The 72,089-nt window shown below is 38.8% G+C and overlaps 2 protein-coding genes across 3 annotated transcripts; one reads left to right on the forward strand and one right to left on the reverse strand.

Annotated features, from left to right (window-relative positions):
- Positions 1 to 9,186: 9,186 nt before the first annotated feature.
- Positions 9,187 to 52,356, reverse strand: sturkopf (lipid droplet associated hydrolase sturkopf). 2 transcript variants are annotated; one of them, XM_076208235.1, is made up of 4 exons: positions 52,220 to 52,356; positions 42,641 to 42,870; positions 23,948 to 24,079; positions 9,187 to 16,133 (listed from the first exon to the last, which is right to left on the reverse strand). In XM_076208235.1, exons 2-4 carry the CDS (start codon positions 42,819 to 42,821, stop codon positions 15,460 to 15,462), a joined length of 987 nt encoding a protein of 328 aa, XP_076064350.1. In that variant the 5' UTR covers positions 42,822 to 42,870; positions 52,220 to 52,356; the 3' UTR covers positions 9,187 to 15,459. The 2 variants fall into 2 exon arrangements, with proteins under 2 accessions (XP_076064350.1, XP_076064357.1); XM_076208242.1 differs by lacking the exon at positions 52,220 to 52,356 and adding an exon at positions 49,975 to 50,080.
- Positions 52,357 to 61,463: 9,107 nt separating this feature from the next.
- On the forward strand, positions 61,464 to 62,136 carry LOC143035949 (protein GVQW3-like). The gene is made up of 2 exons (XM_076203202.1): positions 61,464 to 61,668; positions 61,757 to 62,136. Exons 1-2 carry the CDS (start codon positions 61,464 to 61,466, stop codon positions 62,134 to 62,136), a joined length of 585 nt encoding a protein of 194 aa, XP_076059317.1.
- Positions 62,137 to 72,089: the final 9,953 nt, after the last annotated feature.

A 72,089-nucleotide genomic window follows, 5' to 3' on the forward strand; every position in this document is an offset into this window, starting at 1 on the left:
TCACTACCGTCACTCAGTACCACCAAGCCCAGACGTGCTTACCGCTCTCTGAATGTTATGGTATAGCTTATCGAGTTATCGGTTAACGAAGCTTTAACGGTAGCAGAATGTTTGCCGGTAAGCTATCGTTAAGGTTGTTGGATAAAACCTGTAACTTTACCGGTAGCTGCCTACCACTACCACCTCCAAACATGAACCCATGCATGCAGACACGCGAACGAAAATGTATACACCACACCCACCCTCAGACACCCTCCATTCACTTACTCGCGCGGTAGATAGGAGACTATAGTAGCAACAATTAAAGTATGACCTTTTCCCTTTACAATGACATAACAATAAAAACTATGTAAAATAGAACTAGAGATATAGCTTATTAAAGGACAAAAACATTGATTTTTCGAACTCGACTCGAACTTGTGACGTCACTACTACCTCACGAGTCTTTTACCGGTAAACTGTCGGTAATTTCGGTAACTGTATTGTTGTTCACCAATAATTTCGATATTGAAATTAGCGATATTTGCCCAGCACTACTTATGGGAGGATCTTGATTGAGAGGATTAGGAGAGGAACAGAGGGAGTAATTGGTGAGGAACAGTGTGGATTTAGGACAGGTAGAGGTTGCGTAGATCAGATCTTTGTGGTAAGACAGATATGCGAGAAAGCTATAGGAAAAGGTAAGGATATTTTTTGGGCTTTTATGGAACTGGAAAAGGCTTATGACAGGGTAGACAGGAAGGCACTGTTGGAGATTTTGCAGATATATGGGATAGGAGGAAAGCTTTTAGAAGCTGTCAGGAGTTTTTACGTGAGTAGTAGAGCATGTGTCAGGATTAGAAATGGAGAGAGTGAGTGGTTCGAGGTAAAGGTGGGACTTCGTCAGGGATGTGTTATGTTGCCCTGGCTGTTCAACTTATACATGGATGGGGGTGGTGCAAGAGGTAAATGCAAGGGTGTTGGGTCAGGGATTGGAGATGGTTAAAGAAAATGGAGAAAAGTGGGAGGTGAGCCAGCTGTTGTTTGCGGACGACACTGCGCTTGTAGCAGGATCAAAGGAGGGATTGAGGAAGTTGGTGACAGAGTTTGGGAGAGTGTGTGAAAGAAGAAAGTTGAAGATAAATGTGGGTAAAAGTAAGGTGATGAGATGTACAAGTGGTGAAAGTGGCAGCAGACTGGAAGTGAGCATTAAGGGAGAGCGACTGGAGGAAGTGGATAGTTTTAGATACTTGGGTGCAAATGTGGCAGGAAAGGGTGGAGTGGAGGTGGAGGTAGAATGTAGATTGAGAGAAGTGAGTAAATGCCTTGGTGGATTAAAAAAGTGTAATGAGGAATAGACATTTGGAAATGAAGGCTAAGAGGAGATTGTATGAAGGAGTGATTGTGCCAACAGCACTGTATGGGGCAGAAACATGGAACATAAGAGAGGAAGAGAGAAGGAGTTTGAATGTGTTTGAGATGAGGTGTCTGAGAAGTATGATGGGGGTTACTAGGCTGGATAGAGTGAGAAATGAGGAGGTGGGGAGGAGAACGGGGGTGGTAAGGGAGTTTGGAGATAGGGTGGATGAAAGAGCATTGGGATGGTTTGGACACGTGGAAAGAATGAGTGAAGAAAGACTAGTAAAAGAGGTATGGAAGGCAGATGTGGAGAGAGTGAACATGAGGGGGCAACCTAGGATGAGATGGATGGGGTGAAAGGGGCTTTGGGGAAGGGGGAATGTCTGTTGAGGAACGATGGGAAAGGACAGAAGACAGGGTGTGAATGGAGAATGGTTGTACATGGATGATGTTGTGATGCATGAGGTGGAATGGGTGGGGGGATGGGGGGTGAGATAGTATGTGCGAGAAAATTTTGACGTAGCCCGAAGGGATTTGTCCCCATCTTCTCCTTTTCTGCATGGGGAAACGGAGAGGGGGGGTTGCCGATTTAATGAAGCGGCCTTGCTATGGATGTGACACTGCCTCTGACCCAGGGCAGTGGACAAGATACAGGGATGACCCATCATCCAGGAGGTGCCAAGATAAGAGGGAGGGTAGAGGGGAGTGGAGTGTATTAGGGATGGAATGGGTGGGAACGGTTTTTATGCCTTTTTCTTTTTGGTTACCTCCCTTGTAAGGGGGAAAATGCCTTTGGTATATGTATGTATGTACAAATGTTCGAAGTAGATTCTAAGACGAGACTCCCTTCAATAAAGATCTATCATGCCAGGCATTTTTAAACCTAATACATTATCACAAATATAGGTTAATGACATTAATTAGACCTACATTCTCATGCCAGTGCCTTTTATTCTTGGTCAAGCTCCTACCAACATTCTTCTACAAGTGTATTATCTTATAGGTTTAATGAAAATATTGGACTTTGTTCCAAGTTCCTGTGTTCAGTTATAATTATACTTCCTTGGTTTATTCATTAAAAATAATAAGATATAAGTGAAAAAATAAAAATAGGATTAAATTAACTTCACATTTCATTCAAATAAAGCCACCAGTATTACACCTGCACAGAGAAATAAAAATCCTTACCTATAAATATCATACAAAAATGATAGGTGCCATTCTCAATCCTAGACACCCATCTCATTGCATTACACAAACATAACCAACTGTAAGAAAAAAAAAATCAAATATTTATAAAAATCTACCAACTGTGGCACATAATACACCCACATAGAAACATTCACACTCAGATCACAAAACAGTGTCTTTAAGTCCAACCACCAAACTCCTTTTCCATCAAAGCTCCCAAGACATCAGCCCCACAGAAAAATCCCTTCAAAGAAAAGCAAAAAACCATCCTAGCATGCCTGCATTAAGTACATCATCCAGCACAAAATTAGTCTGACTACGGAAACAAACTGCCATATATACAACCATCACAAAGAGGACACACAAGTGAACCTCCAGACTAACAAAATGAAAAATATAAGCTCCCGAGAAACAAGTTAAAAGTAGAATGTCTCAACAGTGTTGTATTAGCAGGATGCCTAGGATGTGTTAAATGGAAAGGGGAGTGCCAGTGGATACTTGAGATGGTTAAATTACAGTGTAAATAGTGAATATTGAAGCAAAATGGAAGGAAAGCCAGAGAAGCCCTATGGTGGCGGTGTGTCAAGTCATAACATAAACACATACCCAGAGCCATCTATCAGTGCAAGACCGAAGCATAATGTGAGCTTCAGGTCACCTCTGGGTACAAAAATATTTGTCTTTGACAGTGGCGATGAGAGACATTTTTCTGGATTTAGTGGGTATGAAAGAAGACTTTCTAGTAGGATTATAGACATAGAGAGGGAGATAAGACTTATGAACAAATCATGGAAGCAAGAGACTAATGATTTATGGAAGATGAATCAAGAAATAAACAAAGAAGTGACTTATAAAATGAAAAGTAAATACTGAAAAAAGGGGTATGTGCATTAAAAAAAAAGAACTGGCTGAGTTAAAACATGAAAATATGTCGTAATTAATTGAAAAAAACAGAACGTTAGAGAACTTACCTGTTTGAGTTCTCTAACAAATCGTTAGAATTGAATATGAGCTTGAGGCTTCGATGGCTGTAAATCCTTGCCGAGGTTTTATTGTCCTTCTGGTGACAGGGTTAAAGCTTGTCACTGGTACCAGGGTTGAAGCTAGTCTGACGTACCGGGACTGAAAGTTGGTCTTGTTCGGCAGGAGTTCTAACGAGCCTTCAAAAACGGTTTCGAAGCCACGGGACAACTGATACTTCAAGTAAGTTCTCAAGTTCCCGATTTGTTAATCAAATTACAACATAGGCTTAAATAATTAATAAAGAGGGAGGGGAGTTTAATATCAATTAAAATTACGATAGTGTGGTATGAAGTTACAGGAAAGATTCCCGATTCGAAAATTAAACAAGCTTTCGGGAAATTGCCGTAGCTCAAGTAAACAATGCCATTCCCGTAACAACAATTACCACAAATAAGAGGTTGAAGAATAATGCTTACACTAACAGTGAGACCATAAAGAAGTAAACGAGCAGATAAAGGCAATGACCATAAAAAACGGGAAAAAATAGGAGAGGATTATTTACAACTACTCGGAAATGAATGCAAGAAAGACCAAGAAAAAGATAAGGTTATTTTTAAAGAAATAGTTCATCAACAATTGCAGCTGAATACTGAAGATGCAGTCATCAAGGTAATCAAAGAAAAAGAAAATCTGGTAAGATATACAGTAGAAAAAAAATGTATAGTAGTATATGGTCTAAAGGAAAAACATAACCTGAATTGGTCCCTGAGAGACAAAGAGAAAGAATTGGCAAAAAAAGTTCTAAAAGTAGTACAAGATGAAGAGCAAGAAATAGAATAGGAAATAGAGGAAATGCACAGTGTGAGTAGGCCTATATATAAATATGCAGGAGAAAAAAATCGACCCCTAAAGATCAAATTAAGGTCACAAATATCAGTGGAAGAAATTTGAGCAAAAACAGGAAAATTAGCAAGAAGCAAACACTACAAAAGTATGTGGATAAAAAGAGACATGTATGATGAGGAAAGAGAGGGATAAAACATTAAGAAGCGAAGCTAAAGAAAAAATGAGAAAAGAATGGAGACCAAGAAAACACAGTTCTACTGGAAAGTGTTAGACATGAAACTGAAAAAAATGTATATTCAATGAGAAAAAAAAAAGGTCCAGAGAATGAGATGGAGTAGGAAATTAAAACTAGCTTATACCAATATAGATGGATTAATCTCAGGATTAAATGAACTAAATGATTACCTATCAGAAGAAAAACCAGACATAATGGGAACTGTGGAGGCAAAATTAAGGGGTCCACTATTACCAGTGTTGGACATTGATTATATAGTCAGAGGGGAGAAATAGGGTGGAGGAGTCATGTTCCTGGTTAAGAAAAACTTAAATGTGACAAAAATTACATATGGATAGAACAGGGTGGAAATGATCACAATAGGAGTCAAAGATGGTGACATAAAAAGCAGAAAGTTTGCAGTGATTCTTGTGCCCACAAAAACGGGGTCTTGGAGAGTGATTACTCCAAAATGTTAGATAATATGAGACTCATTAAATGAGATGATAAAGGATGGAAGTAACTTGATACTTATGGGAGATTTTAACAGCAAAGAAAAATGTTGAGATGATAAAGGTGGAGAGGATCAATGGGGGAAATGTATTACTTGACATGACTATAGAACATACAATGACACAATGGGTAAAATAAAACACTTGATTAAGAAATAATGAAGAACTGTTGATTAGATTTATTATTTACATCAGAACCTTAAGTTGTGGACAAAATTGAATACAAGAACATAATATAAGAACATAAGAATAAAGGAGACTGCAAGAGACCATGAGGCCTACACTAGGCAGTTCCATGTCTATTACCACCTATCATCCCCATCCATAAAGTTGTAGAACTGATAGTTTCAGTGCTCACTACATGGTTACTAAGTCTGTTCCATTCATTGACCACCTTATTAGTATACCAATTTTTGCCTATTTCCTTCTTAAATCTAAATTGGTCCAGTTTACATCCATTACTGCAAGTCCTGCCCTTTTTTCTTAATATGATGACCTTGTTTGCATCACCTTTGTTAAAGGCTTTGATGCTCTTAAACACCTCTATTAGATCACCCCGCACTCTGCATCTTTTTAGAGTGTAAGATAAGGTGCCTAAGCCTCTCTTTGTAAGGTAAATTTCTGAGCCCATGTATAATTTTGTACTGATTCTAGTGAATTGATGTCCATTCTATAAGACGGAGACCAAAACTGTACTGCATAGTCAAGGATGGGTGTAACTTATGCTAGATAGAGTTTGATAATTACCTCTGCACTTCTATTTGTAACCATCACAGTAATGAAACCTAAAAACGTAGTCATATTGGTATTGAAGAATTTAGCAAGGTAGGAATGTTACCAGTAAAATATCGTGTCCAGCAGCTGAAACTAAACCAGGTTTACAATGTCATTCATAATTCTGCTCCCTCATATGTGAGATGCAATTTTACATTATCGGCTGAGAACCGAACCCGGAACAGTCAAGAGTCTCTTATTGTACCTCATGCAGGTCCCTTCACCAAAAACAGTTTTCACTTCACAGGTGCTCAACTATGGAACTCACTACCTGTGTCCATTAAGAAGACAAATAGCAAGGTTACCTTCAAGAAAAAAGTCAAGGGTTACTATATGTCTCAGCTATGTACAGAGAACAGCCTTGATTTTGTGTACTACTAGCTTAGTGAGGGATACCTGATTCCATGAGTAATACCATCCATATCTGCGTTCACTCATAACTGTTTCTGACCTCCCCTCCCCCCCTTTTTTCAGAAGTTTAGTTCAGCATAACAATGATTGATGTTTACAAATTGGTTTCCACCTTTGTTTTGCCAGTCATAATATGGCATATGTCTCAGGTAGGTTCCGAGAACAGTTATGATCTGACCTTTTTCCTCATTCTCCATGTTGTTTTACTCATTCGAGTACTGGTCCCCTGTACCCTACCTCTGGTGCTTCAGGTTATAATGTACTACTCATAGTAATTGCCCACTCCGTCCTGAGATTCAGGTAAAATGTTAGATTTAATTAATAGGTAACCCTAGCTGCAGTGTAGGATTCACTATAACTACATGTTGTTACAGATGTAGAATATTGTAGTATATCATTAATGGTCCTACTCTGATATAGTACTCACTCATACATGTTGATACAGATGTAGAAAAATGCAATATATTATTAATGGTACTACTCCGATATAGTACTCACTCATACTGTTTTGTTACAGTTTAACATTATTTTGTTGTTCCTTTGCTTAATGCAAGGTTCCTTTTGGATGGTGCTCAAATATTTGGACTCAATGTTCCTATGTGTACAAACATTTCAGTAATATTAGCAAAACTATAACAATGTTTACGTGTCATATGTGTACTGACTGGTATTACTCATGAGTGTCTCTGGTCCCCTTGTCCGTGTGACTTAATGTAGAAAAAATACCTGATGAGGACCACAATGGAAATAAGCTTTCATGCTTTTTGTGTTATCCTCGGCAATTTACATTTATTATTTCGAACTATGTGTTCTTGTCATTATTTGCACTTCATGTACATTGATTTATTGCCAAATAAAGTCTATCTGTCTAACTATCTATCTATCTATCTAGCACTAATGCACACTTTCCTGGATTTAGGGTTAGGACTTACTAGAACTCCCAAGTCTCTCTCGCACTCAGTTTCCTCTAAAAACATGTAAAAGCTATATCTATTTTCGAGGTTGTGTGTCTCTATGTTAACACACTGCACTTTGAGATATTGAAGTTCATCTGCCATTTCACCGACCATGTGAACAATTTGTTAAGATAGTCCTGCAGAATCTCGGTGCCATCTCCTGACCTAATTATGCATCCTATTCTAGTGTCGTCTGCAAACTTACTAACATCACTATTAATCCCACTGTCCAAGTTGTTTATGTGCATAATGAACAATAAGGGACCTAAAACCAAACCCTGGGGGACCCCACTAGAAACACTCCACCTGGATTTGACACCATTTATGGTGACCTGCTTTTTTCTGTTACTGGTCCAAGCTCTAATCTATTCTAACACTTTTCCTCCTATGCCGTTGGCTTTAATCTTATTTAGTAGTCTCTGGTGGGGCACCTTGTCAAATGCTTTGCTAAAGTCAAGGTAAATAGCATCATAACTATCATTGTTATCTGATGCCTTATATACTGTACTTTAGTGTAAAAGGATAGAAGATTAGTCACACATGAATTACCCTTGGAGAAACCATGCTGTGTGTCACGAATCATGTTTCTCAATGTATTCTCTGAGTCTATTTACTATTATTGATTCAAGCATTTTACCTATAACTGATGTCAAACTGATTGGTCTGTATTTACCTAGTTGTATTTTATGGGAAGAGAGCTATGCTCATAGTGACCCGCTTTTGTATCTTTCCGCATCCAGTTTGTTCTTAAAGTCATGTATAGTTTTAGCACTCACTGTTTCCTCATTCAGTTTGTTCCAGATATCTATCACTTTATGTGGGAAGCTATTCTTTTTCAGATCTCTTCTGTAACTGTCCTTCTTAAGTTTCTTCTCAAGTCTTCTTATTTCTCTATCAAGAATTTCCATCCCCTTCATAATTTTGTAGATGGTTTGCAAATCACCTCTTTCTCTTCTTTGTTCTAGGACTGATAGATTTAGTTTATCCAATCTTTGTTCGTATGTCAAATTGGAGAGTGTTGGTGTCATCTTTGTCGTTGCTCTTTGAATTCTTTCTAGCTTTTTTATATTTTTTTGGAACTGGGTGACCATAGTGTCACAGCATATTTGGTCTTATCAGTGTAATTAGTATTTTCTTAACCATTTCTTCATCCATGTAGTCTATGGCTACTTTCATTGATCTTAATAAGTTGAAAGTTTCTCTGACTAATTTGTTGATGTGTTTGTCTGGTGTCATGTCATTTGAGATAGTTACTCCTAGGTCCCTTTCTGAGTTTACTATTTTTACTCCCTTTATACCAATTTCATATTGACCTGAGATTCTATTTTTACTTTTTCCAAATTCCACTATGCTACATTTCTTAATGATGAAGTTCACTTTGCAGTTCTGACTCCATTTCTAGACTTTGTCTAGGTCTTCTTGAAAAGATTTGCAGTCTTTCTCTGTACTTACTCTCTTGAGTAGTTTCACATCATCTGCAAAGAAATTCATATAACATTCCAGACCTTCATCCATATTATTTATGTAAACAGCAAACATTAACGGAGCCAATACAGAGCCTTGTGGGATTCCACTTTTCATATCTTCCCAATTTGAGTTCTTGTCTCTAAGTACCATCTTCATTTTTCTTCCCTTCAAGAAATCTTTCATCCATTCCAATAACTTTCTTTGTATTCCACCTATTATTTCATTTTTTTTTTTGTAGCTTTTTGTGTGGTACTTTGTCAAAAGCCTTTTGTGAGTCCAAGAAAGCAAAATCTGCCCATCTGTCTCTTTCTTGTATTATCTATTAGTTTTGAGTAAGACCACATTAAGTTTGTGGTACATCATCTTCCACTTCTTAAATCAAATTGCTTAGGACTTGGTATTTTGTTCTCTTCAAAGTGTTTAATCCATTTATTCCTAATAACTTTTTCACATATTTTTGCTACTGTGCTTGTGAGGGATACCAGTCTAAAGTTTGTTGGATTTTCTTTGTCTCCTCCTTTGTATATCAGTAAAATATTTGCATTTTTCCAATCTTGTGGTACTTTTCCATCTTTGAGTGAGGAGTCAATAATCTTGCATATTTTGTCTGTTAGTTCATCTATTCATTCTCTGAATATTCAGTTTGCAATTCCAATGGGCCCGTGTAACTTTCTGATGTCAAGGTTAATTATTTGGTCCCTTATTTCTTTCTGTGTCACCATTATTTCTTTCATTTCAGGGGATTTTCCTTGCTGTCATTTATCTCAAATTTGTGAGCTTTTAATTGTATATACAGACCTAAAATGCCTGATCATAACTTCAGCCATTTCTACATCATCTATATATTCTTTATTCCCTTTGCAGTTTCACTATTTCATGTTTGCCTTTTAGTTTATCATTTACATATCTGTAAAATAGTTTAGGTTGGTCCTTAAATTTATCTATTATATCTTTTTTGTAGTTTCTTTTTTTCCTTTCTGCGTATGTCTACATATTCATTTCTCAGTTCGATATATGTCTGCCATTTGGTTATTTTTTTCTTTTTTTGTCTTTTTTCCCATCTTTTCCAGGCTTTGTCTCTTCTATCTTTAGCATCACTACACTTTTTGTTATACCAACACTTTATGTAAGCCCTTTTTTGTTTCTTCTTTGGTACATAGTTATCTGTTCCTTCCTTGTATTTTTCTTTAAATATATTCCATTTCTCTTCCATCTTTGTTTCTTCATTTGAAAATTTTTCCTAGTTAGCATTTTGATTTTTTTTTTCTAAGTTTTGCAAAGCCCATTTTGTTGTACATTAATCTTCCTTCTCTATGTTTCTCATTTCTTCTCACATCATTTTGTTCTTTAAGTTTGAAATCTGTTATATGTGGTCACTCTTCCCAACTGGTGTCTTGTAATTCATTTTGTCCACAATTTTAGGCTCAGATGTGAATATTAGGTCTAGTCTTGACTGTTCTTCATTGTTTCTATATCTGGTATTTTCCTTGACCCATTGAGTCAATGTATAGTCTATGGTCATATCCGGTAGAATGTTGCCCCAGAGTTCCTCTCCATCATTTACTGTCATTTCTTCCCAATTTATTTCCATTGTGTTAAAGCCACCCATAATTACTGTTTCCTCCATCTATCAGTAACTCAGATAATTCATTCTTTGTGTCTTACAGTAATTTAGAATGATCACCATCAGACCAAGCCTATGTTTTTGGGGGCACATATACTATAAATTTTCTACTTTTTATATTACTATCTACATCTTTAATTATAATAATTTCCATATTATCTTTTCCTTCTGTTATCTTTGTCACATTTAAGCCCTTTCTATTCAATAACATTGCACCTCCCCCTTGTTTATCCATTCTATTTTTCGCCCAATGGTTGTATAGACCTTGTCCCACCATACTTGATGATATAGGACCTTTCAATTTTGTCTCCACAGTTCCTATTATGTCTGGTTTCTCTATTAACAAATAGTCATTTAGTTCATTTATTCCAAAAATCATACTGTCCATGCTTGTGTATGCCACTTTTAATTTTTTCTTTTTTTCTCTCTCTTTTTTTTGTTTCCTTTTTTCTGATGTACCATTTTCTCAGCCTCAGATCCAGTTCTCTAAAAAAAAATCTCGTTTTTTTTCAGTCTCTGTTCTTCTCTCATTCTTTTCATTAGCTTCATTTCTTAGTGACTTATCATTCTTTATTTCCTCATTGCTCAATTCCTTTTTCATCCATACATTTTTGCAATTTTCATTGTTAGCTAGTTTTGCCACTTTCAGCTCTCATTTAAATCCTTAGTTTGATTTTCCTTTGCCAATAGTGTTTTTCTCTATAGTATGTGCTCATTCTATGCACCTCATCAATATCCTTATCCAACTCTTGACCCTCGTCCTGAACTGCTTTCAGTATTTCCTTTGCAATTTCTTTCTCTTCTTTTTCTCTTTGGTATTTGTATACATTATGTTTTTCTTTGATACCATAAACCACAATGCATTTCTTTTTATCCACTGTGTCTCTCACCCAATTTTCCTTTTCTTTGATTACCTTAATTACTGTTTCTTTTGCATTCTCCTCTACCTATTGTTGTACTATTTCTTTGAAAGAGATTTTTTTATTTTCATGTTCCTGTTTCCACTGATTTTCTTTTATTTCAAGGAGATCCATCTCTTTGATTGATTCTCCCACTTTCTTAGTCATTGCTTGTATTTGTTCTTTGACCTCTTTCTTCAGTTCTTCGTTTTTGTTTCTGTCCTTGTTTTCCTTTCTTTCATTTTCTCTTTTAATCATACTTAGTTCACTTTTTAGATCATTCAATTCTCTGATTCTTTCCTCATTAGTTCTACGTAAGTTTATCGTTTCTTTGTGCAAAGCTCTATAATCTATTTTTAGATCTATCAGTTCTTCCATCAAGTCTTTGATGTCTTGATTCCTTAGTACACTGCTAATAGTTTCTCTTTCTGTATCCATAACTTTTCCTATTGCTCCCCTTTCCCTTTAAAATCCCGAAAAATCATTGTTTTCCCACCTTTGAGTATTCTTTGAAGTTTCACTTAGACACATTCTCTTTGGTATCACCTTGTGGTGATTCCACTCTACTCATATCCAATCCTCTCTTAGTTGGTTCATTAATTCATTTATCTTCTTTTCTTTCCTCCATTTCGTGCTATACTATACTTTTCCAGAGCTGGATTTTACACCTTACTGGTCACTCGACTACATGGCCCTCTCATTCCGAAAACAACAAGGCGTTTCCTTGATCCAAGAGACAAAGCACTAAGTTGGAGCTCATCTGCTAGACTTCTTTTCCAACAAGTGCACAAGTGTGCATATAGACGATCTATCTTTTTGAAAACAGGAACAAAGTTTGCCTACCCCCAAGCAATAGGCACAAAACCAGTGTCTACCGACTTATTAAATATTTCTGTTAATTGATTGCAGATTTCAAATTTACACTCTTTAAGCATTCTCAGAAATCTTTCATCTGAACCAGGGGATTTTGTAGCTTAAGTCTTTCAATCTGCTTGACTACTTCTACCTTACTAATGCTGATATTAGATAGTCTACTTTCTTCATCCCCACTGAAAATTGGATTGCAGTCAGGTACTTTATCTAACTTCTCCTTAGCAAACACTGAGAGATAATATTTGTTAAATGCCTCACTCATTTTCCCCTCTGATTCTATCATGACATCTTTGTCATTTGGAAATGTGCTTATATTTTCCTTATTTTTTGTCATGTAGAGATGAAAGAAGCCCTTTGTATCTACCTAGTTGTATTTTACAGGATTAGAGCTATGCTCGTTTTGACCTGTTTTTGTATCTCTCCACATCCAGTTTGCTTTTGAATTCGTGTATAGTTCTGGCATTAACTGTTTCACTGTTCAATTTGTTCCAGACGCCAATCACTCTGTGTGGGAACTGTTCTTTTTCAGATCTCTTCTGTAGCTGTCTTTCTTTAGTTTCTTTGCGTGTCCTCTTGTTTCTCTTTTGTCCCATTTTAATAGATCATCTCTATCAAGAACTTCCATTCCTTTCATAATTCTGAAAATGGTCAACAAATCGCCTCTCTCCCTTCTCTGCTCTAACATTGTCAGTTGTAATTTCTCACATTGGTATAGCATATTCTAGTTTCGGTCTTATCAATGTAACAATAAATTTCTTAACCATCTCTTCATCCATGTAGTCGAATGCCACCTTCATTGATCTTAACAAATTGTAAGTCTCTCCAAATATCTTGTTTACATGTTTGTCAGGTGTCAAGTCACTTGAGATGATTATTCCTAGGTCCCTCTGAGTTTACTTTCTTTACTTCTTTATCTCCACTCATATATTTTCCTGAAAATCTATTTTTGCCTTTACCGAACTCCATTATGCTACATTTCTTGATGTTGAAATTCATTTTGTATTTCTGACTCCATTCCCATACTTTATGTAGGTCATCTTGTAACGATCTGCAATCTTCTTCTGTTTTCCCTCGCTTATCTGGCAACCTTAATTTCATAGTTACGTTTCACTGTGCACATGTTCTTTTTAACCAGTCAAGTCATATTGTTATATTTGGTTCTAAGGTGTGTTTCCCTATCTTTTATTCTTACATAAAGTCCTCTTGTCATTCTGATCTCATGTTTCAGCCTGTCCATCATTATTTGGGAGTATTACTATTCTTCCATATTGACTTGAGGGGAATAAATTTATTTTGTGCATTTAGAATTAAATCTGTTAGGTTACTGTACATTTCATCCAAATTGCTGACCTGGCTGTTGACCCTGCACCTGCAAGTGACCTAACCCAAGGTGCACATACCCTCTGTGACCCGACCCCTGACCACGCTAATGATGTCTGGTCTGACTGTGTATCTGACCCTGTCACAGCCCCCTGGGTTGGTCCCATAAGTGATCAAATGTCTCATATAGTCTCTCATCTTGTCAAAATTGGCTCTCCTGAAGTCCAGTACTTGAATGTTATTTGTACTTTTTAATTCTTCCCAAATAATATTAAATCTTATTTCTTGATGATCACTACAGCCTAGATTATCTCCCACTTTTATGGTACTTGTTAGGTGCTCATTATTAGTTAAGAGTAAGTCCAGAGTATTCTCTTCCCTTGTAGGATTGGTAATCATTTTAGGAAATTATCCTGCACCACATCTAGGAAAATTTTTGTTTCCTGATCTCCTACTAAAATTTCCCAGTCAATGTTTCTATAATTAAAATCTCCCATGATCATAACATTTTTGTACTACTAGGATGCCCTGCAAATTTCATGAATCAGGGGATCAGTTTGCTCAATTTTGAGGTTAGGTTTATATAGGACGCTAATAATAAGTTTTTTGATCTCCATCCAAACAGATTCTGTACTATCCTCTTCCTTAATCGAACTATTGATAATACTAGATATAATACAGGAAAGGGACAGATGGGCTGATTGTGCCTTCCTACATTTACAAAAAGATTTTGATAAAGTCCCACACAAAAACTATTAAAAAAAACTGGAAACCATAGGAGGGATACAAAGTAAACTACTGAAATGGATGGAAGACTTTTGCACGGAAGAAAAATGAGCGTAGTGCTCAGAGATAAAAGTTCTACTTGGGAAGAGGTGATTAGTGGAGTTCCACAAGGATCAGTATTGGCACCAATAATGTTTACTATTTATGTGAATGACATGGATGAGGGTGTGGAATGTTACATGAATTTCTTTGTAAAACTGTTAAAGAAAGTGAGTACTGAAATGGACTGTGACTCACTGCAAAGAAATCTAAACAGGGTTTGGGAATGGAGTCAGAAGTGGGAAGTGGAAAAAAGGTGGAAAAAAAAAAAAAAAAAAAGGAATCTGAAAAAGACCTGGGAGTAATTATCACAAAGGACATGTCCCCTCACAAACAGATAAACAAATTGTTGGCAAAATCTATAACTTGCTAAAATCAATTAAAGTGGCAGTGACACTATGGTCACCCAGTACTAAAAAGAATATAAGGAAAATTGAGAGAATCCAGAGAGCAGCTACGAAGATGGCTCCAACACTATCTAAACTGTCATATGAAGACAGATTGTCAAAACTAGAATTACCGACTTTGGAACAAAAGAGAGAAAGAGGTGACTTGTTGAGCATCTACAGAATTATGAGAGGTATAGAAGTCCTTGATAAAAAAGACTTACTACATTGGGATACGAGAAACACAAGAGGACAAGGAATGAACCTCAAAAAGGACAGTTATAGAAGAGACCTGGAAAAGAATATTTTTCCCAAGAGAGTGGTAGATGTATGGAACATACTAGACGAAACTAGTATGTGCAAAAACAATACAAGAATTTACAAGCAAATTAGATATGGCGAGGTACAGAGACAGGACACCATAAGTATAGCTCCCTTTCCTATAAGATATAACTAGGTAAATACAGAACACTTCATCTTATACTATTCCACCCCAGCTATACCAAGGCAAGTATACAATATTTCTTCCTTGAGTGACTCATGAACTGATGCTGGTTACTTGGGGACTGTGGGTTTCCTGTAAGAGAGGCCTAATTCAATAGATTGTTTGACATTCTTATGTTACTATTTGTGTTGTTATTATAATTTTTGCTGCAGTGTGTGATAGTGCCTGCTTGGTGCTTTGAGCTTGGTGGAAAATGCTATTAACTGATTAATTCAACTCTTGGAGTCAGTAATGCATATACATAATTGTGTATTTCTAGATTAGTCAAACAGTTGATCATAACATATATAGAAATTTTGTCTTTTGAATAATGAAATTCCCATGCATTAAAGATCTTTAGCATGAGGGGCCAAATCTAATTTTTTATCCAATTTGCTAACTTTTGTGCCATGAGTGCAGAAGACTGTAGTACAAATGCATGTTCAATGCCTTCACTACAAAGATCAGCTCTAATATCTGGTAATGATCTGACCAAGTCATAATAATATGATCTTGGGCACCAATCATCATTAAAGCCATAATACCAATGAATATTACATAAATGTTGATTTATAAGTTCAATATCAAGTTGTTGAACAATGCAGAGTTCTTGATAGGCCATGAACAACACATTACGAATAACACTGGGTCGAAGCAAGTCCAATGTAGCATTCTTGCAACATTCTGGCACATCTTTCCTCCAGAAATACAGGCTTACCAACCAAACCTTTAAAAACTGAGGTAATACACTGGCAAAAAATCCTAGAAGAATGATAAACCAACGGAAAAGTGCTAGCACAGGCCAAAGCTTTTCACCATTTGGACTTTCTTTCATTCTTTCTACAGTAGGAAACAACATAAAAGATTTATCTATTTCAATTCTTGAGGTATCTTGAATTTTTGTTTTTAGTCTGGATAAGATATCAAGAATAATTTTGCATCCAATGGAATGTCCTACAAAAATAATACGAGCACAGGAAGGGACGTAGTCATTAATGAAGTCCAATTTATGTTGCACCTGATCCATGTAGCCAAATACTTCTCCATTACCTGTGATAAAGAGAAACAGTATAATAGTATGGTTGGAAAAAAATCATGTACAAATAAAAACATGGATACTTCTGAATATTACAACCCTTGGGGGAAAAATAAGCAACACTAAATTATATGCTGATTCAACTGCAAATGTGATCTTACATAAACACATGGTTCCTACATAATGTTTTTCAACCAGAAAGTCAGTCCATTGTTTCTGGTCTCTTTTGCAGTAACAGCCACTAGGCATGATAAGTCACTCGAGGAAGAAATATTGTGTTTCTGTCTAGGGATTGTTAGTGTGGGACAATGTAGAAAGGAGTGCTCTGTGTCTTCTGAGTGTTGGCTGAGCGGGTTAGAGCATTGTTATTTGTGGTGAAGGTCAAGGGGATAGTGATTCAAACCCTACCAATGGTGAAGTTGAACCAAGGGCATGGTTCATTAAACTCCACATTACAAAGTCCTCTGTAAAGAGACACCATCCTAGCCTCTTGATAGGGGAGAGTTTGTGATGTTAAACCAAATCATCATCTTCTATTAATCCTTCTATCACCCTCCCATATGCCTTTCCAATTACATTCAACTGATCCCTCTAAAACTACTACATTCACATTTGTCCCTTTTTCATTTATAAAGAAGAATTATACACACACTCCTCCAGTCCTTCAGGACACTCCGCTCCCTTAGGCACACATTAACTTCTTCCAAAGGTAAATTGGGAAATTTTCTTAAATGAAGAAACAAAGATGGAAGAGAAACGGAACATATTAAAAGAAATCTATAATGAGGGAATAGACAAAGCAGAAGCAAGAGAGGGTGTACATTAAGTACTGGTACAACAAAAAATGTAGTGAAGCTACAGATAGAAGAGACAAAGCTTGGAAAAGATGGAAAAAAACAAAACAAGTGGCAAATATATATCAAATTAAGAAATGAATATGTAAAAATATGCAGGGAAGAAAAGAGAAACTATGAAAAAGACATAATAGATAAATGCAAGGACAAATCTAAACTATTCTACAGGTATGTGAATTGTAAACTAAAAGATAAACAAGAAATAGTAAAACTGCATCATGGGATTTATAAACATATAGGTGTAGAAATGGCTGAAATTATGAACAAACATTTCAAATCTGTATTCACAATTGAAAATACACAAAATTGGGAGGAAGGACAGAAAGATCCCCCCTCAATGAAAGAAATAACTGTGACATAGAAGGAAATAAGGGAACAAATAAACAACCTGGATGTAATTGCAAATTGGATATTAAAATATGTATAGATGAACTAATGGACAAAATCTGTATTCACAATTGAAAATACACAAAATTGGGAGGAAGGACAGAAAGATTCCCCCTCAATGAAAGAAATAACTGTGACATAGAAGGAAATAAGGGACCAAATAAAAAACCTGGATGTAATTGCAAATTGGATATTAAAATATGTATAGATGAAATAATGGACAAAATATATAAGTTAATTGATTACTCACTCAAAGAAGGAAAGGTACCACAAGATTGGAAAAATGCAAATATTGTACCAATATATAAAGAAGGGGACAAGGAAAATCCAACTAACTATAGACCGGTCTCCCTTAAAAGCACAATAGCAAAAATATGTGAAAAAGTTTACAAAAGCAGCTGGATTATACATCTGGAAGAAAATAATATACTGAATCCAAAACAATTTGGATTGACATGGAAGATCATGTGCCACTAACTTGATTTGCTTTTACTTGAGGCTAATAGAAATGATGCAAGAAATGGACAGATGGGTGGATTATGCTTTCCTCCCCTTACCCCTTACCAGTCTCCTGTTAAGCATTAAAGCTTGACAGTGGTTTTGCCTTATGTAGCCCCTCCATCTGATCCTGTCCTCATATAGATACTGGTTTTCAATGTCTTCAAGATTCTCTCCCCTGGTTTCCACTGCTCTACTTATGTTGTCCCTCCACCTCACTCTGGGTCTTCCTACTGGTCTTGTTCCTTTAGGTCTCCACTCATAATATTTTCTTGGATATCTGTTGATGTTCATTCTTTTCATATGACCAAACCATTGTAGCTGTCCTTTCTCAATGAATTTAAGGATATTTTCCACTCCTAATTCTTGTCTGATGGAAACATTCCAGATTCTGTCTCTTCTGGTGACATTCTTTATTAATCTTAAAACTTTAATTTCTGTTGCTTGAATTTGATTTCCAACCTTGGTGGTAAGCGACCGAGCCTCGTGCCCATATGTAAGTATAGGTTGTAGTATACTCGTATATAAAATGGTCTTTACTTTCCTCAATCAAGGTATAATTTTCTGTGCCAAAAACTACTCCTAAATATCTAAACTGATTTGTTTGGTTCAAAATTGTATTTTCTAATCTCACATGCATGTCTTCTTGATTTCTACTCAGCAGCATAACCTTTGTTTTTCCCTTATCAATTTTCATAACTTTGGCTGATAATTCTTCAATCCAAACTGAAATGAACCTCTGTAACACTTTTTCAGTTTCTGCTATCAATGCCAGATCGTCTGCGTAGCCAAATATTTCTCCTTCTGTTCTTCTCGTCACTAACTTTCCACAATAGTCCCTGAAAATGATGAATAAGACTGGGGAGAGCACACTTCCTTGCTTTCCTAGATGTACAAAAAGCATTTGATAAAATACCACATAAAAAGCTACAAAGAAAAATTGAAACAATAGGTGGTGTACAAGGAAAGTTATTGGAATGGATGGAAGATTTCTTGAATGGGAGAAAAATGAGGGTGGTACTTAGAGACAAAAACTTGACCTGGGAAGAAATGATAAGTGGAGTCCCACAAGGTTCTGTATTGGCTCCAATAATGTTTGCCATATATATATATAAATGACATGGATGAAGGTGTGGAATGTATATGAACTTCTTTGCAGATGATACAAAACTATTCAATGGTCATATCAAGCAGCATATCATGGTGCTCGATATGACCTTTGAATACACAATGACTCAGTGGATAAAGGAAAATACCAGATACAGACACAAAAGATATGGATACAAAAGAAAAATGAGTATTGAGGAATTAGAAAAGACACTAAGAGATGAAGCAAAGAAAAAAAAAAAAAAAAAATTATGCAAAGAGAACGGAGACCGAAAGCAAGGAATTCTATTGGTGAGTAATTGACATGAGACTGAGGAAATGGTACATCACAATGGGTGAACCAAAGACAGAAAAAAAAAAAAAAAAAAAAAAAAAAAATGGAGAAAGAAGAAAATTAAAAGTAGCCTATACCAACATTGACGGATTAATTTCAGGACTGAATGAAATTAATTATTACCTGCTAGAAGAAAAACCAGACATAATGGGAATTGTGGAGACTAAACTAAGGGGTGAAGTACTATCCATTGATGTTGGACATGGACTATACAATTACTGGATTAAAAACAGAGACAAGAAACAGGGAGGAGGAATCATATTCTTGGCCAACAAAAACTTGAATGTGACAAAAATTGCAGAGGGCAAAGGTAATGTAGAACTGGTCATGATAAAAGTCGAAGAAAAGAACATGAAAAGTAGAAGTTTGAGGTGAGTTATGTGCACCCATAAATGAATGCTTGGAAAGAGAATGAGCATATGAAAATGCTAGAAGATACAAGGCAATCATTAAATGAGATACTAATGGGTGGGGATAATCTGGTAATTACAGTATGGGATATACACTATAATCAAATGCTGGCACAAAGAAGGAAAGGTACCACAAGAATGAAAAAATGCAAACATTGTACCAATATATAAAGGAGGAAACAAGGAAAATCCAACTAACTATAGACTGGTCTCCCTAACAAGCACAGTAGCAAAAATATGTGAAAAAGTGATCAAAAGTAGATGGGTTAAACACCTGGAAGAAAAATCTATACTGAACCCAAATCAATTTGGATTCAGACAAGGAAGATCATGTACAACAAACCTGATCTACTTCTATTCGAGACTACCTACAGGCTTTTTTCCCCCTTACATGGAGGGTAGTCAAAAAGAAAAAGGCACAGAAACCACTCCTACCCATTCCATCCCCTACATATTCCACTCCCCTCCTCACCTCCTCCCTCCCTCTCATCTTGGCACCTCCTGGATGACGGGTCATCCCTGCATCCTGTTCACTGCCCTGGGTCAGAAGTAGTGTCGCAAAACACAGCACATCCACAGCAAGGCCGCTTCATTAATTTGGCGACACCCCCTCTCCATCGCCTCATGCAGAAAAGGAGAAGACGGGGAGAAATTCCTTTGGGCTGCGTCAAATTATTTCTCATACATACTTCCTCACCCTCCATCCCCCACCCCTCACCCACTCCCCCCTCATGCATCACAGCATCATCCATACATAACCCTTCTCCATTCACCCCTATCTTCTGTCCTCTCGCATCCTTCCTCAATAGACATTCCTCTCTTTTGTAATGCCCCATTTACCCCATCCATCCATCTCATCCTAGGATGCCCCTTATATTCACTCCTTCCACATCTGCCTTCCACACCTCTTTTACTAATCTTTCTTCACTCATTCTTTCCATGTGTCCAAACCATCCTAATACTCTTTCATCAACCCCATCTCCCAACTCCCTTTCTACCCCTGTTCTCCTCCTCACCTCCTCATTTCTCACTCTACCTAGCCTAGTAACCCCTATCATACTTCTCAGACATTTCATCTCAAACACATTCAAACTCTTTCTCTCTTATTTTCCATGTTTCTGCCCCGTACAGTGCTGTCGGCACAATCACTCCTTCATATAACCTCCTCTTAGCATCCATTTCCAGATGTCTATTTCTCACTACACTTTTTAATCCACCAAGACATTTACTTACTTCTCTCACTCTACAATCTACCTCCACCCACACTCCTCCCTTTCCTGCCACATTCACACCCAAGTATCTAAAACTATCCACTTCCTCCAGTCTCTCTCCCTTAATACTCACTTCCAGCCTGCTGTCACTCTCTCCACTTGTACATCTCATCACCTTACTTTTGCCCACATTTATCTTCAGCTTCCTTCTTTCACACACTTTCTCAAACTCTGCCATTAACTTCCTCAATCCCTCCTCTGATCCTGTTACAAGCGCAGTGTCATCAGCAAACAACAACTGGCTTATTTCCCACTTTTCTCCATTTTCTTTAACCATCTCCAATCCCTGACCCACTACCCTTGCATTCACCTCTCGCACCACCCCATCCATGTATAGATTGAACAGCCAGGGTGATGTAACACATCCCTGACAAAGTCCCACCTTTACCTAAAACCATTTACTCTCTCCATTTCTAATCCTAACACAAGCTCTACTACTCTCGTAAATATTCTTGACTACTCTTAACAGCTTTCCTCCTATCCCATATATCTACAGTATCTCCCACAGTGCCTTCCTGTCTACCCTGTCGTAAGCCTTTTCCAAATCTATAAAAGCCAAAAAAAATCTTTACCTTTTCCTATAGCTTTCTCACATATCTGTCCTACCACAAAAAATTTGATCTACACAATCCTTACCTGTCCTAAATCCACACTGTTCCTCACCAATTACTCCCTCTGTTCCTCTCCTAATCCTCTCAATCAAAACCCGCCCATAAGCCTTCCCAACTACACTTAACAAGCTGATCCCTCTGAAACTACTACACTCACACTTGTCCCCCTTTCCCTTGTAAAGTGGAACTATACAGGCACTCCTCCAGTCCTCCGGCACTCTACCCTCTCTTAAACAAACATTAAATAACCTCACCAGCCAGTCCATCATAACTGTACCTCCTTTCTTCAGACATTCTGCATGGCATCCATCCAACCCAGGTGCCTTACCTGCTCTCATCATCTTAGCAGCTGCTTTCACTTCATCTTTCCCTATTTCTCCTCCATCTTCCTTACTCGTCACTCTCATTTTGGGTCTATTCGAGACTAATAGATATAATACAAGGGAGGGATGGATGGTCAGACTGTGCCTATCTAGACCTACAAAAAGCATTTGACAAAGTACCACACAAGAAATTAATAAGAAAATTAGAATCAATAGATGGCATCGGAGGTAAATTATTTGAATGGATGGAGGACTTCCTGACTGGGAAAAAATGAAGGTAGCAATTAGAGACAAATACCCAAAGTGGGGAGAAATGAAAGTGATGTTCCACAGGGGTTGGTGCTGGCTCCAATCATGTTTGCCATATAAATAAATGACATGGATGAAGGAGTTGAATGTTATATGAATTTCTTTACAGATGACGCAAAAGTATTAAAGAAAGTAAGAGCAGAAGAGGACTGTGATTCATTACAATCAGACCTTGACAAAATCTGGAAATAGACTCAAAAGTGGGAAGTGAACTTCAATATCAAGAAATGTAGCATAATGGAGTTTGGAAAAAGTAAAAACAGAATTTAAAAAAATTATAAAATTGAAGAAATAAAAAAAAAGTGCACTCGGAAAGGGACCTTGGAGTAATAATCAGCAAAGACATGACACCGGATGAACATATAAACATAATAGTCAGAGAAACCTTCAACCTATTATTGTCAATGAAAGTGGCATTCAACTATTTGATGAGGAAATGATTAAAAAAATATTAGTTACATTGATTAGACCAAAACTGGAATATGCAGTGACACTATGGACACCCAGTACTAAAAAGAATATAAGGAAATTAGAAAGAATACAGACAGCAACGACAAAGTTGGCACCAGCTCTATCCAAATTAACATATGAAAAAAGATTATCCAAATTGAAACTACCAACACTGGAGCAGCGAAGAGAAAGAGGTGATCTACTATCTATAGAATCATGAAAGGAATGGAAATCCTTGATAGGAATGATTTACTAAAAAATGACAAGGGAAAAACAAGAGGTCATGAAGAGAAACTCAAAAATAATAACTATAGAAGAGATCTGGAAAAAAAAAAAAAGCTTCCCACACAGAGTGCTGGATATCTGGAATAACTTAGACAAAGAAACAGTGTGTGGAAATACTACTCAAGATTTTAAGAAAAAACCTGATGCTGAAAGATACAAAGATGGGTCACCACGAGCATAGCTCCCTTCCTGTGTAATACAACTAGCAGAAAAAAAGCAGCATACTACTGCAACTCTGGACTGTTGTACATGATGTATTAATGCTGGTCTGTTTATATATCACTATCTAACAGGGGAAGGAGAAGGAGAAGGAGGAGAAAGAGGTGATGGAGTCAACAATTCTCAGCTCTCCTTACATAAAAAAACCTGCAGTAAAATAAATGAAGCTGACTAAGCTTTTGGGCCCAGATGTAGGTGTGGGCATTGGTAGGTTTTGAAGATTAGTGGTAGGGATAATTCTCTCCAGCATTCATCTCTCAAAAACACCACTAGCATTTACATACAATTCATCCACCTAAAACCAATTTGCTGTGTTTCTATAAAGATGCCAAAAAAAGACTTTTTATAGCATACACATTTGTCTGGATACAATTCATCTAAATACACATACATACCACATCAAATAATAGTTGTTGAATCACATTTCACTCACTGAAAGCCCACAACCCTAAGGTAAGCAACACTCCTCAGAACCTTCCACAGAGAAATTTTGGACTGCTATATTATACCAATATAGAAGTGTTTAAACATCACTGGCAAGGAGGCAGAGGAGGAGGAAGAGAAAGAGATGGAGGAATGTAGTCAATGGTTGTTCTCCTTATGTGAAAAATTGGGGGAAATTTGTCATAAATTGATAGAACTCTTGGTCCCAGTTCAAAGACAAAGTGCCAAAGTTTGTGGGTGGCATCTCACAGAACAACCATTAGCAATTACACATTGTAGGTCCCTACTGCATACATTCACAATGAAATTAATAACTTTAAATTTACCTGGTATGACTGATGAGTGTGACATGGCAGTATGACCAGCATGAGAAATAACCCATACCTGGTGACTGCCTTGCAGCTGAGAATGCAAATTTTTGGCAAATGTTTCATAGTACTCTGGCAAACCTGGATTACCTGTAAAGAACCATAATTCATTCAGTCAAAATGAAATAAGAGGTTTGTGCAATTCTACCCTTACTTAGCTACTGGAAACATATATCCCTAAGGTAGCTGATAACAGCCCCTGGATTGGCCAATGCTGTCAATCTTGTGTAAACAGAAGTGCATCTAGGACATTTGGGTGTTTGAAGCTGGGTTTCTTTTGTGTTGGTATAATTTGCTAAGTGGTGACCCAAACCTAAGTGAAATAAGTATAACTCAGGTGTCTATATTGATTTTTTGCTGAGTTTAAGTCTGAGAATGGATGGCTTAACACTGGATTGTATAATTTGTTTTTACTGCTTTTTTATCTGAATGTTTTATTTTTATAGAAATATATGAATACTCATTTGTTTGACTATTTACTGCAACAAAACAAGACAAGGTAGTAATACCAGACTAAGTATCAGTAGATGTCCTACTTCCACTGTGCCCCGCTGGCCCCCTCTTTCAGATTAACCTCTTCCATACGGTGCCGCCTACGTAGGCGGCATGAGGAGCAAGTGGATACGCGAGGCTGCCATACCGGCGTCTTGATTATATTTATTGTAGTTGTCCCTGCGTAACTGACATACTCTCTAAACTGGCTTCATCACATTTTCTATAGTTATCAAAATTCACGGGTGAGAGAACAATCGATATAAGTGGTGACTATTTTTTATGGTGCGAGTATTATGACGCAACATCGTACGTCTGGCAGTTAATGCTGCCCGCGAGATTTTGGCCCGGAGTGAAGTGGTTAAGGCCATAAAAAAAGGCAAAATAGGTCAGCAAACAAAAAGATCTGCTAACTAAAATAAAAAGCAAAGTCTCAAAGAATATCAAGAACAAACTTACCTGATAACATTATAAGTTCTGCAAAGATGTTGACTTAACACCGTAGGTGGGTATTGTGTATTTACCTAGTATTAACAGGAAGGGGAGCTATGCTCATAGTGACCCATCTCTGTATCTCTCAGCATCTAGTTTGTTTTTAAATTCTTGTATGGTTTTTGCACACACTATTGTTTTATCTAATTTGTTCCAGACAGCCACCACTCTGTGTGGATTTTTTTTTTTTTTTTTTTAACGATCTCTTTTATAACTATCCTTTTTAAGTTTCTTTTCATATCTTCTTGTTTTTCTCCTATCATACTTTAATAAGTCTTCTCTGTCAAGGACTTCCATACCTTTCATGATTATGTAAATAGCCCATAGATCTCCTCTTTCTCTTCTTTGTTCCACAGTTGGTAGTTCCAGTTTAGACAATCTTTGTTTGTATGTAAATTTTGAAAGTGTTGGTGCCATCTTTGTTGTTGCTCTTTGGAATCCTTCTAATTTCTTTATATTCTTTTTTGTACTGGGTGTCCATAGTGTCACAGTGTACTCCAATCTTGGTCTTATCAGTGTGACTAATATTTTTTTTTACCATTACTTCATCCAAGTAATTAAAAGCCACCTTTATTGATCTTAGTAAATTGTAGGTTTCTCCAACTATTTTGTTTATATGCTTGTCTGGTGACATGTCTTTGTTAATAATTACTCCTAGGTCCTTTTTGGAGCTATTTTTACTTCCTTTGTACCAATTTTATATTGTCCTGATATTCTTTTTTTACTTTTTCCAAACTCCATTATACTACATTTCTTGATGTTGAAGTTCACTTCCCACTTTTGGCTCCATTCCCAGACTTTGTCCAGGTCTCTCTGTAGTGATTCACAGTCTTTTTCTGTACTTACTTTCTTTAGTAGTTTTGCATCATCTGCAAAGAAGTTCATATAACATTCTACACCTTCATCCATGTCATTTATATATATATATATATATATATATATATATATATATATATATATATATATATATATATATATATATATATATATATAGCAAACATTATTGGAGCTAATACAGAACCTTGTGGGACTCCACTTATCATTTCTTCTCAGGTTGAGTTAATACCACCCTCATTTTTTTCTCGTTCAAGAAATCTTACATTTCAATAAATTTCCTTGCACACCTGTTATTTCAAGTTTTCTTAGTAGCTTTTTAGGTGGTATTCTATCATATGCCTTTTGTACGTCCAGGAAAGCACAATCTGCCCATTTGTCCCTTCTAGCATTATATCTATTAACCTTGAATAAAAACAAATCAAATTTGTGGTACATGATCTTCCTTGTTTAAAGCCAAATTGTTTTGGATTCACTATATTATTTTTTTTTCCAGATGTTTGGTTCATCTACTTTTGATAACTTTTTCACATATTTTAGCTATTGTGCTTGTAAGGGATACTGGTCTATAGTTTGTTGGGCCTTCTTTATCTCCCCCTTTATATATTGGTACAATGTTTGCATTTCTCCAATCTTGTGGTACTTTTCCTTCTTTGAGTGAGCAATCTATTATCTTATATATTTTGTCCATTAGTTCATTTATACATTCTTTTAGTATCCAATTTGCAATTCCATCTGAGCTGTGTGATTTTCTGACATAAAGGTTTATCATTTGGTCCCTTATTTCTTTCTGTGTCACAATTATTTCTCTCATTGGGGGGGATCTATCTCCCTTTCCTTCATCCCAATTTTGTAAATTTTTCTTTGTGAATACAGATTTAAAATGTTTGTTAATAATTTCAGTCATTTCTACATCTATATATTCCACATTCCCTTAAATGAATCTGTGTACTTGGTTAATGGTGATATCCTGATGTAGAGGAGACAACTTGTCAGTTGTACAGTGAATGGACTCTTCTGTGAGGCACTGTGATGCAATGAGAGAAACAACAGTGCCCAACTCCATGTCCACATCAGTAGTAACTACTGTACCAGGTGGCTAAATGACATCATAAATGCTAGTGATTATAAATCGGGCAGTAGCACACCAGATGGATGCGGCCAATGAAAGGTCATCAGTGACTGAATGCTCTGTAGAAATTTTTGGTTGCAAAATTGTACATTGTTCCAAGTCTTTAATACAAGCTGGTTGAACTACCTCCGCTCATTTACCTGTCTGGTCATATCCCACTTCAGCAGGTGAGGCCTCTTCTGGTTTTGAAGGAGTACATCATCAACTGACAAAGGTGAGTGTTTGACATGTTTGTGTAATTTATTCCACTATCTCATGCCTCTTTATGAGGGTGGATCCTTGATCCACTATCTGTAGATTATTTACAGTGGTGAAAATTCCATTGTTATTAGATATGCTGCAATATTCCAATAGAATTCCTGGTGAAACCATCAGTACATAGGTGACCATTAGAATCACTATTGTTGCCATAAAGTTGCTGGAGGGAAAGGCATCTATGGAGATTCAAGGGTAAAATTCCCAGTTTTGGAATAATCTCTCTCTTTTTTCTAAGACGTTGTTTTGTTACGCTCCTCTGAAGAGTAGGAGCTATGACCCCCGGAGGGTGCAAACTTAGGTTTCATTAGGGTAAGTGAACAAAACAGTGGTCCAAGTTTCTTTGTTTATTACGAGTGCCAGAGTGTGTGTACTGTGTATGGGAGTGGAAAATTAGACTACTTGCTTTTGACCCAATGCTTGGAGCAGCTGTCTAATAACTGCTCTCTTTCTGTCTCTTAACCTTAAGGATATCTCGGTAATGTTAGGCACCTCCCTCTAAGGCCATACATTTCATCTTGGTGTTTCCATGATTGGCTAAGGAAAAAACACTAACAAACTTTTTGGCCAATAGCTACAGTCACAACACAACATGGGCTGGCTTAGCCGAATACACCAGGTCTTTTCATTCATGTGATGTATCAGTTCTTCTGATAAGGGCTGTCATGGGAAGCCCATATACTTATTTTCCTGATAAGGGCTTTTAGGCAAGGTTGTGAAAAGGTCAGGCAGGGTCATGACGAGGTCTTGAGAATCAGGTTCTCACAGTTTTTGGTGGCACAAAAACCACTGCAAACTCTCTGTTTTTCATGTCACTATCTTCAACTCTTATGGTGATCATCTCTACCCTGTTTTCTCCATATGTAACTTTTGTCACATTTAAGTTTTTCTTAACCAGGAACATGACTCCTCAACCTTGTTTCTCCTCCCTATTTCTAAGCCAGTGATTATAATCCATGTCCAACACTGTTTGGTACTAGTGGACCCCTTAATTTTGTCTCCATAGTTCCCATTATGTCAGGTTTTGCTTCTGACAGGTAATCGTTTAGTTTGTTTAATTCTGAGATTAATCCATCTATGTTGGTATAAGCTGATTTTAATTTTCTATTTCATCCACAATTTTTTTTTATATATACAATTTTTTTTTTTTTTTCATTTATCAATGCCTTAATTTTTTCTCTTTCCTCATCATTCACGTCTCTTTTTATCCATGTATTCTTATAGTGTTCATTTCTTGCTAACATTTCTTCTGCTACTATTTGTGACCTTAATTTCATCTTTAGTGGTAAACTTTTTCCTTTTCCTTCTGCATATTTATCCATTCTGTGCAATTCTTCTATTTCTTACCCTTTATCTTGTACTACTTTTAGAACATTTTTTGCCAAATTCTTTGTCCTCTTTATCTCTCAGGATCCAGTTTGAGTTATGTTCTTCCTTTAGACCATGTATTACTACAAACTTTTTTTTTGTCAACTATATATCTTAATAGATTTTAATTTTCTTTAATTACCTTAACCTCTTCACTCCGGGGCACATCGCACATCTGGCAGTATTAGCTGCCCGACGTGCGATGTTGCGTCATAATAATCACATTATAAAAAATAAAGTCAGTGCTCAATCGTTCGTTCTCTTTTACCTGTGAATTTTGATAACCATAGAAAATATGATGAAGCCAGTTTAGAGAGAATGGAGGTTACGTAGGTACGACTACAATAAATATAATCAAGATGCCGATGTCGGCATCATCGTGTACCCACTTGCTCCTCATGACGCCTACGTTGGCGTCACAGTATGGAAGTGATTAATGATAGCATCTTTGGCCTTCTGCATTTGTTGATGAACTATTTCTTTAAAAATTGCCTTATTTTCTATGTCTTTTTTCCATTCATTCCTGAGTTGTTGCAAATCATCTATGCTTTTTACCGCTTCCATGGTCACTGCTTTTATCTGTTCATCCACCTCTTTCCTTATAGTCCCTTTATTTGTGTTTTCATTATTTTTCAATCTCTCATTTTCACATTTTAACTCAACCTAATCTTTTTTTGTGCACTTACTTTTTATTTTATTTTAGTGTTTAGTTTTTTAGTCACTCAATTTCTTGCATGCCTTTATTCGTCTTTCATAGATTGATAGTTTCTTGCTTCCATGATTCGTTCATATTTCTCATGTCCTTCTCTATGTCTATAACTCTACTAAAGTCTTCTTTCATACCCACTAAATCCAGAGAAATGACACTCATCTCCATTATCAAGTAGAAACCTTTTTGTGCCTCTTGGTGATCTGAATCCTAAGTTTAAATTTTGCTTTGCCTTTGCGCCAGTGGATGGCTCTGGGTACATGTTTAGATTATGACGTGATGGACAGCCATCTTGGGGTTTCTCTGGCCCATCGTCATTTTATTCCATTTTACTTCAATTACACACTATTTACGTTGTAAATTAACCATTACAGGTATCCACGAGCACTCCTCTTCCCGTATATCACACCCTAGGTATTCTGTGATAATATCACTCTTTAGACATTCCGTTTTTAAAGTATTTCTCAGGAGCTCCAGTTTATGCATGTTGTCATTATGACAATTGACGTGTATTTACCTAGTTATATCTTATGGGAAGGGAAGCTATGCTCGTGGTGTACCACCTTTGTATCCCGCAGTGTCTAGTTTGCTCTTATATTTGTGTATGGGTTTTGCACACACTATTGTTTTGTCCAGATTATTCCAGATGTGTGGAAAACTTTTTTTTTTTAGGTCTCTTCTATTACTCTCCTTTTTCAGTTTCTTTTATGTCCCCTTGTATTTCTTTTATCCTAATTCAGTAAGCCCTCTCTATCAAGGACTTCTGTGCCTTTCATGATTCTGTAGATGGTCAGCAGGTCACCTCTTTCTCTTCTTTGTTCCAAAGTCAGTAATTTCAATGTAGACAGTCTCTCCTCATATCACAGGTTTGAAAGTGTTGGGCTATTTTTGTGGTTGCTCTCTGGATTCTTTCAATTTTCCTTATATTCTTTTTGATACTGGGTGACCATAGTGTTGCAGCATACTCCAGTCTAGGCCTTATTAGTGTGACTAGTATTTTTTCAGCTATTTCTTTGTCTAAATAGGTAAAAGCCACATTTATTGATCTTAGCAAATTGTAAGATTCTCCGACAATTTTGTTGATCTGTTTATCAGGGGACATATAATTTGTGATAATTACTCTCAGGTCTTTTTCAGATCCCGCTTTCTTTACTTCCTTAGTTCCAATTCTATATTGTCCTGATATTATTTTTTTTACTTTTCTGAACTCCATAATGCTACATTTCTTAATGTTGAAGTCTACTTCCCACTTCTAACTCCATTTCCAAACCTTGTTCAGGCCTCTCTGTAGTGATTCACAATCTGTTTCAGTATTCACTTTCCTCAGCATAGTGTGTGCATAGTTGTGTTTAATGCAGTTGGGGCAAATGTAGGGGCCTGGGTTGGTTTCTGTGTTGCTGGCTAAATAAGAGGAGAAATAGGAGGGCAGGTGCCAGTGTACTGACCTTGTGTAAAAAAATAGGGATAATGGAGAGGGAAATGGAAAGGGAAAGTGTTGGGAGTAGCGTGTGAGTGTAAAAAATTACTCTGGTCCAGTTCAAAGACCAGGTGCTGGCCCCTTTGGGCTGCACCTCTTTGGGGAGGTGTTTTCACTTGTGTTTCCACTTGTGGACTTCCTGGACAGCTCCTGCAAGTAAGGTTTCTCCATAGCAGGGACATCATCCTCTTCTCACTGTCTGAGGACTCCAGTGGTGGAGACGTGACATAACAAGCTCTGGCACAGCACCTCTTTCACCTCAAAGGCGGCTTTGGTTGCCTTGAAAAAACCCTGGCATTGTTGGTATCAGCAGCTGCTGGATCTCATGGGCTTTATCCCTCCACCACTTATTTTTGAGCTGTTGAGTTGTCTGTTGTACTGATGCCTTACAGTATTGGTGTTCCTTTATTTAGCATTGGACTGCAGGTTGTTTTGCAGAGCAAGTAAAGTTTGCCTCTTCTTGTCCATGAGATCTTTGAGTGTTTTTCATTCTCATTGAACTAATCTTGATCTTTCTTCCTTTTAAGGCGAATAGTATCAATACAGGTGGTGACACTGGCATCCTTCATATGGTTTCAGTCTTCTTGGACAGACAGGGTGGGTGATCTGTGTTGCAAGTGTTCCTGAACCTTGTTGTGACATCCTGGGTCTTGCAGTACTGTATTACTTCTTGATACTGGTCTTGTTTTGGTGTTTCCTTTTGGGATGCAGCTTGATCGTGAGGCAATAATGTAGTGATCAGCCCAAGCAACAGCTCTTGTATTTTCCTAATTGTTGTATACAGGAAAGGAGCAACACTCATTGGGTCCTATCTCCTATTCTCTAATTTCTATCATACCTATACTCAAATTCATGCACAGTTCCAACTTAATCTATAGCCTTGATTTATAATTATTATATTTAGATTTGAACTTGTGTATTGTTTGAGCTTGGGTTATATCAGTTTCTAAGCTATTCCACATATTTATGCATCTATATGGAAAAATGTATTTCTTCACATCCTTTAAACATATGGTCTATCCTTTCAACATATGGTCTTTCTTAACCACTTTGGTACAATGACACCTATGTAGGCATCATGAGGATGCTAACATTGGCATCTTGATTATATATATTTTTTGTAATTGTACATGAGTTATCCCCAGATTCTGTGAACTGGTTTGATCACAGTTTCTGTGTTCATCATTACTCCGATTAAAAAAAATGAGTAATACTGCAAAGACTTTATAAGTAGTGTGATGCATCGTTCATATGGCAGCCAATACTGCATATGAGAATTTGACTCATACCGAAGTGGTTAATTTACTCCCATGACCTCTGCCCTCCCATCTTTAATCAAGAGATCTCTTCTGTCAATACAATCTATCCCCATTTAGTGACCTGAATACTGTAATCTTATCTCCTCTTTCTCTTCTATCTTTCAAAGTTGGCAGAGACACACTCTACAAGACAGCAGAGGGTTTGGATTCAGAGTTTCCCTTGCCTAGCCTTTGCCCAAAAATGGCTCTCACTACAAGGCAGCAGGGACCCTGTGCAGGTGCTACCACTCCAGTTCATAGTAGGCATGGGAGCAATGGCAGATCAAAGGATGACTCTACTTTCCCTAAAAGCATAAAAGTCCCCAATCAGAGCCTCACCACCAGATACAGTTTAAAGTCATACCCAGGGCCAAATTAAGAAATATGGTTTCACTATCAATAAGAAGAGCACCTATGCTAACTCTTACATCTCTATTTTAGAATATGTCATGCAAGATCATTGAGTTTAGCCAGACCTTGAATGGATGTGACCTTTGTTGAAGATAAATGCACCAGATGACAGTACCAGCCTCAAGAGAACACTAGGCCTGTTATCTATGTGAAATGGATACCTAATTTCTCTCAGAAATTTTACCCCTTGTTGATGCAAAAACTTTTCTGTTGCCTGAAGCTGCAAAACAAGTCTCCAACAATTGAAGTACAAAATATCACAGGGCTCCTTGTCAGCAGTAGATGATGAAGCAGCCTTTGTGGTAGAGACAGATGTATCATTGAGTGCCATTGCAGCTTTGTTAACCCAAGAAAGAAAACCAATTGCATTCTTTTCTTGATCACTTTTAGAATCAGAGATGTCATCCATTGAACATGAAACCTGTGCAGTATAGAAGTAATCAAGAAATAATGCCACTTCCTACAGGGGCACAAATTTCAGCTCATATGCTTTACTTCTCTTCTCTTTTCTTTGTACCCCTTATATGATTCCCTCATTCTATTTTGTAACCAATCTGTGAAAGTCTGCTTCTTCTCTTCTACAACCTACTTTGGTTCCTCATCCCACCATTCACTACCTTTCCTTCTATTTCCTCCTGTTGTCCTTGTTCCATACGTCATCTTTGCACACCTTGTGATGTCCTCCTTGAACCATCACCATTCCTCCTCCACTCCTAGTTCTACTCTATCCTTCACTCCCTCCCACTCCTCTCAACTAAAATAATAATATGAATAATAATAAAAAAAAATACAATATACCTCTTTGTTTTGCTTTTGTAGATTATGAGAAGGCCTTTGATTCTGTAGAACAAATAGCAATACTAACCACTTCAGTACAAATCAAATTCTTGCATGCAGCATCAGCTGTCATATGTATGATTCATCACACTACTTGCATTACAAAATATAAAGTCACTGCTGTATTACTAATTCTCTTTTACTCTGTGTAATAATAAACATTGTAAACATGATCAAACCAGTTCACAGAATCTGGAGGTAACTCATGTACAACTATAAAAAAAATATATAATCAAGACACCTATGCCGGCATCCTCATGTATCCACTCAAGCCCCATGATGCCTATGTAGGGGTCATCATATTGAAGTGGCTAAACTTGCTATGCAAATGAACAGATTGTAAGGATTCTAAAAAAGATTTATGCATAAGGTACCACTATTTTTGCATAGAGCCAAGAATGGGAAATGAACTTCAATACCAAAAAAATGCAAGGTACTGGAAATGGGCAATAGTGGCAAAAGACCATCCTAAAACTATTCCTTGGGAAATGAACCCATTACAAAAGCAAAAGAGGAGAAAGATTGAGTCTTGATAAAAGACAACCTGTTACCTGACAGATATATCAGCAGGATTGTGGGAAAGACATACAGACTACTAAAGGTTAAAGTGGTGTTTTACTATATGATTGAAGAGATGAAAAAAATAATCAAAACCCTGATATGTCCAAGAGGTTTCAGTACATTATCAATATGAAGTGCACTGGCCATTAAAATTCATGTCAGGCTATTTGAAACATAGCCCTGGGCTTACAAGCCCACAGCAAAAAAGCACTAAATCCAAGGAGGTAGACCTAGGCCTATGTATTTCCATGGGATACTATTATCATATCATTCATGCATCATGTCATGATACACTGACATTCATGTCTTTCATCTACTTTTTCTAGGGAAATTAATTTCACTAAATGTACAAATGAAAATCACTTAACCTTTTTCTGTTCCTTTTGGCAAATCCTTCTAATTTTAGGTGTCTCTGCAACTGTTTGGGGTGGAGTAATATACATGCCAGTAGCAGTATTAACTTAGCTCTTTGGGGTGTTAAAGACTGTCCCATGTCTTAGCCTTTTATGCATCAAGTCTGAATTTGGACGAGCATGCTCAACTAGCCTCCAATGTGTCATTTTGGGTGCCTCTTGGTCAGTGGTTGTATTTACCTAGTTGTATTTTGTATTTACCTAGTTGTAATATACGGGAGGGGAGCTATGCTCGTGGTGACCCGTCTTTGTATCTCTCCGCATCAAGTTTTATCTTAAAATCTTGTATAGTGTTAGCACATACTGTTTTGTTGTCTAATTTGTTCCATGTATTTATCGCTCTGTGTGGGAAACTGTTCCTTTTCAAGTTTTTTCTATAACTATCCTTTTTCAATTTTTTTCCGTGTCCTCTTGTTTTACCCTTGTCCCACATTAATAGGTCGTTCCTGTCTAAAACTTCCATTCCTTTCATTATTCTGTAGATAGTTAGCAAATCTCCTCTTTCTCTTCTTTGTTCCAGAGTTGGTAGGTTCAATTTGGATAGTCTTTGCTCATATGTTAGTTCGGCGAGTGTCGGTGCTAGTTTTGTTGTCGCTCTTTGTAATCTTTCTAGTTTCTTAATATTCTTTTTGGTACTGGGTGTCCAAAGTGATGCTGCGTACTCAAGTTTTGGTCTTATTAGTGTAGTAAGTATTTTCCTTATCATTTCTTCGTCCATATAGGTAAATGCCACTTTGATTGCTCTCAATAAGTTGTAGGTTTCTCCGAACATCTTGTTTATATGCTTATCTGGTTTCATGTCCTTTCCAATCATCACTCCAAGATCTTTTTCATAGTTTGTTTTATTTATTTTTTCTTCCTCAATTCTGTAATCTTTTGATATTCTATTTTTACTCTTTCCAAATTCCATTATGCTGCATTTCTTAATATTGAATTTTACTTCCCATTTTTTGAGTCCAATTCCATATTGTGTCCAGATCTTGTTGCAATGAGTTGCAGTCCTCTTCCGTTTTTACCTTCTTAAGTAATTTTGCATCATCTGCAAAAAAAATTATATAGCACTCCACGCCTTCATTCATGTCATTAACGTATACAGCGAACATGATCGGTGCCAGTACTGATCCTTGCGGGACCCCGCTTTTTACTTCTTCCCAGTTGGAGAATTTTTCTCTAATTACAACTCTCATTTTCCTCCCAGAGGAGGAGAGCTATGCTTGTAGTGATCCACAATTATATCTCTCTGCATCCAGTTCTTTCTTAAAATCATGTACTGTATAGTTTTAGCACTCACTGTTTCCTCTTTCAGTTTGTTTCATGTATCTATTACTCTGTGTGGACAGTTTTTTTTTTCAAATCTCTACTGTAAGTGTCGTTCTTAAGTTTCTTCTTGTGTCCTCTTGTATCTCTTCTGTCCCATATTAGTAGGTCATCCCTATCAAGAATTTCCATCCCTTTCATAATTCTGTAGATGGTTATCAAATCACCTCTTTCTCTTCTTTGTTCTAGGGTTGATTAGTTAGTCCAAACTTTGTATGTCAAATTGCAAAGTGTTGGTGCTATCTTTGGCATTGCTATTTGAATTTTTTCCAGCTTCTTTATTTTTTTTTGGTACTAGGAGTCCATAGAGAAGCTGTGTATTCCAATTTTGGTCTTACTAGTGTAACTAGTGTAACTATTTTGTTAACATGTTTGTCTGGTGTCATGTTATTTGAGATAATTACTCCTAGGTCCCTTTCTGAGTTCATTTTTATAACTTCCTTTGTACCAATTTTATATTGACCCAAGATTCTATTTTGGCTTTTTCCAAATTCCATTATACTACATTTCTTGATGTTGAAATTCACTTCATTCTTTTTACTCCATTTCCAGACTTCTTGAAAAGATTTGCAATCTTCTTTTTTACTTATTCTCTTCAATTATTTCGCATCATCTGCAAAGAAGTTCATATAACATTTCATGCCTTCATCCCTGTCATTTATATAAACAACAAAACATTATTGGAGCCAATACAGAGCCTTGGGGGACTCTGCTTATCATATCTAGCCGATTTGAGTTTTTTTTTTTCTAGGTAGCACCCTCATTTTTCTTCCATTCAAGAAATCTTTCATCCATTCCAATAATTTTCCTTGTATTCCACCTATTGTTTCAATTTTTCTTAGTAGCTTTTTATGTGGTACTTTGTCAAAAGCCTTTTGTAAGTCCAAGAAGGCACAATCTGCCCAACCATCTCTTTCTTGTATCATTTCTATAAATCTTGAGTGAAAGCATATTAAGTTTGTAGTACAAGATCTTCTAAATCCAAATTGTTTGGGGTTTAGTATATTGTTCTCTTCCAAGTGTTTAATCCATTTATTTTTAATAACTCTTTCGCATATTTTTGCAATTGTGGTTGTAAGAGATACCAGTCTATAGTTTGTTGGATTTACTTTATCTTCTCCTTAGTACATTGGTACAATATTTGCATTTTTCCAATCTTGTGGTACTTTTCCTTCTTTGAGTGAGAAGTCAAGTATCTTGTGTATTTTATCTGTAAGTTCATCTATACATTCTTTCAGTATCCAGTTTGCTATTCCATTAGGCCTATAGGACTTTTTGAAATCAAGGTTCTATATTTGGTCCCTTATTTCTTTCTGTGTCAGCACTATTTCCTTCATTTTGGTGAATCCTTCTTGCTGTCCTTCATCCCACATTTGTGAGATTTCAATTGTAAATACAGAGCTAAAGTGTCTGGTCATTATTTCAGCCATTTCTACATCTTCTATATATTCTTTGTTTCCTTCACGCAGTTTCACTATTTCATGTTTGTCTTTTAGTTTATCATTTACATACATGTAAAATAGTTTAGGTTGGTCTTTGCATTTATCTATTATATCTTTTTCATAGTTTCTTTTTTTCTCTCTACATATATGTACATATTCATTTCTCAGTTTGATGTATGTTTGCCATTTAGTCACTTTTTGTCTTTTTTCCATTTTATCCAGGCTTTGTCTCTTCTATATTTAGCATCACTATACTTTTTGTTATACCAACACTTTATGTAAACCCTTTTTTGTTTCTGCTTAGGCCACATTTATTGATCTCAACAAATTGTATGTTTCTCCGACTATTTTATTTATATGTTTATCTGGCAACATGTCTTTGGTGATGATTACTCCTAGGTCCCTTTCAGAATTTACTTTCTTTACTTCTTTTCCATCAATTTTATACTGTCCTGATATTCTCTTCTTGCTTTTTCCAAATTCAATTATACTGCACTTCTTGATGTTGAATTCTACCTCCCATCTCTTGCTCCACTCTGAGGCTTTGTTCAGATCACTCTGTAATAAGTCTCATTCTATTTCGGAGTTCATTCTCTTTAATAATTTTGCATCATCTGCAAAGCAGTTCATGTAACTTTCAATGCCTTTGTCCATGTCATTTACATATATAGTAAACATTATCAGAGCTAGTACTGACCCCTGCGGGACACCACTACTCATTTCTTCCCATTTTGAATATCTGTCTCTGAGCATCACTCTCATTTTTCTTCCATGTGGGAAGTCCTCCATCCAAGTCAATAGTTTTCCATGTATGCCTCCTATTGTTTCCAGTTTATATAGCAATTTTCTGTGTGGTACCTTATTAAGTGCCTTTTGTATGTCCAGGAAGGTACAGTCTGCCCAGCCATCCCTTTCTTGCAATATATCCATCAATCCTGAATAGAAACAAATGAAATTAGTGGTACATGATCTTCCTTGTCTGAATCCAAATTGCCTCTGGTTCAGTATACTATTCTCCTCCAGATATTTTGTCCATCTATCTTTGATGATTCTCTCACAAATTTTAACTATTGTACTCATTAGGGACACCGGTCTATAATTTGTTGGGTCTTCCTTATTTCCCCCTTAATATATTGGCACTATATTGGCATTTTTCCAGTCTCCTGGTAGTTTTCCTTCTTTGAGTGAGCATTCAATTATTTTGTATATTTTTCCTGGTAGTTTGTTTATACATTCCTTCAGTATCCAGTTTCCAGCTCTGTCTGGGCCATGTGACTTGTTAACATCAAGCTTTAATATTTGATTCCTTATTTTATGCCAAGTAATATTTAATTTCTTCAATGGAGGAAATCTTACTTCATTTCTTTGTCACAGTTTTGTAGATTTTTTTCCTCTCTGTTGAATACAGATTTGAAATGTTTGTTTATAATATCTGCCATTTCTATATCTTCTGTGTATTTTCTGTTACCTTGACATGAGTTCAGTATTTCCTGTTTATTTTTTAGCTTACCATTTACATATCTATAAAATAATTTGGGTTGATCTTTGCATTTGTCTATTATGTCCTTTTCATAATTTGTCTTTTCTTCTCTGCATTTTTACATATTCATTTCTTATTTTGGTGTATATTTCCCATTTCTCATTTTTTTTCTTTTCCACCTTTTCCAGGCTTTATCTCTTCTGTATTTTGCCTCACTGCACTTTTTATTATACCAGGATTTTATATATATACCCTTTCCTGTTTTTGTCAAGGTAAATACTTATCCACTCCTTTATTATAGATTTCCTTAAAATTGTCCATTTCTCTTCCACCTTTGTTGCTTCATAATTGAATTTTTCCCAATTTGCTTATTGAAAGAATTTTCTAAGTTTCTCAAAATCTGTTTGTTGTACATTAGTCTTCCTTTTCTGTATTTTTTGTTAATTTTTATGTTTCTTCATTTAATTCTAGTTCTGTTAGTATGTGATCACTTTTTCCAATTGGTGTCTTGTATTTGATTTTATCCGCAATTTGGGTTTTGATGTGAATATCAAGTCCAATCTTGAGGGTTTATTGTTATTTCTATATCTGGTGTTTTCCTTGACCCATTATGTCAATATGTAATCCATGGTCATTTCCAGTAATATGTTTCCCCAGGAATCTTCTCCACCTTTCACAGTCATTTCTTCCCAACATATTTCTTTTGAGTTAAAATCACCCATAATTACCAGATTTCCTTCTTTCTTTAGTATTTCATTTAGTGTTTTTCTTGTGTCTTCCAGCATTTTGGAGTGTTCACTTTCATTCCATGTGTGAGTTTTAGGTGGGACATAAATCACTGCATACTTTCTATTTTTCATATCTCTATCCTCAACTCTTATCATAATCAACTCCACATTGTTCTCTCCTTCTGTGATTTTTGTCACATTTAGGCCTTTCTTGGTTAGCAACATCACTCCTCCACCCTGCTTTGTTTCTCTATTTCTGTACCAACAATTATATAATCCTTGGCCTATACTATTTGGTGGTAATGATCCTTTCAATTTTGTCTCCACAATCCCCATTATATCTGGTTTTTCTTGTTCCAGATAGTCATTCAATTCATCTATTCCTGATATCAATCCGTCTATGTTGGTATATGTTATCTTTAATTTTTTTCCTTTTCTTCCTTTTCTTCTTGCTCCTGCATTTCCTTTTCCCTTATGTACCATTTCCTCAGTCTCAAGTCCATCACTCTCCAAAAAAAACTTCTTTTGTTTTTTGTTCTTTTCTCGTTCTTTTTCTTAGCTTCCTCTTTAAGAGTTTTTTCTTTTCTGTTTCCTTATCACTCAGTTCCTTTTTTATCCATAGATTTTTGTAGTTTTTACTTTTTGCTAGTTTTCCTATGTGTATTAATATTTCTTCTGCTATTCTCTGAGAATTAAGTTTTACTTTGAGAGGTCTATTCTTCTCTTTAGAGTATTTGCCCATCCTATAGATCTCTTCTATTGCCTTTTTGAGTCCTTGCCCCTCCTGTATTTCTTTTAGTATTTCTGTCACTAAATTCTTCTCCTCTTTTTCCCTTTGGAATCTTATTAGTCCATGTTTTTCTTTGATACCATAGATTACAATACATTTTATTTTCTATTGTGTCTCTTACCCAATCTCTTTTTTGCTTTATTACTTCTATCACTGTGTCCTTTGTACTTTCATTCATTTGTTCTTTGACAATGTCTTTAAATAGTATTTTTTGGTTTTCTTTGTCTTTCATTTGGTTTTTGATTTCCATCATGTTTGAATTTTCTATATTTTCACCAACTTTGCCTGCCTCAATTAATATCTTTTCATTAACTTCCCTCAACAAAGTTTCATTTATATTTGTGTCTTTATTTTTCATCTTTTCATGATAATTCTTTACTTTAGCCAGTTCCTTGTTCATTTCTTCCAATTCCCTAATAGTGCATTTTCCTTCTTTAATTCACTCACTTCTTTGTATAATTGGTTATGTTCCCTTTTCCATTCAACAATATCCCTTTTCATTTCAAATATTTCTTGGTTTATTAGTATGTTTTTGAGGTCGATAACTCTGTTCTGAATCCATGGAATGATTTGTCTTCAAATCTGGGACTTTCTATGTTGCATATTTTCTTTCTAACCACTCCCAAAGGCATTTCATACTTACTCATAATTAATCTTCTTTTGGTTGTCTCTGCGTATGTCGGTTTATCATTCATTTCCTTCTTTTTTCTATTCTTGTTAAACTTGAATCATTTTGCTACATCTCGGTACCACTCGTCATTGCCCCCTTCTGATCTATTTACAACTAGGTAAATTGCCAATTTTTCGTCGAAGAATCACTAAACTTGGCGCTAGCTCACGGAGCATTCTCAGGCACATCCGATTCATTCGACTGTCATGTGGAATACCTTAGGTGACAAAGCCCAAGCTCAAACAATATTTGAGTTCAAATCTAAATATGATAATTGGAAATCAAGGATATAGACTGAATTGGAACAGTACATGAATTTGAGGTTAGGTATGATTAAAAAATTAGAGAATAGATGAGACCCGATGAGTGTTACTCCTTTCCTGTATACTACAATTAAGTAAATAGGCCTACATACATACACCAAGGGGTTTTCCCTCCTTACAAGGGAGGTAGCCAAAGTCAAAAGGCATAATTCCACTACCACCTATTTCATCCCCACCCCTCCCTCTCATCTTGGTTCCTCCTGAATGATGGGTCATCCCTGCATCTTGCCCATCACCCAAGGTCAGAAGGAATACAGCAACACACAACACATCCATAGCAAGGCCGCTTCATTTAATCAGCGACCCCCCCTCTCTCTCACCTCATACAGTAACATTGAAGATGAAGAGAAATCCCTTCAGGCTGCTTTAAAATATCATTCACACATAACCATTTCCTAAACCCCCTATCCCCCACCCATTTCCTTCCATGCATCACAGTATCATCCATACACAGCCATTCTCCACTCACCCCTATCTTCTATCTTTTCCCTTCCTCAACAGACATCCCACTCTTGCTCAATGCCCCTTTTACCCCCATCCATTCATCTCATCCTTGGTTGTCCTCTCATGTTCAATCCATCCACCTCTACCTTCAACACTCTTTTTACCAATCTTTCTTCACTCATTCTTTCCATGTGTCCAAACCTTCCCAATATTCCTTCATCAAACCTACCTCCCATCTCCTTTTCCAGCCCCACTCTCCTCCTCACCTCATTTCTCACTCTATCCAACCTTGGAACCCCTATCATATATCTCAGACATTTCATCTCTAACATTTAAACTCTTCCTCTCTTATGTTCCATGTCTCTGCCCCGTACAGTACTGTCAGCACAATCACCCATTCATGCAATCTCCTCTTAGCATCCATTCCAAAATGTCTATTTCTCATTACACTTTTTAATACCTGCACTTACTTGCTTCTATCAATCTACAATCTACCTGTACTTCCACTCCTCTCTTTCCCAACACACATGACCCCAATTACCTAAAGCTATCCACTTCCTCCAAATATTGTTGATTAGGTAAACACATTGAGTAAATGGTATAGGCAAGATTGAGTAAATACAAAAGGCAGCAACAAAACTGGTTCACTGCCTCGCAGATAAACCAAATGAAGAGAAACTAAAAGAACTGGATCTGCCAACAGTGAAAAACTGAAGAGAAAGAGGTGATATGATTACAGTATTAAGAAGCCTTACCAACTTTCATCACTTTCAGAGATATCTATATGTGATCTTCTGTTGCTCTGACATTTTCTTATCCCATCACAATAATTTTCCTTGCACCTCCCACTGCCATAATCAATCACTCCTTAACCTATTCCTCATTCAGCGATTCTGAAATATTCTACTCATCTTCCCCTTACAGCCTTCGTTTCTATTAATATCTGCCCATCTGTACCCTTTACCTTTTCTTCTCTACCTGACTCACAACCCTTTCACTCTTTTCAATTCTTTCCAAAATATTTTTTAAAATTTCTTTCAGACTCCTACATCATTTTACATCTGCTCTTCTCAACCTCCCTCATCTTGTATTTTGTTTCTCCTCTCTTCTTCCTGTACCTCTCATATGCCTCATGGTCATACAATGTTTGTATATAAGTAAGAACATGTACCACTCACCAGGAATGATGAATACAATATTTCTGCTTTCTTCATGGGATCGAACAATCAAGACTTCCGTCAAAACCCCACGCACATTTGTTAGGTGATGCAGAACCTGGGATTTTGCTGGCATTCTATGACCCTGGTCTTGGGCATCAAAATGAAAACTGTGGTTCAAAGATGTTGTTTCTGCTGACATTCTGTGGTCCTGGACTTCAGAATCAAAAAGGGAATAGTGATTTAGCTGCCTTGAAAGAAAGAAGAAGAAAAAAAATTGTTGTTATGAACCAATAAAGGTGATTTAATTTTTTTTTTCAGAGCTGGATTTATAGTTCACATAAAACTATTTCAAACAATGAAGTTCTAAATCTGTACAACAAAATAAAGTTGACAGAGCACTAGTGCAGTGATTTCATGGAACATGTCATTTTAGTTTATACATTCCTGAACTTTCTAACACTCATGGACATTTTTATTTTGTTAAAATTCTGGCTAGGACCAATGATGTATATCTGCACATGGCGGTCCTGCAAGAAAGACAGTGAAGTTGCTCATTTTGTAAACCCATCAACCTCCTCAGCTAGTCTGTAGACTGAATCTAAAATTTCTGTCAACATCAAGTGTATTTCTTACATCTTTTCATAAATAGAGAGTTGACAATTGTGACTGCTCTCTTCCTACCACTTTCAACCAGTGATACAGAAGCAGTCACACCATTACAACACCCATAAGTCCAAATTTTCTTCCCAGAGAGATCTATGGGAGGTCCTGAGGACTGTTGCCAGCTGCTGTGGGGCTGCAGGTTTTCCACTTAGTGAAAGCTGAGGCAACAATGCTAGAGTAGGAGTAGAGCCAATACATGGAATAGTGGGGAAAGAGGATGTTGGAGATGTGTTTAAAAAGGAAGCTGATAATAGCAAATATAGTGTTTAAAAAGAGAGATAAGTATACGTACATGGGGGAAAGAATGGTTGAGAGGGTTTTAATGGATCAATCAATCTATTAAACCACATTTTATCTTGTAGGAGAACCGTAGCTCCCATGTAACCAGCAATGGCCACTGCATGGGCCCATAAGTCACTCAGGGAAGAAATATTGTCTTGTTGTCTAGGGAAATGCCACAGAAAATAACAGGGCCATTGTAGAACAAGGTCCTCTGTTTTCTGTGTGGTACATGCATCTAAGGAAGATTGATTCTGGGTCAGTCTGCATTGATTCAATTTTAATGCTGGATGGTGTCCTGAATGCTAGTGTAGTATGTACTTCTCTAGACAGGGATTTTTCTGTGGGGCTGATATCTAGGGGTCTTGGTACAGTATTGACTTTGTTGGTCTGTCTTGGAAAGGTTGTTTAGTGATTGTGGGCTTGGCTGGGCTGTCAGTCATGTTAATCAGATGACTCATTGTGCAAAGCTGGTAATACACCTTGAAAGTGGCAATCATACCTTGGTCCATGGGCTGGATGAGTGACGTGTTTTTGGGCACAAACATCACCTCTATGTTGTCTACCCAATCTTCCATGGTTGTTGGGTGGCTTGGGGCATTGTCAACCAGCAGGAGGAAATGGTTGGCAACATTTTCTTTGGCAGCATAGTCATGCAGTGCAGAGGACAAATAATTTGCAACATAATGCTGGTTCATAGAAGATGTCATCCAGGCCTTCTTGTTGGATCTATATATATCTGGGAAATATTCTTTCATATAGCCCTTAAGTGCCATTGGGTTTTCACAGCAGTAGATCAGTAAAGGCTTCAGCTTCAAGTCCCCAGCTGCATTACTATCCAACACCAGGGTTAATCTGTCTTTGGATGCTTTAAATCCTGGCATTATTTTCTCCTCCTTAGCAATAAATGTTCTGGATATTTTCTTCCAATACAGGCCTGTCTCATCATTGTTTATCACCTGTTTGGCACTGTAGCCATGCTCTTCAATGTGTTTTTTTCAGTGTTGGTATGAATGCTGCAGTGTCAGGCTCATCAGAACTTGCCACCTCATCAGTCATCTTGATACTGTGTTGGGCAGCTTCGACTTTATATTGGTCAAACTAACCCTTAACGGCACTGAAAGTTGACCCATCCTTAACTTCACATCCCTTCTTATGTAGATCATTATAAATTGAGAGGGCCTTTGTTGTCACAAGGGAGGTAGAAAGAGAATGGCTGCAGCGAGACAGGCCATCAATCCACAGCCTTAAGAGTCTCTCCATTATTGGTTCCTTTTGACTTGTTAGCATCTTTGCCATTAATGTAGAAGCTGTTTCACCAGCTTTCTTTACACTGTCTCCTTGTATGATTATTGTGGAGACAGTTGATTGGGGCAACTCCATGATTCTGACAATGGAGTTAGCCCCTTCACCTCCCTCATGGTGCTTAACAATTTCAAGTTTTTTCTCCAATGATAAACATTTTCTGTCTTTTGGGTTTTATCTCACCATTAGTAGTTGTTGCAGGCTACTTGGAAGCCATCACATTATGTATTACTCTTGTAAAAGTAACAGTGAATGTGAAATAGTAGCACAAAACAGACATTGAAAGAAAGGAAAATAAGATTAGAAATACAAACGAAGAATTGAAGAAAGAGGTTAAAGAATGATTATAAGCAGTAACTGAAAAGATGGAAGAATCAAAGAGACCAATCTGAAAAAAAAAAAAAAAATCAGTGGAAACAGGAATGTGAAAATCAAAAACTCCCATTCAAAGAAATAGTACAACAGCAGGTATAAGAGTATGCAAAGGAAACAGTGATCAAGGTGATCAAAGAAAAGGAAAATTGGGTGAGAGACACAGTGGACAAAAAGAAATACATTGTAGTTTACGGTATCAATGAAAAACACAATGTACACAAATACCAAAGAGAAAAAGAAGAGAAAGAAATTGTGAAAGAGATACTAAAAGCGGTTCAAGACAAGGGACAGAATTTGGAAAGGAAATTGATGACATGCATAGGATGGGTACAAACGCAAAAGAAAAAACTACAGACCAATGAAAATCAAACTAAGAACTCAAATGATAACAGAAGAAACACTACCAAAAGCGGCAAAACTAGCAAACAGTGAAAAATACAAAAATGTGTGGATAAAAAAGGAAATGAATGAAGAGGAAATAAAGAAAGATAGGGTACTGAGAAGGGAAGCCAAGGTAAAAAAAAAAAAAAAAAAAAATCCGTCTGTTCTTTTCATGTTTTTTTTTTCCCTTGGCCTCACTTTTCAGTGCCCTATCTTTCTTTATTTCCTCTTCATTTATTTCCTTTTTTATCCACACATTTTTGTATTTTTTACTGTTTGCTAGTTTTGCTGCTTTGGATAGTATTACTTCTGCTATCATTTGAGTTCTTAAATTGATTTTCATTGGCCTGTAGTTTTTTCTTTTGAGTATGTACCCATCCTATGCACGTCATCGATTTCCTTTTCCAAATTCTGTCCCTCGTCCTGAACTGCTTTCAGTATCTCCTTTACAATTTCTTTCTCTTTTTCTCTTTGGTATTTGTGTACATTGTGTTTTTCATTGATACCATAAACCAGAATGCATTTCTTTTTGTCCACTGTGTCTCTCACCTAGTTTTCCTTTTCATTTATCACCTTGATCACTGTTTCCTTTGCATTCTCTTTTACCTGCTGTTGTACTATTTCTTTGAATGAGAGTTTTTGATTTTCACGTTCCTGTTTCCACTGATTTTTTATTTTGTTCAGATTGGTCTCTTTGATTGATTCTTCCATCTTTTCAGTTACTGCTTGTAATTGTTCTTTTACCTCTTTCTTCAGTTCGTTTTTATTTCTAACCTCATTTTCCTTTCTTTCATTTTCTTTTATAATCGCACTCGGTTCACTTTTTAGATCGTTTGTCTTAGTATCACCTCGTTAGTTGTGCGTAAGTTTGATACCTCTAATTGTAAAGCTTTATGGTCTAATTTTAAATCAATCAATTCTTCTGCTAAGTTGTTGATGTCTCGATTCCTTATTGCTCTGCTAATCCTAATATCTCTATCCGTGTCCATAGTTTTATCCATTGCTCCCCCTTCCCTCCTAAATCCCAAAAATAAATCAGTGTTGTACCTGTAAGTTGTTCTCAGAGTAACGTTTAAACATGTTTTCTTAGGGATTACTCCCAATGGGGACTCAACTCTGGATATATCCAATCCCCTCTTGGTTGGTTCATTGATCCTTATTTCATCATTGCTACTCTCCATTCTGTGCTAAAACTATGATTTCCAAGAACTGGACTGGACACATTAATGGTCACCCAAAAACATATTGTTATATCCCGAAAATGACAACAAGGCATTTTTCCTGAATCAGCAACAGAGCGCTAGTGTGGAGCTTGATGTTAGCACCTTCCTCTACAATGGCATATGGCATACGTGTATTTACCTAGTTGTATTTTACGGGAAGGGGAGCTATGCTCATGGTGTCTCATCTTCATATCTCATTTTATCGAGCCTGTTTTTAAATTCGTGTATTGTTTTTGCACACACCACATTTTCATCTAACTTGTTCCAAATGTCTATTATCCTGAGGGGAAAGCTGTTCTTTTTCAGGTCTCTTCTATAATTGTCTTTCTTGATTTTCTTTCCATGTCCTCTTGTATCTCTACCATCCCATTTTATTAGATCCTATCAATCATTTCCATGCCTTTCGTGATTCTATAATTAGTTATCAAGTCTCCTCTCTTTCTTTACTCCAATGTTTGTAGTTCAAGTTTTGCCAGCCTCTCCTCATATGATAGTTCTGAGAGTGTTGGTGCCAATTTCGTAATTGCTCTTTGTATTCTTTCAAGTTTTGTTATACATTTTTTTGTACTTGGTGACCACGTCGTTGCTGCATACTCCAATTATGGTCTTATCAAAGTGACTAGTATTTTCTTCACCATTTCTTTGTCAAGGTATGTAAATGCCACTTTCATTGATCTTATCAAATTATAAGTTTCTCCATAAATTTTGTTTATATGTTTCTCAGGGGACATATTCATAATAATGACTCCTAGGTCCTTCTCTTTTTCAACTTTTTAAATTTCTTCCTCTCCCAATGTATATGATCCCACTATTCTTTTTTTGCTTCTTTCAAATTCCATTATACTACACTTCTTAATGTTGGATTCCATCTCCCACTTCCTACTCCATTCCCATACTTTATTGAGATCACTCTGCAGTGACTCACAATCTTTTTCAGTGCTCACTTTTTTCAAAATTTTTGCATCATCTGCAAAGAAGCTCACATAATTTTCATTCACTTCATCCATATTATTAATATTAATAGCAAACATTATTGGGGACAAAACTGTTCCGAGTGGAACTCCACTAATCATCTCATCCCAATTGGAATGTTTGTCTCATATCACCACTCTCATTTTCCTTTCATGCAAGAAGTCTTCCATCTACTTAGGTAGTTTGCCCTGTATTCCTCCTGTAGTTTCTAATTTCTATAGCAATTTCTTATGTGGCACCTTATCAAAAGCTTTTTTCAGGTCTAGAAATGCACAATCAGCTCATCCATCTTTCTTGTATTATATCTATTAGTCTTGAATAGAAACACATCAAGTTTGTGACACATGATCTTCCTTGTCTAAATCCAAACTGCCTCAGATTTAGTACATTGTTTTTTTCCAAATGCCTTCCCCAGCTAATTTTGAAAATTCTATCACAAATTTTAGCTACTGTACTTGTAAGAGAGACTGGTCTATAGTTTGTAGGATCTTCTTTGTTTCCCCCCTTATATATTGGTACTATATATATTTTTTTTTCCGATCTTCTGGAACTTTTCCTTCCTTCAATGAACTGCTTATTAGACTATGTATTTTGTCTGTTAATTCATTCATGCATTCTCTCAAAATCCAGTTTGCCATTTCATCTGGACCATGCGATTTTCTAACATCGCGATTACTCAAGTGTTTCATTATTTCATTCTGTGTTACTTCTATCTCTTTCATAGGGGGGACTTTCCCCTCCCACTCGACATCTCTAAGTTGTATGTTCTCCCTTGTAAACACTGACTTCAAATGCTTGTTCATAACTTCTGCCATTTCTATTTCCTCTGTGTATTCTATTCCTCCTTGTTGTAGATTCACTAATTTTTGTTTGTTTCTCAGTTTGTTGCTTACAAATCTTTAAAATAACTTTGGTTGATCTTTACATTTTTCTATGGCATCCTTTTCATATTTTCTCCTTTCTTCTCTGTGCACTTGTACATATTCTTTTCTATAACCAGTATATTTTCCATTTTTTTTTTCCTTCTTCCATTTTATCCAAGCTTTATCCCTATCATCTTTTAACTTGCTACATCTTTTGTTGTACCAACATTCTACATATCCTTTTTCTTGTTTTTGTCTTAGAACATACTTTTCCACTCCTTCCTTATAAATTTTTGTCAAGATTTTCAGTTTCTCTTCTACTGTTGTTTCCTCTTTGTATATCCTTTCCCAGTCTGCTTTTTGAAAAGAAAAAGAGAAAAAAAGAAAAAAAAATTAATTTTATCAAAATTTGTTTTTCCATACATTCTTCCCTTTCTATATTGTTCGTTTTTTTCCATATATTTCTCTTCATTTAGTTCCAGTTGAACTAATAGGCCTATGTGGTCACTTTTACTTAGTGGTGTCTTATATTCAATCTTGTCCACTATATCAGGTTCTCATGTGATAATCAGGTCTAGTCTTGACGGCTCTTCCTCATTTCTATACCTAGTATTCTCTTGTATCCATTGTATCATTGTATGTTCTATAATAATATCAAGTAGTACATTTCCTCATAGGTCGTCTCTCTATTCTTATTAACACCTTTCATGTTGCCATGGAAACTATTGTCAATTTAGAAATAATCATCCATAAATCCAAACCGCTGCCCCAACTGACATGCAATTAGGTATGTGAAACTTTTATGGGTCAACAAATCACCTGAGCATGTAAAAAACAATGCGAAACATCTGCATCATACCAAATTTGCATTTTCATGTCAAGAATCCAAACCGCTGCCCCAATTGACATGCAATTTGGCATGTGAAGGTTTTATGGGGCAACAAATCACCTGAGCATGTCGAAAACAATGCAGAACCTTCCTTTTATATTATTCTTACTAACACCTATCATGTTGCCATGGCTACTATTGTCAATTTAGAGATAATCATCCATAAAATCCAAATCCCTGGCCCAACTGACATACAATTTGGCATGTGAAGGTTTTATGGGTTAACAAATCACTTGAGCATGTCAAAAAACAATGTAGGACCTTCCTTTTATACTATTCTTACTAACACCTATCATGTAACATGTTCCATCAATGTAATGTACATGCAACATAATGTATGTGCAGCTAAAAGAAGTCTACTAGCACATTAAAAAGTGCACATATAGGTGCCATAGCCCTTACCCTTAGATTGCCTCTTGGTACACTAACCAGTCCGTACTGCAACTATCCTAAGACCTAACTTAAATTTATGTTGAAATCGGTGAATTATTTTTTACACCAATTTACTGAAATAGAAAAATGAATAAAGAACTTTTACTTTCAAAGGAGTTATTTTGTTTAATCATGCTATCTATAACCATGATAATCTGAATAAACAGCCTTATTTCAACAGCTCATATCTATCATCATCATGAAACCCAGAAGAAAATCTAAGTTTTGTCTCTAGACCTCCATTAGTCTTGAGACTCCTCATGGTCATGGAGATGGTCCATGACATGGAATACAGACCATATTATTAATAGTTATTTCTTATACTTCCTATCATAGCCATTGCCAGCTATGTAATAGGCACAGCATAGCCTGTCCAACATCTTAAAATTCATACCATAACAATGTAAGTATTATTTGTGAACAACACCCTCTACGACTACTATGAGTAGTATCTCTGACATGTCATGCATTAACAAACATGACTAAGTATCGGAGAACATGCCTACATGTTCTGCATTAAGGCACAGCTGTTGCTTTACCAATGATCTTAAAGTTGCTCATTTCTGGGAGAAAATAGGCTCAAAAATATGAATATTACATTAAAATATTCATATACAGGTGCTTTATCTTTAGATTTTTACTCAAAACTAATTTGTAACAGTTAATAGCCATTTTTTTTGTTTTTTTTGAAGAACTGGGCACACACTTGCAGAACAGCAAGACAATTTGATAATCCTGTGCATGCGCTGAATGCTACAAGCATTCAAACTGATGCATACCCATTTGTGGGGGCCGGAGAAGATGGCAGTGTAAACATTACATCCATGATGGTGGCGCTGCCTACGGATTTGCGCATACCTATCTATAACTATCTTTTTTTGTTTCTTTTTATGTCCCCTTGTTTTTCTTTTATCCCACTTTAATAAGTCTTCTCAGTATTATTTTAGTTGTGCACACCTAAGCAATATAGCTTTAGAAAATTAAATATTAATTTTGTAAATTATAATACATGAATATAATGTGCGGTTTTCTTGGTGGAAATAAAAAACAAAAAAACCTTGCTACAAGCAAATTTACTAATGAATGACACTGCAAGGATACAGTACAGACGCCATGCCAGTCCAGTCACTATCAGACGACAGCTTTCACGTTGTGGACTGGGTGTTCTCCAACTCTAGGTGATGTTAATAAGCACTGTTACAAAGACAATAAGGCTTCCTTGGACTTTATGAGAGAACACAGGGTTCTGCCGTCATCTGTTAATTGCCTGAGGTATAATAATAATCAGGTCATCAGCATCCGTGATGATGATGACAACTTGGATAATCTTTAGAATTTAAGGTACCGAATTACTAAACATTAGTTAGGTTAGGTAGGTTAGGTTAGAATAGACTAATTTATCATCCTTCATTTCTTCGACCTCAGCACCTATCAACACAAACATGGTGTATCATTCTACTGCCACGACTTTGTGTTAGAAAGTACGTTTTAGCAACTTTTTTTGTTATTGATTTCTGCCAAGAAAATCGCATATTAACATTGATCTATTATAATTTACAAAATTGATAATTTTCTATTATATCGCATGTTCACAACTAAATTTTTACCGTCTTCTCTGTCATGGACTTCCATGCCTTTCATGATTCTGTGTTCACTCATAACTGTTCTGACCTTCCCTTTTTGTCCTTCAGAGGTTTAGCATAGTATAACAATGATGCTCAAAACTGGTTTCCACCTTTGTTTTGCTTGTCATAGTTTGATATATGTTTCAGGTATGGTCTGAGAATAGTTATGATCTGATCATAATACTAGTCTGATGAATTAGGGTACCAGGCAACAAGCCCAGGGTAATTGGACCTTTCCCTCCAGCTCCTTGTTGTTTTATTCATACCAGTACTGGTCCCCTGTACCCTACTTTTCTTTCTGGTGCTCTAATATGTAATTGCCCACTCCGTCCTGAAATATAGGTAATTTTTTTGTAATTAATTTGTACTTAATATGTGACCCAAGCTGTCATGTAGCATTCACTATAACTACATGTTGATGGTCTGCACCCTTTAATCTCATAATGATGATACTTGATATTTACTCATATCCTGGGATGGACCCCCCCCCCCTTTTATTGTTCTACACTTGCTGCTACGGCAGTAGAATAATGTAGTATATCACTAATAGTACTACACTGGTCTGGTACACATTCATACTGTTTTCGTACCTTTTAGTACTATTCTGTTGTTCCGGATGTATAATAATAATACTATGTTCCTTCAATATGTTGGTGCTCAAATTTTGGTCTCAATCCTATGTTATGAACATTTTTGTATTATTAGCAAATCGATAATAATGTTTATGTGCAATATGTGTACTGATTGGTATTACTCGCGACATTCTATTCCCTTACCCCTACGTATGTTGGTGTAAAATAGCAGTACATTGAGTATCATAATGGAAATAATTTTTTTGTCATCCTCGGCAATTATAATTGTAATTTCGAACTGTGTTTTTTCTTTATCTGTATTTGATGTACTTGATTTATTGCCAAATGAAATTATTATTATTATTAGGGTATCATTGTTATTGCTATTACTATTATTATTGTCGTTGTTGTTGCTACTACTATTATTATTGCTGTTGTTATTATTATTATCATATGTTCTCATTCTCTCAATCAATTAGTTGTTTACAAATGGTCTATGATTTAGTATCAGGTTCCGAAGTCTGTTCTCTTGCTGTTTTTATCTAAAAAAAAATCTTAGTCTTTGACTCATGAAAAAATTATATGCTGATAACAAACCAAATAACTGACAATTATATAATTTTTTCTTGTAGAGTAGGATACTTATAACATCATATAATAATCCAGGAAGGCTCTCCTTGCGTATACATTTAACATATATACTATAGCTAAGACAATCTTAAAAAATCTAATACTCTATCAATACCAAGGTGATTTTCATAATTTCCTATTTCTTTTTATTCTTTCTATTTTTTCTTCTTTAATTTCCTTTCTAATATTTCTTTCTTTTATTCTTTAATTTTTCCTTCTTTGCGCAGTGGAGGTAACAAGGAAAAGTAAATGTATCCTGCTTAATTAATGTGGTGAATGTGGTACAGACAGGTGTAGTGACGCGTTGCTGGTCAAAACCAGACTGGCCGTCACCATAATAATAATAAATGGCGATAGGGAAGTGAGAAGGTGTGGGAGCAAGAGGGGGGGGGGTGTGATAGGTGAAGGTAAAGTTTAAAAAGTGAAGGAAGTGTGAGTGCGATAGTGTGGGGCGGACCCACGTGCATGGTGTTATTATAACGTTATGACGGTCATCCTATCTATGCTCTAATCAAAAGTTCCCTCTAGCTAGCTAATCATATACAGTATATATATATATGATATGAAGGAAGGACTCGTTTTTCGTTGTACATTTCTGATTTGACTTTAGGTTTTAATCGTAGTTTAATTTATTGTGATGTTATTGATTTAATTTAATACGAGTGCAAAGATGGTGTGTAGAACAAGGAGGGCGGGAGGAAATAGAAAGAAGGGTAGTGAGTGGTGAGATGAGGAAGCAAAGAAGGGTGTAGAAGAGAAGAAGCATTCATTCATAGATTGGATACAAATTAGGACGAGGGAATCGTATGAGAGGTACAAAGTAAAGAGAAAGGAAGTTAAGCATAAGATAAAGGAAGCAAAGAGGAGAGCAGATGTGAAATGGGGAAAGAGTATGACAGAAAATTTTGAAAGTAATAAAAAGATGTTTTGGAAGGAAGTTAAAAGAAGAAGAGGAGGCGAATCAAGTAGAGAAGAAAAGGTAAAAGGTGCAGATGGAGAGATGATAATGGAAGAGAGGGCAGCGAGAGGAAGGTGGGCAGAGTATTTTAGGGAGTTGCTAAATGTGAAGGAGGATAGGGAGGGAAAGGTAGTTGCAGTGGGAAGCGCTAAGAAAATGAGTGATGAGTGAGGAAAATGGAGGAGAAATAGGGAAGGATGAAGTGAAAGCAGCTGTTAAGATGATGAGAGCAGGTAAGACACCTGGGTTGGATGGATGCCATGCAGAATGTCTGAAGAAAGGAGGTAGAGTGATGGTGGACTGGCTGGTGAGGTTATTTAATGTTTGTTTAAGAGAGGGTAGAGTGCCAGAAGACTGGAGGAGTGCCTGTATAGTTTCGCTTTACAAAGGAAAGGGGGACAAGTGTGAGTGTAGTAGTTACAGAGGGATCAGCTTGTTGAGTGTAGTTTGGAAGGCTTATGGGAGGGTCTTGATTGAGAGGATTAGGAGAGGAACAGAGGGAGTAATTGGTGAGGAACAGTGTGGTTTTAGGACAGGTAGGGGATGTGTAGATCAGATCTTTGTGGTAAGACAGATATGTGAGAAAGCTATAGGAAAAGATAAGGATGTTTTTTGGGCTTTTATGTATCTGGAAAAGGCTTACGACAGGGTAGACAGGAAGGCACTGTGGGAGGTACTGCAGATGTATGGGATAGGAGGAAAGCTGTGAAGAGCAGTCAAGAGTTTTTATGAGAGTAGTAGAGCTTGCGTTAGGATTGGAAATGGAGAGAGTGAATGGTTTGAGGTAAAGGTGGGACTTCGTCAGGGGTGTGTTTTGTCACCCTGGCTGTTCAATTTATACATGGATGGAGTGGTGCGAGAGGTGAATGCAAGGGTAGTGGGTCAGGGGTTGGAGATGATTAAAGAAAATTGAGAAAAATGGGAGGTGAGCCAGTTGTTGTTTGCCGACGACACTGCGCTTGTAGCAGGATCAGAGGAGGAATTGAGGAAGTTAGTGACAGAGTTTGAGAATGTGTGTGAAAGAAGGAAGCTGAAGATAAATGTGGGCAAAAGTAAGGTGATGAGATGTACAAGGGGAGAGAGTGACAGTAGGCTGGAAGTGAGCATTAAGGGAGAGAGACTGGAGGAAGTGGATAGTTTTAGATACTTGGGTGCGAATGTGGCAGGAAAGGGAGGAGTGTGGGTGGAGGTAGAATGTAGATTGAGAGAAGCGAGTAAATGCCTTGGTGGATTAAAAAGTGTAATGAGAAATAGACATCTGGGAATGGATGCTAAGAGGAGGTTATATGAAGGAGTGATTGTGCCAACAGCAATGTACGGAGCAGAAACATGGAACATGAGAGAGGAAGAGAGACGGATTTTGAATGTGTTTGAGATGAAATGTCTGAGAAGTATGATAGGGGTTACTAGGCTAGATAGAGTGAGAAATGAGGAGGTGAGGAGGAGAACAGGGGTGGAAAAGGAGCTGGGAGATAGGGTTGATGAAAGAGTATTAGGATGGTTTGGACACATGGGAAGAATGAGTGAAGAAATATTAGTAAAAGAAGTATGGAAGGCGGAGGTGGAAGGAGTGAATATGAGGGTGCGTCCTAGGATGAGATGGATGGATGGGGTGAAAGGGGCATTACAAAAGAGAGGAATGTCTGGAGGAAGGACGGGAGAGGACAGAATATAGTTTTTTTTTTTTAGATTTATTGATTTACAAGAAATACATCTTGTTTGGGTCTCTACCCATATTCCTAGAAGGCATACAAGTATGCCTTTTACAATAAGTTACATGTACATTTGTTAAAATATGTCAATATATGTTGCGCTGTACGGTCTCCACGATCTAGCCGACGTGGTTAGTGTCCTATGAGTCCGTCGCGTCCCATCCGGTCCAGCCGACGTAGTTCCTGCACCCGTCGCGTCCCATCCGGTCCAGTCTAAGGCATCATGCGCAGTTACCTAGGTGAAGAAAAGAAAGCATTAGTCCTTGGCTTAAATTGAAATGTGTCATAAGTCAAAAAAAAATCAGCAAGAGAGTACAGTCGAACAGAACCCATCCGTATCATCTGGGGGGCGGCACTTGAAGGAGGCGTCCCAGCTGATACGAGTTAAGGGACACCGTCAGTCGACGGATGAGTCCCCCAGCCGAGGTCCTGGGGCCCGCACGTAGAAATCTGGTCGCCGGGCAAAGGGCCACATAATGATCTAGCCCGTTTGCGCCGGCCTCTCCACCGTGGATGCAGGCCTCCGGCTGTCCCGTCACCTCCGAGAAGCATCGATACCCGAGACGGAGTCGATGAAGGGTGACTTCCTCTATCCTGGAGAGACGGACTCCAGGGGTCAGTCGCTCATACGCTGTGGCAACTTGATACCAGCGTGCTGACGGCCTCTGGGCTGTTAGGTTCCTATGGCTTTGTAGTTCCCTCTTGGCCATCGCTCTCGTTGCAATGGCCAAGATCTCAGTTCGGCTCGGGAGGACACCGATTCCGCCTTCCATGTCCCCTGTGGCCGCTCTTCTGGCCACCCTGTCTGCCGCTTCATTTCCCTGGATGCCGATGTGTCCCGGCACCCAGTTGAGGACGACTGATCTCCCTTGCTGACGGAGGGCCTTGAGCTGAAACAACAGTGAGGTCATTAGTTTTTTCTGGTCATTGTGATAATGTTTGGATATTAATTGCAACAGAGCTAAACTATCTGTGTGCACAACTACATTACGTTGGTGGGTGTTGAGAGCATGGGTCAATGCTAGACCCACTGCAACACCCTCTGCTTGCGTCGAGCAGCGAGTGCCCAACACCCTTACTCCCTGTTCCTCGTCCTTCGTGACAAACGCTGCACCTGCCACGTTGTGTACGGGATCCACGGAGCCGTCTGTAAAATAGACGACGCAGTTTTCCTGGGCGACAGATCTCATTGTGGCCTCCGCATCCGCCCGCAGGCGCGGCAGCGGCGTACCGCGTCGTGACGCCATCACACTGATTCAGGCCGGTGGATTCTCCCAGGGGGGAGACTGCACATAACCTTCCACCGGCACATCCCTCCTCTTCTGAAGGATAAGGTCATGCAGGTGAAGGTCCCTTATGCGGTGTGCAACCCTCGCTGACCACCTCTTCTGCGGGAAGAGATCCGGATCTTGCTGGAGGGCGCTGATTAGCCTTCGCCGCAGGAACGAGTCATGTTCTCTCTGAATGACTCTTATGGCGAAGGCTACCACCAATCCTGAGATCCTCACACTGATAGGCACCAGTCCCGCCTCTTGCTGCATATTGGCGACCAGAGTCCAGCGCGGCGCGCCCAATATTACGCGCAGCGCCTGGTTCTGTACTGTCTCCAAGTCAGCCAACCGTGTTGCGGATAGACCAGCCAGAGCACTGCTGGCATAGTCTATCACCGGTCGAATTGCGCTGACGTAGAATGTCCGGAGGACAGCGCAGTTGGCACCTGCCTCTCTGGTCGCCAAGGACTTCAAAACGTTAATCCGGCTGATGACCCTTCCCCGGATGTATGCCACTTCAGTCCGGAAGGACAGCCTGGAGTCGAGCCAGACACCTAGGTACATGTGCGTGCTGACCCACTCTACCTCATGTCCCTGCAGCAGAAGCCTGTCCCTCGGTGTCACGCTAGTGCCAAAACACATGGCTTTGGTCTTTGGTGGCGAGATCTTGAGGCCAAGCTCTTCGCATTTGGAGGAAATGCGGTCGAGGCACATTTGCGTCCTTCTGGCCTTGGTCCTTCTGCCTGCTACCACCAGCGCGACATCGTCTGCGTATGATAGGAGGCGGCATCCTGTGGGTAGAGGGATGGCTATTAATTCACTCATCAGCACGTTAAACAGGGTGGGACTGAGAACCCCACCCTGGGGTGTACCATTTTCCAGGGGGTGATAGCAGGACTCCACTCCCTGTAGACGGACTCTGGCAGTTCTATTGGAGAGGTAGTCCGCTATCCACTGTAACAGTTTCCCCTGTACTCCTCTGGCAGCCAGACTGTCCAGAATTGCAGCGGGACTGGCAAGCTCGAATGCCTTCTCCAGGTCAAAGAAGACGACCATGGCGTGACGTTGCTCCACATGGCTCAGAAGCGTTGTAATGCATTGAGCCGTGTCCACCCCTTTGGTGAAGCCATAGAGGTTCTCTTGTGGTGGTCCCAGTTTCCACAAAAGTCTTTGGAGAACCATCTTTTCCATGGTCTTCCCCAGGCAGCTCGTCAGGGAGATAGGACGATACTTTCCGGGCTCCCTGGGCTTGGGGATAGGCACGATGTCGGCCCTCTTCCAGTTGGACGGAAGTCTTCCACAGGACCAACTGCTGTTTACCACCTGGAGGAGTGCTTCTTCTCCAGCATCCCCCAGGTGTGCAACCATGGAGTACGTCACTAGGTCGCTCCCTGGAGCAGTGTCGGAGGATCTCTTACGTGAGGCTTGCAGCTCATGGATGGTGAATGGCGTGTCCGTGTCACCCGGAGACCCCATGGCAGCTTGTATCCTGGTCTCTCTTGGTTCACGGAGCATGGCCTGCCTCTGTTGCAGCTCGACGGGTAGCGTGGCTGTGTGCGTGCGTCTGGCAAATTCTTGCGCCAGATTTTCTGCCTCGCACTGTGGTGCACGGGGAGCGCGCCGTGGTGGGGTACGGCTGGTCGTTATGTGGAGTTTCCCCCAAAGTTCCTTTAGCGTGGTGGACTCACTAAAGCTTTGGCACCATTCTAGCCACTTCTCGCTACGCACACGTCGAGCTGTCTCCTTGGCCTCTTCGACGGCACTCCGGAGGTTGGCCAGGTTAGCAGGGTTGTGGTGTCTACGCAGGATCTTTCGTAGACGGTTGACCCTGTGGTTGGCATCCTTGATCTCTTGGTTGTAGTACCAACCATCTCGATGTCTCCTCCTGTTGAGGCCCTTCTTAGGTATTGCCTCCTCTGCCGCTGCATGAATAGCAGAGACCAGTGAGGCCTCCGCATCGTCCAACTCACCCATGGCCAGAGCGTCGGTGACGACCTCGCGAGCCACTCTGTCCTTGAACAACGTCCAATTGGCCTTGCGCGGGTTCCACCTTCCTATTCTCTGGACCACTGGGGGTGGCGGGGCTACGGTGAGCGACATGTCTATTCCAAAATGATCACTCGTAGCCGTGTCGTTGATGCTCCACGACATCCGATGCAGCAATGAGGAGGAGACAAATGAGAGATCGAGCCTGCCATGTCGTACATGCGTCGGCGACCCGTCGTTCAGTAGGACCACACCCGGGCTGGTGTTCAGGATTTCATCAATGTGTCGCCCGGACGAGTTTGTAGGCGACACAGAGTGAAGAATGGGGTGGTGCGCATTAAAGTCACCTGCGATGATGTACTGCTCGTCCTCCGCGACGGTGCATACTTCCCCCAGGTCCAAGTGTCCACGCACAGGGGCCTTGTAAATGTTATACACATGGACCGTTTCATGGGGGAAGTGCAGTCGAACTGCGAGCACCTCCACATCTTCCCCACACTCTATTGGTGGGTCTACTCTTGAACATGGGATGGACGCATGGACAAGGGTCATACAACCTCTGCTTGTGTCCGTTTGGGGCGACACGAACACGTGGTATCCAGAGATCCTGATCTCTTCCTCTCCCACCAGGGTCTCTTGCAAGAGGATGACCTGTTTTTCCTCCTGCCGTATGATGGCTTGCAGAAGTGACTGTTTCGCTCTGAATCCAAGGATATTCCATTGGAGGAAGCGAACAGTCTGGGTGGTCGAGCGCACTGTGGACACTCTATCCATGGTGCTCGTTGTCTTCTGATGACGATGACGGGCTTGACGGCGAAGAAGAAGAGCCCTCGCTGCTACCATCAGTGTCCGTATCCGCCCCTTCGTTTCCCCTAGGTACGTCAGGGAATCCAGCCACAAACGCTGCGCCACCTGACTTAGAGAGGGTAACCTCTCGCCTCGTCTGGTACCGCTGGACTCGAACTGGGCCCTCAGGCAGTGTAGCCTTGACCGCGGCTCCTGCTTTGCCTTTTCGGGCCGGCTCGTCAGACGTTGGCGGCTCTGCGCGTACTGGGGAGGGCGCTGGATCCTCCTCGGGTGTTCGGACACTGGTCGAGGGCACTGCGGGAGGCTGCGCAGGAGATGGGATCGTTGGAGAGCTTTCGGTCACCTGGGTGGTACCTGGTGCAGCGGATGGAGACATGGAGGGCTTGGTGGCAGGTGAGCACTTTTTGATGGAGACCATCGCCTGCGCCATGTCCTTGAGGAAGCTCGTAGCTTCCCTGACCTGGTCTTCCGAGCTCCCCAGGTGGCGGGCCAGCGCAGCCGCGGCGACCATGACGAACTGCATCAGTTCGTCATCCTGGAAGGTGAGTAGCCGCGGAAGGGCTTGCGCCGGCTGCTGCTCCCTTTGGACAGGAGGTTCTGCTGGGGGGCTGTGGTTCTTGGTTCCGTTATGGAACTGGGGCCGCTGAGGGAGCCCAGGGAACTCTGCCTCCGTTAGCGCAGGCGACGGTGTTATTATCATTATTATTATTATTATCATTATTATTATTATTACTATCATTATTAATATCGTTGTTACTATCATTATTGTTATCATCATTATTATTATTGTTATTGTTATTATTACTATTATTATTATTATTATTATTATTATTATTATTATTATTATTATTATTATTATTATTATTATTACTATTATTATTATTACTATTATTAATGTCTTCACTAGGAGCAATAATTTTGTGTCATTAGCTGAGCTCTCTCAGTTGGCAACCAGGTAATGGTAATTTTGTAATTGTTATTTAATAGCCCTGTTTTGCAAGTGCATGGAAATTCACCTATTAAGACTGCATCTGATATGTCCAATGTAGCTAGAGATGCTAGGTGTACAGTTCTCGATTAAACACTGAAACTCGTATACTGCATTAGTTTTAAATGTAGGCTAAGTGTTGCACGTCAGATTATTTTTCATTATCACATATCTAGATTTAGGGCTAGAATAGTATACCACCACGCGGTTTTGTTTTTCTTTAATTGTGGGGTGGTAATTCTTAGTAATGTCTTTTATTACTTTTTCATCTTTTTATGTGCCTCTGAAGATGTTATGGTAACAGATGTTAATGTATCGAGGCTTGGAGATTTTTGGGGAGAAAGATGGTCACATAATAATTTATTACACACTGGATCAAAACCATTGTTGGAAAATCCATTATTCACTAAAATTTGGCGCACGTTTCAATTCTGAGTGTACGGACTCATGTAGAGCACACTTTGGTAGCTCTATGAGCATAAGCTCTGATAACGCTATGTAACTGTCTGTGAATTCATTTTTACCATGAAGGCATTTGTCTGTGTTAGTAGGTGTTCTATAAATACTGGTGGCAATTTCCCTTAAAGAAGAATCCACTAAAACATCCAGGAATGGGAATTTGCCATCCTCATTCAATTCAATCATGAAACTTAAGCCTGATATTTTCTGAAGGCGAAGTCTAAATTTCTTAAGTAGGGCATCAGACCACGTACATACAAGGAATGTTCAATAAGTAATGGCAACATTACAGGGAAGGCATTAAATATAATTTGATCAAAAATCCACTTCATTGTGAAGCACACATACATGTCTATAAAATGACTAATTGGCATTTTTCAGGTTTGAGTGCAGCGGTGTATGTTGTGGAACCAGTTTGATCCAGCTTGTGGGTCTGTCAACACTTGGCAAGATGCAGGAAACCATGGAGCAACGTTATGCCATAAAATTGTGTGTTAAATTTTTGAAAAGCAAACAAAAAGCTTATGGAATGTTAAAGGAGGTCTATGGAGATGAACTGATAAGTAAAGGAAGCTTCTATAGATGGTTTAAAAGATTTTCTGAAGGTAATGAAGAGGATGAGGATGAACCTAGATCTGGAGCACCGAACAGCATACGTAAGGAACGTAAGGAGGAAAACATTGAGGAAGTGCGAGGGTTAATAATGCAAGACCGTTGAATAAACTGTAAGGATATTATCTGAAGCTGTTGGTATTAGTATTGGCACGGTGGATACAGTTTTGACCGAAGATATGAGGCTCCACAAAGTCTGTACCAAGTTTGTGCCAAAGAGTCTCTCCGACGACCAAAGGCAGTTTCGTATGGAATGTTGCACTGGCATTCTGGATATGATATCGGCTGATTCAGGTTTCCTGAATAAAGTAGTGACTTTCAACAAGAATTGGGTGTTCACCTATGACCCTGAGAGCAAACATCAGAGTGCCCAGTGGAAGCACACGTCATCCTCCAGGCCCAAGAGGGCAAAGAAGAGCAGGTCGCAAGAGAAGGCCATAGTCATTCCTTTCTTTGATTCGAAGGGGCTTATTCAGATTAAATGGATTCCTGAGGGTTCAAAGTGTCAATAAAGATTATTACCTTAAAAGTTCTGCAAAGTTTCAGGGAGAAGATTAGATAAAAGAGGCCGCAGCATTGGTGCAGTGGTAAGTGGTGGTTCCACTAGGACAATGCCTCATGCCACAGGTCAACTCTAGTGACCACTTGGATGGCCAGCAAGGGAATGAAAGTGTTACAGCACCCAGCCTACAGCCCTTGTGACTTCTTCCTTTTCTCATGCATGAAAGACAGTCTCAGGTGAGTCAGACTCCAATCAATACAGGAGATGAAAGAAGCATTGGAAAATTAACTGAAGGGACTACTGAAGAAGGATTTTGAGGAGATCTTTCAGGGTTGGAAGAGACGTCTGCAGAAGTGTGTAGATGCAAGAGGCCATTGTTTTGAAGGGGACAGTCTTATAAGTTTATGAAAATAATAAATGTCTCTCCTGAAATTTTCTCATCACTTATTGAACATACCTTATACAAAGATGTCGTCGATGTATCTGAGGTAGAGTTGCAGTTTTATGTTCTCGTCTTGGAACAGTGATTCCTTGACAGAAGCCATGAAGGCTTGAGCAAAGAGGACTCCTAGGGGGGATCCCATTGCTATCCCATAATTTTTTTTTTTGGGGGGGGCTAAGATCTGGACTGTAGAGTGCCCACTCAAAATCAGTTTGAGACATCATACGGCCACCAAAGTTCTCTTTCAACCGATCTCGGGACAGGTTTGAGGTTCAGGAGCTTACTCCGTCTTGCTGGAACCAGAACTACTCCATAAGCGATGGGTATAGGATCTGCAGTTCACTCTTGAAGGTTTTGAGGACCTCAACATGCCGCTTCTTGGTGACCGTCACTGTTGCGTCAGATTCTTCCATGAAGATTGGTCCAATGATACCTCTGGCTGAGATTGCTGTCCATGCCATGCACTTAGGGGAGTGTAGGAGCTTGGTGGCTACCTTATTGGGCCTGGAGGTCTCCCAGAGGAAACTTATCTTCGAGTTTACCTTTCCTTCAAGATAGAAATGAATTTCATCTGAGGTCTAAAGGAGGTTAAGGAAAGTTGGGATCTCCTGGATCTTCTCCAGTATCTCGACTGACATAGCCTTTCTCCGCTCCTTGTCTGAGGCTGTAAGGGTCTGCTTCGTCGGTATTCTGTATGGGTAGGCCTTCACTTTCGTTACTAGCACTCTCCTGCAAGTCTCACGGGGTATACCGAGGGACTGACTTCACTTGTGCAAAGAGCGTTTCGGACTCTGTTGAACTCTCTAACGTTTTTGACCAGCTCAGCTGTACGCTTCCTGGGGCATTCGGAAATACTTGGACGGTTGTCACTGGTTGCATTGGGGTTCTCTACTGTCCCATAATTCTCGAAGTAGTCCACTCAGTCCTGAATTCTTCTTTTGGAGGGGGGCTTTTTCACATTCGAACTGATGCACGAAAGTGACCTGCAGTTTCTTGAATGAGCTTGTCTTATAGTAAAGTGTGATGCTGTACATTCTTTGCTAGAGCTCCCATTGGGATCTAGTTGTGTTCACAAGCGTTACTTCTGCCATGTCTTGCAAAATAAGAGTGATTAGTGAATGAATGAAGGCTATATCACAAAAAGTGTGTACTGGTCTCGTTTTTTTTTTTGGGGGGCGGGGGTTATAATGCACTTTTACTAATTATTCTATTTGTCGCCAGGCTATCACTCTGTGGCACCATTGGGTAATGGCAAGGTTAATGAAAACATAACATGGTAACGTGCTCTACAGAATTGATTGGTGAGAGCACTGCCATTTTGGCAGTCCTCCTGATCCTATTTTCCTATAAATTGGTCAATATTTCCTTATGATTGAAGCTCCAATTTCGCACCCATGCGCCTCTTATTTTCTTATTTTTCTGAACTAAACCACTACATCAGCCGGGATGGCTTGTTTACAGAACAAAATGCCTACGTGAACCGTCCCGATGCCTTATCAATGAATGCCTGGATATGGTACCGTAGTGATGCTACTGTGGAAAAAGAAAGAGGTATGGCGAGTTCGTCTCTTTTATTTGTAAGTTAAAACTGAACTGATTTTACATGGGGCCAAAAGCCGATATGTATATCGCGTTAGTGCGTAATTACATAATTGCACTGGATTAAGTTAGGTCGGATCAAGCAGAGTCGCACTGCCATAGGCGCGTCAGGTCTAGCCTTGTGGGCGACGTAACGCGCGTTCCATGCCATGTGGTTATCGTGGTTTGTACAATAGTCCCCTCTTAAAATTGCGTTGGATTCAGAGGGCGTCCTACACGTGAGAATTTGGTGGGTGAAATGTCGAGGTGTGCCGGTTTTAGGCGGTCGATGGAGACCCATTCTGGACTCCCGGTATAGAGATACGAAAGGTCTTGTCCTTCCGTTCAAAGACAAGATGGGGACCAGTGTAGGGATGAGTGAGTGGTGGTGTGTGAGCATCCGTCTTCAGGAAGACGTGCGTTGAGGTGTGGAGGTGTTTTGGGAGGTATTCCTTGACCTCCCGGTGATGTGTCGGCACGCATGGGGCGAATTTTCCGACAGTGCGTCGCAGCTACTGCAGGTTCTCGGGAGAATCCTGTGGAGGGAAGAACTCGGCGGGCACGATGAGGGTTTGGCCGAGGACCATCTCTGCTTGAGACACGCTGAGGCTGTCCTTGATTGCTATCCAGAGGCCAAGGACTATCCATGATAGTTGAAGTAGCCAGGAGCCGTTGTTGCAACGTGCCATAAAAGATACTTTAAGTTAGCGGTAGGTTTGTTCGACCATGCCTTTGACTGCAATGTTGTAGGAAGTAGTGTGGTGGACTGTAGTACCCAGGAGTTCAGCGAAGGAATGCCACAGCCGCGACGTGAAGCAGGTTCCTCGGTCGGATGTGACGTGCTCCGGGAGGCCAAATCTGGCGATCCGTCCACTACGGAAGGCTGTAGTGCAGAACGAGGCGGTACTATCCTTCATGGGGATGGCTTCCAACTAGCGGGTCGAATTACCAATGGGGGTGAAGAGGTAGCGGTGGCCTTCCGACGGGGCGACTGGGCCGACGACGTCGACATTAATATGTGCGAAGCGTCGTCGGGGCTGATGGAATGATCCGATGCATGATCTCAGTCTGCTCAGTGACCTCAGCTTGAGAACTTGTCTTCTGCCGAGACACCAGCTAGCGAATACCTCTTGTTAAGTTTATTACTTCTTGTGAAGTTTATATCTTCGAATAGTGACAAGTGATTGTGTTGCGTTTTTGTACTTGTATACGTATGGCACTATACAGTTACAGGTATAAGATAAAGTGTAGTGTTCTAGTAATTTAGAATCAAAACAATAGTCTGTTACCGTACTCCAAAGGTAGGAGTAGTAGTATAAGGTAAGCAGAGTAAGCTTTGTGTATTTAGTTTATTTAGTGACCGCTTTAACTCTGCCATAGGAATGATGTTAACCAGTACTATGCCGGTCCCAAGCCCGGACAAAAGAGGAGGGTTGCTGTGACAGGTCTAGTGTAGCGACGATCTACTGAGAATTGGAAGATGAGCCTATATATGTGTGCGCGTGTATGATTACGTACCTATATGTATTTATTCATGCCTTCGTATTCAGAACGATTTGTTCCACAATTTTTCGTTTGTTCCCATTGGGAGACCACTTTTCCTCTAAACGTGTCTTCTCCCCTTTTCTTTGTGAACGAAAATTTTCTGTTCGCTCAGGCCTTTGTTTGTTTATACTCGTCCGTAAGCTTACTGTATCGGTCTAAGAAATCATTTATCTCTTCTTCTTTTTTCAACCAACTCCTTCCTCCCTTTGTCTTTCACAAGTAATAATAATTTTCAATTTTCCTTTGTTTTTGTTGTACTGCACAGGATTTTGTGTTAATTTTTTTTGTCTTGGCCACCTTTTTTTTTAAGAGGAACCACGGGGCAGGGTGTAACCTGACAGGGGTGACTGGAGCCAGAAAGGAGACAGTCAGAGACAAACTTTCAAAAGACAAAGATGTCTACGAGTGACCATATCCTCCACCAGCTGGAGTTATCGCCTCGAGCCGGCACAACCCTTAGTATTACGTTAAAAGTTGACGTGAGTAGTCATCGCTTCCACCAGCTGGAGCTATCGCCACAAGCTGGCGCCACCCTTAGTATTACGTTACAAGTTGACGTGAGTATTCATCGCTTCCACCAGCTGGAGCTATCGCCACAAGCTGGCGCAACCCTTAGTATTACGTTACAAGCTGACGTGAGTATTCATCGCTTCCACCAGCTGGAGCTATCGCCACAAGCTGGCGCAACCCTTAGTATTACGTTAGAAGCTGGCGTGAATATTAATCACGTCAGCAGTTGGAATTATCGCCACAAGCTGGCGCAATCCTCAGTGTAACGTCACAAGCTGACGTAAGTATTCATCAACCAGATTACTTTTATTAGTTCTAGAAAATCTGCCTAAAACGGAACCGGAGAAAAAGTAGGTCATCGAAGCCACTTCTCTGTCGTCCGGAATTCTCGCAACCTAGTCCCATACCGGGATTGGATCTATCCTGCGGTAAGCACCCTACCTTCTTTGTTCCTCGATTAAGTCCTGCCTTTGTTGTAATAGACTAATTTTGAACATAAAATCCTTTGCAGTGCAATAACCGGAATAATTGTATAATCGGTGTTATCTTTTGTTATCTGTGCAATCCAAATGTTCTTCGGTCTAGACACTTTGGGACCTATAGGCCGATTACTACTAAAGTCAGTGAGTTGATGTATAATTTCAAACCTAGACCTAGCCAGGCATTTCAATTTTTTCTTTTCATTCTCGGTTTAACATTTGAATCCCCTTTTGTTAAATTTTACGTCACACGCTACGCCACACGCTACGCCACACGCTACGCCACACGCTACGCCACACGCCACGCCACACGCTACGTCGCACGTCACGTCGCACGTCACGTCACACGTCACGTCACACGTCACGTCATACGTCACGTCACACCGTCGTCACGTCACACCGTCGTCACATCACATCACATCACGACACGTCAGTTTCACGTCGCGTTCTCCTCTCGATCTCAGTCTAACCCACTTAGTGATTTCAATCTTTGGTTCATGTTCTTGCCGATTGTTTTTCTATTATTAGGCCTGAACGTTTACGCTAATTTCGATTTCCAGCTTGGAGCCACGGGATTCCGGTCTTATCCGACGAATCCACCTTCCGGGGATCTCTAGCCTGCTTTCTCCGTCACCTCGTTACAAGACAATTTTCAATCTTTTATGAAATCTCTTGTTAACACCATTAAGAATTATATATATATTTTTTGTTCATACATGCTATTTTCTTGTTCCTCCTTTCTATACTTTGTACCTCATCCATATTGCGACCAGGTGGTCCTCGATCATGACAGAACTGGCGCCCAGAACTCTAAAAATACATATTATTGTGAATTTTACTTGTTACCCTAAATTGCTCCAGTGGGTCTATAATGACCTAGTATTCTTTCATTCTCCTCCCACTGTGTCTATCCGAGCCTCGCGACGATTCAACTCGTCGCCGTCACATCTAGCAAACCGGCAGTGTAAAAATTTCTTTTGCTCGAGAAACGCATAGGCAGCCTCGGAACAGACGGATACACAAGTTGAGGACCCAGAAAGAAAATGGACAAAGGACACGGAATACTCTCAAAATCGCAACAATCAACGTTTCTACACTACGCGGGAAAGAAGAAGAATTAGTAACTTTAATGGAGGAAAGGAAAATAACAATACTTGGACTTTGTGAAACCTGTTGGAGTGGATCTGGAAGAAGAGTGCTCCATCATGATTTTCAATTAATTTATAGTGGAGGTAATGTAAATAAACATGGTGTGGCAATCCTCATCTCACCAAACATCGTAGATAGAATAAAAGGCACAAATCAAATCAATGAACGCATTGTAAGCGTCTCCTTGAAAATGGACAAAGGAGTTCTGAAAATAATACAAGTATACGCACCCCAACAAGGAAGGACAGCTCTGGAGAAAGAGGAGTTCTACCAGACATTACAAGATGAGATGGACTTAACAAACGGAGACACCGTTATCATGGGTGACTTAAATGGCCACGTCGGGGTGGACAGAGACGGATATAACAATGTTGTGGGCGCTTTTGGGATTGGAGATAGAAACAGAGAAGGGGAAAGACTACTTGATTTCTGTGTTTTGAACAATCTCGCTATAATGAACACATATTTTAAACACAAAGACGAGCACAAGTGGACATGGTATCGCTGGAATTATGAGAGACAGGAATATACCTATAGATCAATGATTGATATGATAATAACCAATAATAAAACTATCTTCAACGATGTCAAGTCGATACCTTCACTTTCATGTGACTCCGATCACAGAATGGTAATAGGAAAAATAAACTTCATACAACCTAAAAGTGTCAAAGGACCAATACGAAAACGTTTTGCAACTGAAAAGTTAAGCGACCCAGAAGTTGCATTACAACTTGCCCAAAAAGTGGAAGAGAATTACATAGATCCTGATACACGGGATATAAAAGTTGAATGGAATAAGTTTAGAGATGGCATAAAGAAAGCATGTGAAGATGTTTTACAAACGAAAACAACAGGAAGAAGAAAGAAAAAGAATACCCCTTGGTGGAATGAAGAAGTAAAAGAGGCGGTAAGACGGAAAAATAAAGCCTTTAGAATTTGGATGAAGACAAGAAGGCCTCAGGATAGGCAAGAATATGTCTTAAGGAGAAATGAAGCAGAGACTATAAAAAGAAAAGCAAAGGAAAACAGCTGGTTAAAGATTGGAGAAGATCTTGAAAGAGATATGAATGGGACAAGGAAACTAATATTTAGTCTTGCAAAGTCGTATAGGAAAGGAAATACGGTACCAACCCATTCTATAAGAGACAAGGATGATAATCTATTAATAGAATCACAAGAAATTAGTCAAAGATGGACAGTATTTTGAGGATCTGTTGAACTTCACAGGACAAGATGAAGATGAAAGAGAGTACAACCCAGAATATATGAGGGAAAGAGAAGTGGAAAGCGAAGTGGAAGACACAGGAAGAAATGAATGGAAAATAACAAAAGCAGAATTGAGAGTAGCCGTAGAAAGGATGAAAAATGGGAAAGCACCAGGAGAGGATGAAATTTCAACAGAAATTATAAAGAAAATGGGAAACACCGGACTAGAGTGGATGTTAGAAGTGATAAATATAGCATGGAGAAATAAACAAGTCCCAGATGATTGGACAAAAGCGGTGATATGTCCAATACACAAAAAAGGTGACAAAACAAATTGTGGAAACTATAGAGGCATCTCTCTACTATCACACACAGGAAAGATCTATGAAAGAATTTTGGAAAAACGATTAAGAAGCATAGTTGAACATAGAATAAAAGAATCTCAGAGTGGTTTTAGACCAGGACGAGGAACAATCGACAATATCTTTACTCTAAAAATCTTAATGGAAAAATGTTGGGAGTGGGACAGACATAAATGCCTTGGGTTTATTGACCTTCAAAAGGCTTTCGATAGAGTACCAAGAGATCAGTTATGGCAAGCTATTGAACACGATGAATACGAGGTACCAGTGAGTCTAATAAAAGCTATTAAGAGTTTATATGAAAATAGTGAAAGTAGAGTAAAGACTGAGAAAAGAGACGGAAAGTGGTTTAGGGTCAAGTGTGGAGTAAGACAAGGCGGAATGCTATCTCCATTATTGTTTATAATGTTCATGGATAGGATAATTAAGGATATTGAAGGAGAGAGAAATATGAACCCACTGGTGCTTGCGTATGCTGACGATATACTGTAGCTATAGCTGCAAACAGTTGGGAAGATCTACAAATTGAACTGGATAAATGGAATGATGTGCTAAAACAATACAGGATGCAGATGAATGTTACAAAAACGGAAGTAATGTGTGTCGACAGAAGGCGAGTTGAGGGAAGAATCGAAGTTGATGGACAACAATTAAAACAGGTCGAACATTTTAAGTATTTGGGAGTGGAATTCAGTGATAATAACCAGCAGGAGACTGAAATAAACAGCAGGATTACAAAATATAACAACACCCTAAATATTTTGTACCCACTATTAAAAGAAAAAAGCATCCCACTTCAATGCAAGAAGACAATTTATGTCTCAGTGTTAAGACCGGTGTTAACATACGGCAGTGAAGCCTGGTCCCTAAACACCAAATTAAAATGTTGCATTCAAGTAGCCGAAATGAGAGCCCTTAGGATAATAAGAGGAGTGACAAGACGCGGTAGATTAAGGAATGAGCGGATAAGATAGGAAATAGGAGTGATGTCAGTGTTGGATTTAATAGAAGAGTGGAAGATGAGGTGGCTTGGACACGTTATGAGAATGGAAGATTGGAGGTACCCAAGACAAATGCTGGAATGGGTACCCACAGGTAGAAGACCTGTAGGGAGACCCAGGACCAGATGGATTAAAGGTGTTGAAGAAGCATTAGAAAGAAGAGACACAAACTTACCAGAAGTGAAAGAAAAAGAGACCTACGAGGATAGAGACGCATGGAGAAGTCTAGTGAAGAGCTGCCGCTGACAGGATTATTCCTACCAGGCGTAGGGTGAGAAAGGTGAGAAAGTGACCGCTTTTGTTTTCTTTTGTTGTTTTATATCTTCTCTTTGCCGTTTGTATTATGAGGGAGGAGCAAAATGGCTTGTGAGGGTTGTGTGAACCTGGAGGACCGTCTCAGGAAATGTGAGGGGGAAATTCGTCTTCTCAGGAGCGCGCTCTGTGAGAAGAGCGAATCCTCTCCATAACCCAAAGAGCATACCACCTCTTCTACTTCTGCCACTGCCGTGAGCAAATGGTGCTCCGTGGGGTTCCGTTTGTCAAGCCCGCGTTCGGTAAGCGGGTGCCCTGCGGAACTATCGCTGGCTCTAGCCAATCGTTTTGCTCTGCTGGAGGATGAGGTGGCTGAAAATCAGCAGTTCTTGATGGTGGGGGACTCCATGGTGCGAGGCTATGACAACATCCTGCAACGGAAGACTAAACGACGTTGCAAGCTTGTATGTCAACCGGGCCGTGGGATTGCCAATTGTACCCAGACCATCAGGGAGCAAAGGCGGACGAACACGGTTACGATTGTTCATACCGGAAGTAACGATGTGGGCAGGGTGAGATCAAAGGAACTTGTTCGGAATTATAAGGGCCTTCTTCGGGAGGTGAAAGAGCGTGGGAGCCGTCACGTAGTCTGTGGGATCCTCCCGAGGTTCTATGCTGGCACGTGTTGGAACAGTAGAGCCATAGGGACACCACTTTCTTGATCCTTATTGTCTCTTTTCCAGGCGTCATGACCTTCTTCTGATGGGATCCTCCTTACTCGCAGAGGCAAAGATGTTCTTACAAACCTCATTGTGGGAGTTTGTAATGAACTAGTTCCTTTTCTGGGGGTAGAAACTCAAAGGGGAGGGGAAATATAATGTATTGGCGAAAACAGAGTAGGGTAAAGCAATAATTATATAAAGCAATATGTCAGTGTAGGACAAAATATAATTTTAGGATATAATGTCGGTAGAGGACGAAATATTACATTAGGATGTAATGTCAAAGGACAAATTATCATTATGGGATGTAATAATAGTGGAGGACAAAATATCAAGATGGGATATAATGATAGTGGAGGACAAAATATCACGATGGTATGCAATGATAGTGGAGGACAAAATATCATTTTAGGAAGGGATGTCGGACAGAATGTCAGCGAACGACGGGTGGCCGGTGTGGAACGCGGTGACGAAGGGGGGCAAGGTATGTATATATATAAGAGATCGGATGACCATGAGGGACCAGATGTCCGTGATGGGGCAAATGTCCATGAGACATAGAATGTCAATGAAGGACTAAATATCAATATAGAGCAAGGTGTCAATAAGGAACAGCATTATAATGTAAGGCATGGTATTGAAATACAAAACGTGTCAAAAAGAAATAATCATGAGTTTCTTATTACCATGTGCTTTAATACTCGTAGTATTAAG

The sequence above is a fragment of the Oratosquilla oratoria genome, chromosome 2, assembly GCF_046742065.1.
Source record: "Oratosquilla oratoria isolate Oo_2021 chromosome 2, ASM4674206v1, whole genome shotgun sequence".
In the NCBI taxonomy this organism is placed as follows: Eukaryota; Metazoa; Arthropoda; class Malacostraca; order Stomatopoda; family Squillidae; genus Oratosquilla; species Oratosquilla oratoria.

Excerpts from the sequence above, each read along its gene's own strand:
- LOC143035949 (XM_076203202.1), top strand. The coding sequence starts at position 61,464 with ATGCAGGAAACCATGGAGCAACGTTATGCCATAAAATTGTGTGTTAAA. Across the intron at positions 61,669-61,756 it reads TGGAGCACCGAACAGCATAC|CTGTTGGTATTAGTATTGGC; the intron begins GTAAGGAACGTA and ends TATTATCTGAAG.
- sturkopf (XM_076208235.1), bottom strand. The coding sequence starts at position 42,821 with ATGTCAGCAGAAACAACATCTTTGAACCACAGTTTTCATTTTGATGCC. Across the intron at positions 24,080-42,640 it reads TATTGTATTCATCATTCCTG|GTAATCCAGGTTTGCCAGAG; the intron begins GTGAGTGGTACA and ends GGTTCTTTACAG. Across the intron at positions 16,134-23,947 it reads ACACTCATCAGTCATACCAG|GTAATGGAGAAGTATTTGGC; the intron begins GTAAATTTAAAG and ends TCTTTATCACAG.